Source organism: Pinus tabuliformis, chromosome 8 (assembly GCF_031772625.1).
Source record: "Pinus tabuliformis cultivar Carrire ecotype Pingquan chromosome 8, CPIR1, whole genome shotgun sequence".
Taxonomy (NCBI): Eukaryota; Viridiplantae; Streptophyta; class Pinopsida; order Pinales; family Pinaceae; genus Pinus; species Pinus tabuliformis.
Genome location: NC_142294.1, coordinates 359,541,050 through 359,613,138, shown reverse-complemented (window position 1 = coordinate 359,613,138; position 72,089 = coordinate 359,541,050). Strand labels below are relative to the sequence as shown.

The window sequence follows — 72,089 nt, the reverse complement described above, 5'->3', positions numbered from 1 at the left end:
TCAGCTCATTATCCAAGAAGTTGGTCTAGGAACACCCCATTCAGTACTTTGAAGCTTTAATGCCTCAATGGCAAGTTTCTCACTTCCGGCGACAGGTTTACATCAATGACCTTCGACCGAAAGATTTTGCGTGGTGTTCGACGCCAAGTCCTTTATTCACACCACGTGAATTGTATTGCAGTACCTTGAGGATCATTATCATTATCGGTGATTCCTCTCGCGGTTGTTAACAGTTTACATCATTGACAGGTAATCAAGCGATGTCTTTCCATGTTCGACTTCAGAACATTTATCACATGGATTGACTTGTACTTCGAGTGAAGATCAGACGAGATTGAAGACCCCAGATCTAGTTTCATCCATCCGAGCTGCGATATATATTCAGGGAAATAAAGACATTAAATGTACAGCATTGCAGCACAGATAATCATCCTACCAAAAGGATGATGGCTCTATCAGAACCATCAGTCTACACTCAGACGATTGTCTGTCCTATGTGCATGAAAATGAATTTATAAAGCTGAGCATGGGAATGCCCACCTCAGCTAGATCATGAAAACAGTATGAAGATAATGTATGGTATTGTATCTTATTACAGGTCTCCTCCCAGCATTGAAAGAACTTTGGATCCTCATAATAAAGCATTTCACCCGACACCAAAAGGTTAACGGCCTCATACTTTAGGGGGCAACTATTATAGACATTTTTGTGCCTTACAACTCCAAGCATGAAATGTCCATAAACCAAGGGCTCCTAAGTCCCTAAAAGTGTTGTTCTAACCCCTAAAGGAACAAGGTCAACAGATTACAGCTTCTCCTAGAAGTTCTCCACCAGAAACTGCTCAGAATAAGTCAAAACAGGATCATTTCAGCTGCTCCACTGGCTAGGTGCGTTGCATTGCACCTAAATACACTGGCTAGGTGTGTTGCATTGCACCTAAATACACTGTGAGGGTGCGTTGGGCGAGAAATGACAAATGGCAGTGTCATTCTGCGAGGTGGAGAGACAATGGAAGCTTCCAGAATCTTCTCCTGTGACACTTGCCTCACTGAATTCGACCAAGGATGAGTAAGAGGCCTTCAGCCTCCAAGTGGAAGCAAGAACTGATAGAGAGAAGACACTAATCAAATCACAAGCTGAGTCATCCTCCTTACACATATCTATATATGGATCCCTCATCCCAGAGATCCAGAGGCTGGAATTTTGCCTATTGTAAGGAATTGTTGTTGGTTTTGAGACAAACATCAGAGTATTGGGTGATCTATGCTTTGTTGGAGGTGAAGAGGGGCTTCTTTGCTGGGAGGTTGATGCTGGGTCAGGAACCATCGGTTGTAACTCCTCTTGGATCTTTTCTTGTTTATCAATAAAAACTAATTGAGTTTTTCCTCCATGCTTTTGTATCATTGATGCTTGTTACATTTGTATGGTTAACTTAAATCTGATCCTAAGTTGTTTATGAATATAGATCCATGTCTTTGTATAATGTTCTTCTTCTGTGATCTTACAGGTACTTGGTGAAGCTGGGCAAGTAAGGGAGCAGGTAGCTGGAGACTGTCAAAGAAGAGAGGGATTGGATCAAAGGATTAGCGCAAGACATAGGTTGGTTCTTTCTATTCCTCTCTATCTATAGTTCATAAAGGAAATACAAAAGTAGTTTTTCTTTGTTTTTTTCTAAGGCAGCTGTCACACCTTAGTGGGATAGAGCAGTTCTAAATAGACACTTTTCCCGGTAACAAGGGGGGCTCCCAAAGGGTCGCAATCGCTGCCCTTGGACCCCCCTGCTCCACACCCAACAATCTTCCACTTGGAGACTAATTATAGAAAATCCACCGCTGCTTCATTTCCTAGACAATGACTCCACTTTGGACCTGGCTATTTCTCATCTTCTTCATCATACTTGAAGACCAATAGAAACTGAGTAGATTCTCAGTTTCTCCCTGGTTGCAATTTTTGTTAACATATTTGCAGGATTTTGGCTAGTGTGTATCTTTTCCAGCTTCAACTGTCCATCTTCCAATGCTGACCGTATGAAATGGTACTTGATCTATATATGCTTAGTATTGGAATGAAATGCAGAGTTATTTGCAAGATATATGGCACTATGGTTGTCACTATATAACCTACCCAACTCCTACTTCTTACCCAATTCATCTAGAAACCTTGTAACTAAATCATTTCTTTACTAGCCTCTGTAGCATCAACATACTCTACTTCTGTTGTTGAGAGTGCAACAACACTTTGCAGTTTTGAGACCCAACTGACAAGTATTCCACCTACAGTAAACACATACCTTGTTGTGCACCTCCTGTTATCTCTATCACCCGCCATATCTGCATCAATATATCCCTGTAGAGCAATGTTTGAACGACCAAAGCATAATTCTTTATTTTTGGTACCTCTCAAATACCTCAGAATCCACTTCACTGCCATCTAATGTTCTTTTCCTGGATTGTTCATGTACCTGCTTACAACTCCCACTGCATGTGCAATAGCAGGCCTTGTGTAGACCATTGCATACATTAAGCTTCCAACTGCTGATGCATATGGAACTTTAGACATAGAATCCATGTCTTCTTGGGTCTTTGGGCACATCTCCTTACTAAGTTTGAAATGGCTAGAAAAAGGTGTACTAACTGGTTTTGCATTGTGCATATTAAATCTTTTCAACACCTTTTGTATGTACTCATTCTGAGACAATGTTAATTTGCGATTTTTTCTGTCTCTAGTTATTCTCATACCAAGGATTTGTTTTGCAGCGCCCAAATCCTTCATTGCAAATGAATTTTCCAATTTTCTTTCGAGCACATTTATTTCATGCATGTTAGACCCTGCAACAAGCATGTCATCTACATAAAATAACAATATAATATAGCTGCAATTATTTTGCTTTTTCAGATAAACACAATGATCAGAGTGACATCTAGTATAACCTTGTTCAGACATAAGCTTATCCAATTTTAGATACCACTGCCTTGGAGCTTGTTTTAAGCCATACAAGCTCTTCTTCAACCTGCACACCATTTTCTCCTTCCCTTTTACCTCATATCCTTGTGGTTGCTGCATATATATCTCTTCCTCCAAATCCCCATGGAGAAAGGCTGTCTTTACATCTAACTACTTAAGATGCAAATCTTCAACTGCTACTAGACTTAAAATAGTTTTGATTGATGTCATTTTAACAACAGGAGAAAATATTTCATCAAAATCAATATCTTTCTTCTGTGCAAACCCCTTCACCACAAGTCAAGGTTTGTACCTTTTTCTACCTCCATCTTCTTCCTTCAACTTGTAAACCCATTTATTCTGTAATGTTGTTTACCTACAGGCAAACTAACTAAGTCCCAAGTCTGGTTATGTGCTAAGGAGTCCATCTCTTCTTTCATGGCTTGCTCCCACTTTTTCCTGGTTTCTACCTACACTGATTCTTCATAACATTTTGGTTCACTAGAATCAGTTAACAATACATAGTATAATGAAGGAGAGTATCGTTCAGGGGGTCTACTCATCCTGGTAGATCTTCTAACACCACTTTCAGGTGTTTGAAGTGCTTGTTGCTGTTGTTTTTGTTGTTTTGGTTGTTGATCATTATGATTTTCAGGCACCATCACTTTTTCTGTGATCTCGTCAAGCAATGTGTATTCTCTATTTTCTCTTTCCTCTTTCTTTTCGTGCAATTGATCCTTATACAAAACCTTTTCATTTAATATTACATCTCTGCTCCTAATAATTTTGTGTTTTTCATAATCATAAAAGCGATAACCAAAATCATTAACACCATATCCAATAAAGGTACATTTATTTGATTTTGCCTCAAGCTTTGTTCTATTTTCTTTGTTAATGTGGATAAAGGCTTCACAACCAAAAGTCTTTAACAAAGAGTAGTTTACCTTTTTACCTGTCCATGCCTCCTCTAGAATACCACCATCCAAGGAACTTGAAGGCCCTTTCTTTATTAGATAAACAACAGTATCTACAGGATCTGTCCAAAATTGTAAAGGCGATCCTGCATGCAATCTCATGCACCTTGCACGCTCCATGATTGTCCTGTTCATCCTTTCTGACACACCATTTTCTTGTGGTCTTCCTAGAACTCTCTCCTCTCTACAAATTCCATTATCTGAACAGTACCTATCAAACTCTTTGTTGCAATATACATCTCCAATGTCTGATCTAAGACACTTCAACTTTTTTCATATCTCACTTTCAACCAAAGCTTTCCATTTCTTGAAAGTATCAAATACATCAGATTTATTTTGAATACAATAAATCTAGGTTTTTCTGGTTGCATCATCAATAAAAGTAATATAATAATGAGAGCCACCAAGAGCTCATACCTGAGTAGGTCCCCATACGTCTGTATGCACGAGACCTAATTTTTTGCTCTCCTTTTCTTTCCCAAGTCTAAGGAATCTGACTCTCTTCTATTTTCCATAAACACAATTCTCACGGAATTTTAAATCAACATGCTTCAAACCTGGCAACATATTTCTTGAGTGAAGAATCTGCATCCCCTTCTCACTCATGTTCCCGAGCCTATGATGCCACAATGTCGTATCTTCTCCTGTAGAGGTTGAAGCATTAACAAAATTAGAAATACCATTACATAAATACAATGTACCAACCTTTCCTCCTTTCACTATTACTAGGGATCCTTTAGTGACCTTCTAGGTTTTATCCGTGAAAGTTGTTACACAGCCTTCACCTCCCAACTGCCCTATTGAAATCAAATTTTTCTTTAGATTTGGAACATGCCTTACCTCCTTCAATAGCCACTGATTTCCATTTTGTTGTTTTATGAAAACTATACCCATTCCAATGATTTTATAGGGTTTATCATCACCCAATCGAACTCGTCCAAAATTTCCTTGAACATAATCATGAAAATGTTTCTTATCAGGTGTGGCATGGAATGAGGCCCCTGAATCTACCACCTAGGAATCAATAATATTTTCTATTGAAAGAGTCAAAGCATCTTGCAACACATCACCTGTTACATTCAATTCATGATTAGTTTCTTGTTGCACATCTCCTTCTTTTCCCTTCCGAGACTTGCAGTCTTTCTTCAAGTGTCCTTTCTTCCCGCATTTCTAGCACACTATCCACGATCTGGACATGGATCTGCCTTTTCTTGACTTACTGTGATATCCTGGGCTCTTTCCTCTTTCCATTTTTCTTCCCCTAGTCTTTGTAGTCAAAGCATTACCTGATGTCTCATCAGAGCTTTTCCATCGCATTTCCTCGCTAAGGATTGCGCCGACAACATCATCAAACTTTAAAGTACTAGATCTAGAGATAGAGTTACTAATGGCAATAACTAAACCATTCCAACTTTCTGGAAATGAGCACAGAAATAAGAAAGCGCTAACTTCATCATCAAAAGTTACCCCTATAGAACCTAACAAACTTGTAACTGTATTAAAATCATTTAAATGGTCTGCAACAGATCCACCTTCTGACATCTTCATATTAAATAAACGCTTCATAAGAAATACCTCATTTGAGGATGAGGGTTTTTCATATAGTTTGGCCAATGTCAACATTAAACCCTCTGTTGTCATTTCCTTTGAAATACTAAATGCTACTGATGCTGCTAGGCACAGCCGTATTGTTCCAAGTGCCTTTCTGTCGAGGATATTCCATTCTATGTCTGTCATACTCATCGGCTTCTTTGTCTTTTCGCTCAATGGTAGGTACAAATCTCTCTGATATAGATAATCTTCCATCGGCATCTTCCATAGCTGGTAGTTTTGGCTGTTGAATTTTTTGACCCTAAACCTACCATCTTCTGCCATTACTCCCACTCGAACCAGGAACACTTCTCTCTCCTGTGAATTTATTAGCCAACTAGACCTTTGGATTTTATACCAGTTATTAGTAAATTATATATTACAGAGCAATGTAACACGTAAAATATTGCATAAATATAAACACAGGAACCGCATAAAACAAGATAGACACAGATATACGTGGTTCACCCAGTTTGGGCTACGTCCAGAGAGAAACAGCTAGTCCTTATTTTTATATTATCCACCAAACTGAAGAGATACAACCTACAGTAGATCCACTGTAATTCCTTCTTTGCTCTAAATCTCCTCTCTCTTCCTCACTCAGAATATAGATATACTTAGACGCAATACAATTCCCTCATATATAGTGAGGGGTTGCCTTCTAGGGCAAAAAACCCTAATTTAAACATAACTTATGCTGTCAGATATCCGTCTAATGAATGGCCCAGATTGACTACAAAATGACAACATTTTACAAGGAAATTTTACATTTTACCTTAAACCCCCAGCCAGGGGAGGATCCCTAAAGGTCGTAGCCGCCCCCTATAGACCCCCCCTGTAGGGAATATTTTATGGGCGGCGTTGTCGACCATTTTGAACTGGGGTCCAACGCGGTGATACCTTTGTATACAGAAGATAATCAGGCTCCACACCCAACACTCCTTTGATATCATCTAGTCCAATTGCTATCCTATTCCCCCTTCCAACCTCCCATCTTAGATTTCGTAGTAGACACTATTTGTTTCTCATCATGCTCCTCCATATATAAGATGTCACCTTCTTCTTTGGAGCTGCCTCTTTAGTCCATTCCTTAAGCTATCTTTTTCTTAGATATTTCTCTTTAATAACCAATTACCAAATACATTTTCCGTGGAAAATTTTCCATAATTTCTTGACAATTAAATCCTTACTAAAACATTATGTGTCCTTTATAACCGACCCTAAATCCTTCTCATGTCTCACAGGCACCTCTAAATGGATCAAAAGTATCTTATTTTTGGATTTAGGCCTAGCCCAAAGGCGCCTAGCTATAATAGCATCAATTCTTTTGGTCTAAAGATACTAAGGGGGAAAATATATTGAGGTTTGAGCCCTCTAATTGCAATGAAATCACCTCCTCCCAATTTGTCATGAAATGCTTTGAAGATGTCAATTGTTTAGGGTTTTTTCAAAGAGTGCATGAAGTAGGTTTCCATGAGCATCTCATAGGTATATTTTCCCTCATCCCGAAGGAAGACAAGATCACCATTGTAGGGAGTGATTTCATGTTTTTAGTGGATGCCATCTCTCAAGCTATAGGCATACCAAACCATTTTGAAGATTACAAACCCTACTTGAAATCACAATACAAAGGAGCTCACTCACATGTTTTCCCATTCAGATACTTGTTGGAGAGATATGCACCATTGATGAAGGTTGTCATGAAGTTATTCACATGTGAGGGAAGATTTTCTAGGCTATATCAATACAACATAAGATTGCTCATGCACTTTACAGCTCACAAGTCCCTAAATTTGTCTAGCTACTTGTATACAAGCCTAACCAAAATGTATGAAAGGGTGAAATTGAAAGGAAACGTGCATTATCCTAGCCTCTTTCACCATAGCTTGATAAAGATTATAGTACTCCTTCAAGTGAAAGAGAAGAACATGACATGAGACACCTTCATTGAGGCAGCCTTGAAAACGCATATAACCACTTCACCAAGCTAGCACCAAACCATGTCAGTATAACCCATGGAGGTGGGATCATCAAGCAAACATGATGAGCCTAAATTTTCCAAAACCCACCTGAGCCTATCTATCTAGCCTAAAATCCTTTACATTCCAGTCATCTCTTGGCTGTGATTTCATAGGGAGAGCCCTCTCTGGTTTGGTAGGGCTACCTACCAAACTAAAATCTTGTTATGTGGTTACCTTGGTCGATATCCTCATCATCCTGGGACATTGTGGAGGATAACAGAGGGCATGATAACTAGGGAGTGCCAAGGTGTTCTAGTGAAAGTAAGGTTCCCAATTCATGGAAAAATGTAATGCTAGTTGTGAGGTCATGACTACAAAGGTGTGTTAGGGAATGCTAGGGCATGCTAACATGTGCCATATAGTATGAAGACATTTCAAACAAGCTAAGATGTGCCAAGTGCTAAGGCATGCCAAGATGTACAAGGGTGTGACAATGCATGCTAGGGACTACCAAGGCAACAAAAGGGAGGAACAAGTTAAAATACAAGGAAATGAGCACATAATAGGGTTAATAAGTCATCAATTTACCTTTTCCATGAGGGGTGTGCTAGGCACACCAACAGTAGGTGCCAAGTACTACGTGTCAAAGCATTCTAAGTGCCAAATCTTCCTCTGTTTCTTTTCATCTAGTTTCCAATAATTGATCTCAAATAACTTTAATATTAAACCATTCCAAAGCATACCAAGTCATCTCAACGCATGCCAAACATGCTTATAAGACTTGCCAAGTGCCAACATGTGCGAAGTGCCAATGTGCATCAGGGAGTGTGATGCATGCTATGAAGTGGCAGAGCATATCGAAGAGTACTAAGGTGTGCTAGAGAGTGTCAATGCATGCTGAGGAGTTTTAGGGAGTACTAGGAAAACAAAAGGGAGCACTAGGTCAAAATGCATGGAAGTGAATGAATGTGAGGGTGCATCAGGGAGTGTCAATGAGTGCTAGATGTCATGCCAAGGAGGGAGTGACAAGGTATGCTAAGAACGGGTAAGGCATGCCATGGAATATCAGGGAATGTCAAGAAGTGCTAGAGTGTGATAGGTAGTTTCGGGGTGTGATAACATGTGCCAAATAGCACCAAGGCATGCGAGGTGCTAAGACATGCTAGGATGTGTAGGGTGCTAGAGTATGTCAATATGCGTCAAGGAGTTTCAGGGCAACAAAAGGAATAACCAAGCTAAAATGCAAGGAAATGAACACATAAGAGGGTTAATAAGTCAGAACTTTATGTTTTTCGAAAGGGGCATGCTAGGCACACTAATAATATGTTTCAATACATACCAAGTGCCAATGTGTGCGAAGTGCTAATGTTTGTCAATGCAATATTATGCCAAGGTGTTCCAGGGCATGATAGGGACTAAAGGTCATGCCAACACATGTCAGGGGAGTGCTATGCTATGTTAGGGCATGCCAACATGTGCTTGGGCATCCTACTCATGGCAAGATGTTCTAGGTACAAAGATGTTCCAAGACATGCGAGGTGCCAAGGAATGTTAGTGTACTATTCCAAAGCATGTTAAGGTGTGCCATGAGTGTTGAGGAGTGCTAGGTCTCTCTCATTAATAGAATTGATAGAGCTTGATTATGTATTAAATAATATAGTTCCTAGACACACCAGTGGAACTTTTTTAAAGGAAATTTTCTTGATAATAAATCTAATAGAGATAAATCATGTGTTGACTCATAGGAAAACTATATTCTTATGACTTGAGGGAAATGATACACACTAATTACTTCTAAACAAATTGATTGACTATTATAACCACTATGACTTTGGACACATAATGAAAAATAATCCACAATAATGGTCTTAAATTGTTATATTTTGAAAAAAATATAGTAACAGGTACATAGCGTCATCAATAACTCATTGGAATAATCAATGATGATGAACATTTTTTGGCTGTCACCAAAAGTAACCAAAAAGAGCATTGGTGAGGGTCAATAAAAGATCGTCACTAGAAGTGTCACAAAAGAGAAAATTAATGATGGGCCTTTAACGACCCTCACCAAAAGTGTCACCAAAGAGAGAATTAGTAACGAGCCTTTAACGACCCTCACCAAAAGTGTCATTGAAAATTGCTTGGATGATAAACTTTAAAGGACCATGACTATATACACTTACAAAAACGATTTTTTAAAGACCATCACCATATGCGACATTGGTGACGGATCTTAAAGGATCATCACAGGCATGAAGCGTCATTAAAAAATCATTGGAATGATCAATGATGACAAACATTTATTGACCGTCACCAAAAGTTACCAAAAAAATCATTAGTGATGGTCAATAAAACATTGTCACTAGAAGTGTCACCAAAGAGAGAATTAGTGATGCGCCTTTAACGACCCTCACCAAAAGTGTCACCAAAGAGACAATTAGCGACAAGCCTTTAATGAGCCTCACCAAAAGTGTCATTGAAAATGGCTTTGGTGACAATCCTTAAAGGACCATCACTATATACACTTACAACAACTCTTTTTTAAAGACTGTCACCATATGCGACATTGGTGATGGACCCTAAAGGTTTGTCACAGGCATGACCCTCACCAATGACATTTTTTCTCGTAGTGAGGCGTATGTGTTGTGTTGTACACCAAGGGTACATGTATGTGTTCTTTTTACACCAGCTGTAGGTGTACATGTTATGTTGTACACCGGGTGTAGGTGTATGTGTTTTGTTGTATGACGGGTGTAGGTGCATGTATTGTTTGGTGTTGTATGATGTGTGTGGGTGTATGTGTTGTGGTGTACACTATGTGTAGTGTACATAATTGAATAGAAGTGAAGGCACTAGGTGCTTGCTTGGTGTGGCAACTGAACCAATTTGTCTATGGAAATAACAAAGGCAGAAGTGAGGACCAATTAAAGGACAAGTATCAGTATTTTATTTCAGTTTTTTTTATGCATATGACTTTGATTTATGATGGTTGCATTTTGAGCTAATTAGATGTGATATGCTTATATATGATGATTTGATCGATGAGCTAGTTTGACTTATTGTGACAGGAAGTAAGAAGAATTGCAAGTGTACCTTATTAACAAGCTACCAATGAGGTATTATTTTAATTTATTTCACTAGTACAAAATGGCTAATTAATTACTAAAAAAATGACTAAAATTTGCATATAAACGACCATTTTTCAGTTGGTGACCAATAGTAGCTAATTTATAGTATCTTATAACGCGACCAACTTGTAGTCATTTTTAGCTTAGTCATTAATTTGTTGTTTCAATTTTATAGTTTAGTAGTATATTTAGTCATAAATTTGGTTATTAATTTATTCATTGATTTAGTCATTAATTGCCACATTTAATGACCAAATATACAACAAAATATATTACTACATTATCACCCGAGAAAATCAATTAATGACCAAAGAAATATGACCAAAATGTTAGTCATGATCTAAGATACTGTAAATTAACTATTGATAGTCATATATACGAAATTTTTAGTCATCGTTTAAGTCAATTAATGGCCAAAGAAATATGACTAAATTTTAGTCGTGGTATGAGATAACAATGTAAACTTTAAAACGAGAATTGATATTGATACTCGTTTCATAGAGATAGAAAAAGTGACCTGATTTTGAAAAGGGGCGATGGAGAACACACATATTTTTTTTAGAGCATAGTTTTTACACTTTAAATTCTTTTATGTACATTACGTTTTAGAATGTTAGTGATTTGCATGTTGATTTAAAAAAGTGGTGATTCTACATCAAGCCATTTTTTTAAAAGACCTTTTTTTTTACTTTAAATTTTATAATTTATAAAATGTAAATAAATATCTTCTAAATTTAACAATTTTTGATATTTTAAATTTTTTAATGTATTAGGTGTGGATATTTTTTTAAAATGTTACATGTTTTTACACTTTAAAATTTTTATGTCAACTTTTTTTTAACATAAAAAAGAAAGTATAAAAATATATATAAAAAGGACAAAAAAAATATTAAAAAATGTAAAAAATAAAAATAAAATTATCTCGTAAACCATAAAAAAAAATTGGATTTTTTTTTTTTTAAAACTATAAAAATTAAGTAACTAAAAATAGAAAAATTTAAAAAAGCATTAACAAAAAACTAAAATAAAAAATACAAATTAAAAACAAACTAGTTTAAAAAAAAAAATAAAAAAATCTAAAAAACTATTAAAATTAAGATTAAAAACATAAACAAAAAACCTAAAAACACCAAAATATACTCAAATATATATAAATATAAATATATATATATATATATATATAATAAAGATATTTTAATATATATATATATATATATATAATAAAAATATTTTAAAATTTAAAAAACATATATTTTTTGAATTTTGTTAAAAAAACATTTAAAAATTTAAACCTACATTTTTAATAAATAAAAAACATTTAAAATTAAAAATAAAACATATATTTATTCGATTTAAAAAAAAAAAAAAAACATTTAAAATATTAAAAAAAATTACATTGAAAATATTTAAAAATATATATAAAATGAAAGAAAAAACATTTAACATTTATTTTTTATTTTAAATAAATTTAACATGTTTGGAAAAAAGATATTTTTTATTTAAAAAAAAAAAAACCAAAAATTTGAAATGTTAAATGTATTTAAAAAAAAATGTTTAATGTATTTTTTAATTTCATATATATTTTTAAAAGATATATATTTTTGAAATATTTTGAATGTTTTTTCTTTAAATCAAAAATATATTTAGCTTTTTAATTTTTAATTTTAATGTATTTTTTTAAATCTAAATTTGAAATCAATGTCATATAGAAATTTTTAATTTTTATTCTTTTAATATAAAATTTTAAATGTTTTTCTCTTTTATATATATATATATATATATATATATATATATATATACTTTTTTTAATTAAATACCTTTTGGTTTTTTTTTTTGGTTTTTTTTTTTTAAATTTGAAATATATATATATATATATATATATATATATATATATATATATTAAATTAAAATAGGTTTTCTTTGTTTTCTTGTTTTTAAATTTCAGTATATTTTCGTTTTTCTAGGTTTTTTTTAAATGTTTTTAATGTTAATTGTAGTAGTTTTTTAAATTTTTTGGTTTTTTTTTTTTTTTTTTTGGTTAATTTTCTGTCTTTTTTCTCTTTTTTTTTTTAAAATCTAGTTTGTTTGAATTTTTTTTAGTATATGTTTTTTAAAAATTTTCTATTTTTACTTGCTTAATATTTTAGTTTTTTTTTTTTTTTCCAATTTTTTTATGGTTTATGAGATAAAACAAAAAAAATGTAATTTTTTCTAAAAATACGTTTTTTCTTATTATTTATTTCTTTGTATTTTTTTTATTTTTTAGTTTTTTAATTCATGTCTTTTATATATTTTATAGGTTAATTTTTTTATTTTTTTTATTTTTTAAACGTTTTTATGATTGGTTTTGTTTGTTTGTTTTGTTTTGTTTTTTTTTTTTTTTTTTGAGTTTTTTTCTTTTTCTCTTTTTTGTATATTTGACTTTTATTTTTTATTTTATTTTATGTTTTGTTTTTAATATATATTTTTATTTACGTTTTGTTATTTTTTTAAACTTATTTTTTGTTTTTCTTCATTGTTTTAATTTTGTTTTAATTTTTAATTTTATGTTTTCATTATTCTTTTGAAATTTTAATGTTTTTTTGGAGTCATCTTAAAATCGTTTACACCATTATTTCAAAATGTTGAAAATTTACCCTAGAGAAAACAAGTGTTATTCGAGCATAACACTTTTCGTTTTGAGGGTGTTTTATTGCACAATTTTTTCACAAAAAATTGGATTTCGCTGCCATTTTTAAAACATGTTGAAAATTTACCCTACAAAAAAAATGTGTTATTGCAGCATCAACACTTTTCGTTTTGAGGGTGTTTTTTGCACAATTTTTACACATAAAAAATCGGTTTTATTAGCATTTTTTAAAAATGTTGAAAATTGACCCTAGAAAAAAAAACCATCATTCTAGTATCAACAATTTTAATTTTCAAGGTGTTTTTTGCACAATTTTTGCACACAAAATTTGTTTTCACTGCCATTTTTAAAACGTGTTCAAAATTTACCCTAAAAAAAACCATCGTTCGAGTATACAGACTTTTCGTTTTTAGCACTGTTTTTAATGTTTTTTCGGGGTTTTTGGGCTAGAGTTCCCGTTTTTAGTTTATAGTTCCCATTTCAAAGTCTACATTGTTAGATATTGTAAATTAGTGACTAATAGTCGTATATATGCAAAATTTAGTCGTCATTTCTAATCACAAATTTATCATTTGCAGTAGTCATTTATCCTTTTTCTGGTAGCTTCATATTCATTATATAAACGATTGATTTAGTAGTTTATATTCATTTCATTTACTTTCATTAATAATCATTATAAATGACTAATTTAGTCGTGTATTAATTTTATTTGTGTTCATCATTAATCAATATAAGCTACAAATTTGGTAGTTTTAGAGCGATTTTATGTGTTCGTTATTAATCAACAAAAATTAATTAGTATGATTTTGCGACTAAATTAAAAAAAATTGGCATACAATGTGCATGTTCATAGAATATGAAAACACAAAGTTACATATGTTAATTACAATACTAAATAATATCAAGTGCAACTATAAATAATTCACAAATTATATTATATAAAATGTCGAGTATTAAAATATTTTTTTTTTCTCGGTAAAAACTAATTCTATTAAGAGGAAATATGGTACAATATGAAGTTACAACCAAGAGAAGCAAGAAAACAGGCAGCCGGAAAGGATTAACTATCCACCTTGGCCCCTAAGAGAAACCAAGAAAAGACCAGTGCTAAGCAAGAGGTAGCCAGAAGAACAAATAAACAAGAGCAGAGCAGAGGATTCTACCCAACATGGGTAGAATCAGCTATTCGAAATTTTTTTCCTTTCTTTTTACCCACTTTGACCCAATCAAGATGACTCCACTGAGCTAGCAAGATTTGCAAACTGAGCTGGGCTAACAGAAAGGTTTCCTTGTCTGAATCCGAGGGAGAGGACGAATGAGTTCTTTTCTGTGAGTTTGGTGGGACAGGAGATTCCTCAGGGCCAGTCGAAGGTAGATCCTGTGCCGCCTTTATTTCCATTCCTTCCGCATCCCCTTCCTCTTCATTTGAGTTGGAATCAGAATCATCCATTAGAGGAGGATTATGAGGTTTCCAGCTTTTGGATTTCGGCTTAGGATTGGCTTTCTTCTTTTGGTCATGCATCAAGGGACAAGAGCTCTGAAGGTGCCCTGTGTTATGGCAATTTCGGCAGCAAAAGGCTGTGTTCTCGTAATCAAGGGTCTGAGTCCAATGGAAGTCTCCAATTTTGAGATTAATCTGATCCGGTAGACCTTTGCTCATGTCTATTTCTGCACAAATTCGGGCGAAGGTGTATATGCCTTTTTCCCCTCTAGAGGTGTCTGTGGCTAGAAAGCGGCTTAGAGTGTTGCCTATTCCTTGGAATACAGCAAAGTGCCATAGATGCGCCGGGAGATGAGGAAGTTTGACCTAGATGGGGAGCTTGGTGATGATTGCTGAAGAAGGATCGAAATCTGGGAACCAAGGGGTGAGGAATAAACCTGTTGAGCCCCAAAACCATGGGCCTTCGGTTGATGCTTTTTGGTAGTCTTTAGTAAAAGCAAATACTACAATGAAGAAACCCTTTGAGCATAGAAGAACCTTGCAGTTGTTGGTCCAGTTAGAGTGAATCCATTGGTAGAGATCTACTGTGCGAGGCCATAGCCCATTGAACCTGCAAATAATGGCATGCTCTGCATATTGTTGGATTCGCTCATCCAGCGAAGGATGCATTATTTCAATGGAGGGGGTTTCCTCCAATTTGTCCACCAAAAAAGACTTGGGAGCCTGAGCTGGTGGAGCTGTTTTCTTGGGCTTCTGAGCATGGACAACATCTTTGTATGAAATAGCTGCAGCTGAAGATGACTGTCCAACAGCTCCCCCTCGCAAACGAAGGGTAGAAATGATGAAGGCATTTCTCTTTATGCTGTAAAAATAAAGGGGATAAAGATCCTCAAGTTGTTTACCTTCGTGGAGGAGCTGTTGATAAGTAGAGGGAATCCCCAGCCTAATTTCCAGGATTTGCTTGAGGTCCTGCACTAGATCCGAAGAGCTTACCCATTGTAGCAGGGTTTTTCCAGAAAGCTACACGATCTAGATCTGGAACGAGGCAGAGTGATCATACTGCTGCTTTCCATTGCATATCTTCTCCACAGAAAAGCGGGTTGTCGCATTTCCCTGCTCCGGAGCTGCTAAGTTGGCACATGCCAGGAGAATACTGGGGAATGTCTTCGAGATTGGCTTCACACCAGTTGCCCGCATTTGGTTAAAGAGCTTCAATGCCTCCTTGGCATGCCCATTCTGTGCAAATCCTAAAATTATTGCATTCCACGAGACCACATTCAGCCAAGGCATTTCCTTAAGCAGCTTCAAGGCTCTATCAACAAGCCCATTCTGTGAAAATCCTGCAGTCATCCCAGTCCATGAGAACACATCCCTGCAAGGCATTTTTTCAGAGAAACCGACAGCTTTGTCCACAAGCCCATTCTGTGTAGACCCCATGGTCATAGAATTCCACGAGAATGCATCGTGCTGCAACATTCCCCAGAAAAGTCTTAGAGCCTCGTCAACAAGCCCGGCTTGTGTAAACCCCTCAATCATTGCATTCCATGAGGCTATGTCCCTCTGGGGCAATCATCAGCAATCATCGTGTTATAAGATACTCTAAATTAGCTACTAATAGTCGCATATATGCAAAATTTAGTTGTCATTTATAATCACAAATTAATCATTTGCATTAGTCATTTATATTTTTTGGTAGTTTCATATTCATTATATGAACAACTAATTTAGTAGTTTATATTCATTTCATTTATTTTTATTAATAATCATTATAAATGACTGATTTAGTCGCATATTCATTTTATTTGTGTTCATCATTAATCAATATAAACTACTAATTTAGTTGTTTTAGACTGATTTTATGTGTACATTATTAATCAACATAAATTAATTAGTATGATTTTGCGACTAAATTAAATGTCATACAATGTGCACTGATTTATCTAATATGAAAATGAAAAGTTACATATGTTAATTAAAATACTAAACAATATCAAGTGCAACTATAAATAATTCCAACCACATAAATTATATTATATGAAATGTCAAGGATTACAATATGAGTTTTCAACTTAACATTGGTAGGACTACAATTTACACATGAAATGTAGTTTCATCACTACAAAACATTATCATTGTGTTGCCAAGTCATTGCAGGTGAATTCACCAACTCTAAAGACTTGAACATAAGTCTCTATGTGTGTGTCTTATGTGGGATATTGACTTTAAGGGTATCACTAGACCGGTTCTCTTCTCTCTCTTCTTTCATTTGTCGCTCCAGTGTTAGTGCTCTCCTCTTTATTCAAATCTTGTTGCTTACCATCAATATTGAGTTCCTTTTCTAAAAAAAAAAGAAGATACAATGCAGAGTGTAAGACATGAAAGACGATGAACACTAGAATATAAACTAAAGTAGACTATAAAGGATTTATATGACATATACTTCAACATCAAGAATGTTAAAGCCATTCTTTCCCACAAAAGCAAGAAACTTGAACAAGTTTTCTTCAGTTGAGCGATAAATACCACTATGTGGCCAGATGACCTATATAAACAAGTAAAGGTCACCATAGAAAAGAACACCTTAGTAACTTAGTATTCAACCTTCAGGGAAAACTTAGGCACAATCATTCCAATTAAGTTACATGCTAAAAAGCTCAAGTTGTAAATATCTTGTGAAAACAAATAATGTGACGTGAGATGTTTAATCCTTGTCATTTTATTTGCAACAACATTTTGTTCTCTAACGCATGAACTTGGTCAACTATATAAATAACCTGTGCTCAAATAACAACATGAAGGTAAACTTTTCTAATAGTTATGAAAATATTTCAACACAAAACAGTTAAAAGGATTTCAATCAATATCGTGTAACACTAATTTCATCTTCAAGCTTTGGTTGTTGTTTAAACAAACATGATAATTTTCAATTTCATAGTTAATATACAAAGCAAAATCAAAGTAAATATTCAAAATACAATTAAACAATAAAGAGAGGATATCATGGAATGAACATTTGCAATTATAAAAAAGTTGTTTACCTGTCCATCGATGTCTTATCAGACATTCCTAAAACATTTGCTTTCCCAAAATAACCATCAGTTGAAAGAATGACAACGTTAAAAACCATAGGAATACCTACTAGAAACATTTCCAAAGTCGATGACTCAAGTGCCTGAAGGATCTCGAACAACAAATGAATCATATCCAAAATGTGATCTGCATTGTCTCCCCATCCTTTTTCCAATCACATTTCATGTAACCTGCCCACACCAGAATCAAGTAACAATCAAATGAAGTCATTTACATTTTTTTTTATCTTTTATATCTATAAACTTTGAGTCTAATTTGTTTCGAGAACATATTAATTCGTTTTTAAAGCCTTCTTATCATGAGAAGGTATCAATCAAGTAGTACATCAGAAAAATCAACCTCAATGAGGTCCTCTAACAATTTCTATAATATCAGTATTTGTTTTGCTATGATATCTTGGATAGAAAAAAGAACTTATCTAAAAAAGAAAAACCATATATTACTTGTGTTCAAACTCTGTATATGGTGTATTCTTGGGGTAGATTTTTAAGATGTCCATCTACCTTTATCAAAGTGGATTGTAGCTTGGTTAAACTCTATATCCTTTCGTTCAACGTCAATTTCTGCAAGATGAATGTCACACATTATTCTTTCCCATTTCTCAACATGGTACATATGATAAATTGAAAGTCACATAAAAGCAAGAGAATACCCTTATCTAACCTAAACAAACAAACAAACAAACAATGCCTTTAATAAAACTTCACACCTCAGAAATTACTCTACCATGTGATTAGACTAAAGGTAATATTATTTGAATCATCTTTAGGTCATATTTAATGGGATATTTGTATGTTTACCATGATGTCAATTTGGTGCTAAAAGCAATATATAAATCCAGGTTATCATCAATGAAATTCAAGTATAATTCAGAGAAAAAAGAATGCCATTGCAAGGTATGGAGAGAGAAACATATTGATAATTAGGATTCTCTATTTTAGTTTTATTTGAGTTCAGTTTGTATTTCAATATATAGTTTTCTCTAAACAAGTGAAATAGAAATATGAGAATTGAAATAGCCCCGTGAAGTTTTAATTAATTCATATTATATATCTCTAAAACAACGAGTGCATCCTTCTCTTCTATTTGATAGAGATTTATTGTGAATAAAATAATAATGAATTAACTATCAAACAAAATTATGAAATATATTAACCAAGGAAAGAAAAATGACATGACTGTAGTATTTGTGTGCTTGAAGGAAATCCAACAACGATTGTGTGCTTTCTTTATCATGAAATAGTATTGAAGACAAATGTATATTCAAAAATTGAACTACATTACCAATAGGAGATGGTCATGTTAGGTAAGGAAAGGATGAATTGAAGGGCTCAAGGTCTATCTCCAATACATAGTTATCATTGTCACTACAAAATACAAGGCTATCATTATTTGCTTATCCAGGAAAAAAAGGTGAGTTTGTATTTGTGCACTTGTGATAGTATATGAAAAAGAGAGCAATAGTGTAAATAAAGTGTGTCGTCCCATCATCCAACCTACATAGAAAACATATATATTCAGTTGTTGACTATAGCGGAAATCAAATGTAAAACCCACTCAACTCGATCTTCACATAACATAGGCATAATGAAATAGTACAATAGAAGCATGCTAACTCAGAAACAAGAGATGATAAAAAAGAATAATGGAACATTGTTTCCTGCCACATAATTGGCATGCATAAAATTTCCACAGAATCCATCCAAAAAATGAGGAGAACTTATGGTAAAAGAACATATCATTAGTGTTTTGTACCCTCTTTAACACATGTGGCCTAGGGAAGTAGAGGAGGCCAAATGTAGAAGGATTCCAATTGTGTGGGATATAAAAACAACAATGTGGGAAAACATGCCTACCAATTCATGAAATCTCACTCTAAATAATAGAACATGTTGAGGATAATAATGATGAAAACAAATCATGTATGAAGATCAAGAGCCTTTAAGTTTCATTGAGATTTAGATTCTCCACATTTTCTAATTTTATGAAAACAATCAAGAATATATTGGGTCTACATCTAAAAGACTACGGTTTGTCCTTTCCAAAAATTACTTGAAAACTTATATAGTCTAGAGGATTTTCAAATCCAAATATCAACATTGTACCTGTAGCTTTGATTTCTCTAGTTTGGTATACATTTATTCTTGTTGGTCTGCATACAATCAATATTTAGGTGCTTTATAATTCCATAGGAACTAACCCATCCTAAAGGTAGGCTAAAACTTGACTTTTTAAAGCAATCCCTCCCTCGAATATTTGTAACATGATTTGTTTCATGCTTGTGAAAATAATATGCAACCTTCATTACATGAAATAACTCTTATAGACATATTTCCACAATAATCATTTTATCAATTCAGAATATGTCTAAGTTCCCCCACTCGTGTAATTAAATATGAACATGTGCATGAGCATGAGAAAGCCTAAACTGCAACTTATGCTGCTAGAAGGACCAAGAGAGTGGATCAGGAATATGCCTTAATAGAGGGCCAAAGAGATGAATTTGAGGACATGCTTCATCCTTTAACCTTGGAGATAAATCAAACAAAATAAGCAATGGGGTTTGCTTTGGACAATGTCGACGCAACTGGTAGGGTAGTTGAGGTAGTTACAGAGTCTTTGACTCTAAAGGAGATTCCTATTCCAACTAAAGTTGCAAGACTCATGTTAGTTTCTGATATTCTTTACAATAATAGTGCTCTTGTCAAAAATGCTTCTGCATATAGGAAATAGTTTGAAGTAGCATTGCATGATATTATGGAAAGCTTTAATGAATTATATCGAAACATCACTGGTCGATTATTGCTAAAGGTTTGAGGGAGAGAGTGATGAACTATCTCTAGGTTTGGTCAGACTGGTTTCTCTTTTCAGATGCTTATGTGAACGGACTGAGAGCTACCTTTCTTCAAAATTGAAATTCAGGTGTCCCTCCTTTTCATTCAATATGTGGAGATTCCCCACCATTGAAGGACCTTAATAGTTCTCAAGCCAATCTTACAGACATAACATACGGATCTGGTCCAAATCAAGATGTTACTCTAGCGATTGGAGAGGGAGAAGCAACTCGAGAATTGTTTAGTATTCCTCTTGTGGAGCTTGAAAGACGGTGTAGGAAAAATGGTTTGTATATTCATGGTGGTAGGGAGGTAATGGTTTCCCGATTTCTTAGCTTAGAAGAAGCAGAGAAGCATAAGAACCAAGATCAAGATGAGGAGGTCAGGTATGGGTATAACTTTGCAATAGGAGGGAAGCATGCAAGAGAAACTAATGCTAATTTAAAATTGGGAGGGGGAAGGTGGAGCACAGGTGAAGAAAGAAAATCCATACTTGATAAAGATAAGGAATATATGTCCAGATATAGGAAAAATGTTCAGGAAGAATCATCTTTATGGTAAGGGGCTGAGGAACGTGAATAAATGGATTCCTCTTGTAGTGGAACTTTACTAAAATATGTTGGTGTGGTGGGGACCTCAAAGTCATCGTTCCCACAGCCAGATCTAAGACCTTTAACATGCAATTCTATGAAAACACATCCTATATTATAGGCTTCAAAGTGGACTTGTGAGGATGGTGGAACTGATATAGAGGATAATGCAGAGCTTATGGGACTTGGTTTGAATTAATCTTCTTCTGGTAGCGATGATATATTTGGGGGTTCTAGGAAACAACACAAACAAGAAGTCACAATGGACAACATTGCTTCTACTCTTAATGATGATGGAATGGATGAAGGTCGCAGGTGATTCTCCTTACCTCTAGGATGCTAATTTATTTTGTTCCTTTATATATATACCATCTGGTTTGATACTATAAATGTGTAATATCAGGAAAATTCAACGGCAAATGGAGGTAACGCTCATGAGTATCTTGAGTCTCTTGAAGAACATGGCACTAAAAATGTCAAAGAAATTGAAAGAAATATCTCTTCCCACATAAAGAGATAAGAAGTTGAATATGGGTTAATAAGCCCCGTGACTAATAAAGACACTAGATCGGATTCTCTATACCACAACCTTGGCTTTTCCCTTTTTAATATAGTTTTTATTGACATTGTTACATGGGTGTACGCATGACCTGTGAGTGCTCTATGTTTACTGCTAGTGACATTAGCGTTTCTAGGGTTGTGGTGCGATATCATCTTTCGAGGAGATGTTCAACGCAAGGAAGAATAAATGGTTCATTATAGAACTTAGGTTTTAGGATTCTCATTTTTGAGAAGCACCATGTTAGGACTTTCAAGTTTTTATACTTTTATCATTTATAATGGCATTGGTACCATCATAGTGTTTGCAATTCCTTGACACTTTTGAGCTTCATGAGAGTTTCATAGGAGACTTAATGCTAGTCTATCTTATATTTACCACTTATTTGACAGTTTTAGATTTGATTTATCTTGTCTATGGGAAAAGTCTATGGAATATTACATTAGTGGTGATCAATTAGCAAGGCAACTCGTAATTTTTACTCATAAAAAAAAAAAATATCATAATAAGTGTAATAACTTTGTGGATCACTCTATGAATTCTTTAACATTTATATTCTGTCGTTCTTGCAGGAGAGAGTGATGAAAGCTCTCTAGGTTTGGTTAGACTGGTTTCTCTTTTCAAATGCTTATATGAATAAACTGAGAGCTACCTTTCTTCAGGCTGGAAATTCAAATGTACCTCCTTTTCATTCAATATGTGGATATGCCCCACCATTGAAGGACCTTGATAGTTCTAAAGCCAATCTTATGAACATAATAGATGGATCTGGTCCAAATCAAGATGCTTCTCTGGCGATTGGAGAGGGAGAAACAACTCGAGAGTTTTTTAGTATTCCTCCTATGGAGCTTGAAAGACGGGGAAAAATGGTTTATCTATTCATGGTGGTAGGGATGTAATGGTTTCTCGATTGCTTAGCTTAGAAGAATAAGAGAAGCATAAGAACCAGGATCAAGACGAGGATGTCAGGTATGTGTATAAATTTGCAATCGAAGGGAAGCATGCAATAGAAATTGATTCTTATTTAAAATTTGGAGGGGGGAGGTGGAGCATAGGTGAAGAAAGAAAATCTATACTTGATGATGATAAGGACTATGTGTCCAGATCTAGGAAAAATTTTCGAGAAGAATCATTCTTATGGTCATGAGCTAAGGAATGTGAATCAGTGGACACGTCATGTATTGGAACATTACCAGGATCATAGAATGATATTCTCTTTAATGAGGGAGTCCAAGGGCTAAAAGTTTAAGGATGTGATCAATTTATTTTTTAAACAGACAGTCTTGTCTGACTTGCAAGGAATTGGGTGTCAAACTCATTGCCGAGCCAATCTTACTGAGATGTCAGAATTTCCAATATGACTTGGGGCTAATATTTACTGAGAGGAGTTTGCTTAATATTGTTTATTCAAGCAAAATAATTGAATTCAGAGTCCATTTGCACTATGATTCATGAAGTGTAGTAAAAGAGTTGGTGAGCTTAATAGGGCTCATCCTTGTCGTGATCTGTTACACTCGAATGACATGAATTTCAAAAGGTTGAGATATGATATAAATCTTGGGAAATTTTGACCAAATAAATAACTCAAACCTGACACCTAAGATATGATATAAATCTTGGGAAATTTTAACCAAATAAATAACCCAAACCTTAAACCTGGTAGCGTGAAATCAATTGTTTGAAGTGTGGGTATTGAAGACAATTTTATTAAATAATTTTAAAAATTAACATACAACTAATTTATAAAAAGCAGGGAATTTCATTGTCAATCAAATGTAAAACCTGATAAAAATTCAAGTGATAACCTGCAATGAAAATCTAGAATCGACAAGGCGTACTTGACAAATGTTCAAAACTCATTGGGAACATCCTAGTCCTACAGGCTGCTCATATAAAGCAACCAAAAATGTTACCTGGCCTGGGAAACATGGAATGTTAATGATATAAATTGAAAAAAAGATAAATAATTAAAATTGGTTATCAAAACCAGCACAAACAATGAATGATAAACAAAATTAAAATGGGGAAAAATGTTGCATACCCACTCTAAGAGACTGCCATCTGCTTCCATACTCGATGCTGCCCAAGACTAAGTAGGTCATTCAACTGGTGTCCACATCCTCATATCCATAGTAGAATTCATTAGATACATTATGAAAAAATAACACACCAAAATAAGACAATGAAATCCTTGCAAATATAAATGAACTAAGATTAGTTGTCCATATTTGCAGCTACTGATGCAGCTTGTCCATGTAGACAAACAGTTCTTATGGTAGAAATAAGCCCAACTTTTTTCCTTGGTGGTGCATCACGATGTACATTACTAGCATGACCAATATGTTGATGGTTACCACCACCATGAGGATGCTCAACTAGATTCATAATCGCACCATGAACCTTGGGCCAACAATTTCTTTTGACCTTGTATTTGTGGTATGCATTGCCAACCTTGAGCATTGGTTTTTATGTTCTTCCACCTCAAGCAACTTGACCAATCATAGATCTACAACCACTTGGCACAATATTCTTAGCTCCAGAGGGAAGCTTCACCCTAGAAAATGAGACAATCACATCATATAACAAAATTGAACTTCAACATAGAACCAAGATTCAACATACAATCTGAAAATAAGGCCCCAAGTATCTTGTAAACTGTGATTAACATGTTTCCTATAAATTTTAAGAAGAATTAAAATAATTATTTTTTCTTTCTAATATTCCCATTCAGACAACATAGATCTATGGATCCATGATAAAAGTTAAGTAGTCCCACTCTTTGTTCTCATGTTTCCACTACCAAATATTCTAGCTTAAAGTCATTTAAATAAATTTGTTGATGTTGACTATGTTGTTTTTTCTATGCATGGTGTTATAAGCTAGACGAAAGCACCACATGAGATCATGTTCTCTTATTTTGAACTCCATTTTTCTTACATGCCACCTTGCATATCTATTATCCATAAAGATTATGGGCATGGCACTTCCAATAAGGCTATGTAAGCTGATTCATCTGTTACTCATGTAAATATTCTTCTAACTCGTTAAATGTATATGTGTAAATCTAAGATATGGCTTATTTGACCTTTTCATATTGCTTGGCTTTTCCTATAGTGTTTACTCCCTAATATATTGGAAAAACTAATATCTACTAGCATATTTGTGGAGTCAATTATTGGCTATGCGACTGACTGGTCGGAATCTAACCCATCAAAGTCACCCAAGGATTGTTCTTGGCCCCATCCACATGAAATGGCTCCTTGGAGAGTCAAATAGACCGCAAGGACCACATGTCAAAAGAACGATTCGAATCTAGGTGGACAGGAGAACGTCTCCTAAACATCCAAGCTAAAGCCTGTTAACTTGTTTGAAGCTTGTGATTATGCTTTCACGCTAAACACAACTTTGTGCTTATTGGGCTCCAAACATCTCATGTTGTCTTTGCAGGCATACACCATCCACTTATGGATATTCAATCACCACAATCTCTCTGCTTATGGTTTCACACTCAGTGGTAGTGATGACCCAAAACCTACTCCAAATGTCCCTCTATATATATGATAAATGAAAAGGGCATATAGGCATTCAAATTTTCAATAAAAAATGGCTTGGCTCCTCGAAAAGCTCCACTTGACAAAGAAACAATCCCATTTTCTTTGATGGATCCAACCAATAGAGGGATGACCCAGAATTTTTTCTCTTTAAAGGATTTTCTTTTATCTCAAATAATCCCTCATGTTCATTCTTTTACACCTACAAGCCAACCTTCGTATTGGTTCTGATTCTCTATGCCTCCTAGGTTAAGGTGGAGGAGTCTTACTACCATGCCCATAGGTTGATTCTATATTAAATAGTGTATGTCTGATGCTGAAAGATATCAATGTGTATCCAAGTCCTGAGGCTTCTTCTTGCAAACTACTATGGTGATACACCCCAGGGGCAAGAGTTTTTCATCATTGCATTTATCTTTGTTCTTGACAAAGAAAATCTTATGTACAATATGCCTTGGTTTATGGAGGGTTGGATATTTTTTCCAAGGCCATGGAAGATAGGTTTTAATATATTCATTGAATTCTTATCCTTAGGCATTATCTGGGTGCAAATGTCTAGCCTACCTATTAGATGTCTGAATGCCAACTCGCTCAAGGCAATTAGAAATGTTTTCGTAGATTTGTTTTCATGGCCACAAGGATAGCTGATCTATCAAATTATACCTCTACCCAAATACTTTAAATTGATTTAAGAAAGGGTCTTGCAGAAAAATTCATGATATATTATAATCACTGTAGTTGGACATAAATGTTGGATTATGAACACATTTCTTTCTGAGCATAACCTCGTCTAACGGCTAAATCTGAAACTTTTTCTCATGAATGTACACACATAAAAAGAGGAACACTTTATGAGAGGAAAACGTTCAGATTATATGACCCTTCAATCCAGGGGAGGTGAGATAAATTGATGTTTCTTGGTCAACTTTCCGATAAGGTTTTTAATTAGCTAGCATAATATGTAATGTTGTCAGTCTCAAAGTATAAAGTGTCTATCGATCATTTACCTAAAGACCAAACAATGTATCCTATAAGATAAATACTTGACATAGAAATCTTGTACATTAATTTCTCTCTAATAAACTTTTATTTACTTGCAACAAAAATGAAATTGAAGGAAAACACAAATTGTTTATTCACTAGAGACTTGATTGGTTTTCAAGCAGGGGTGGTGATACCGCCCACTAGAGTTCAATTCCCCCATCACTGTGACATGTTTAGATAAATTCATGAAGAGAGGATAGCCATGGCTAGCACATGCAGGCCGGTGGGGTGGTCAAGCCTATCTTGTAGTACCGTCGACTTTTCGCAAATCCAAGTATTGTTTTGGAAGCACTAAAGATAAACGCAAATAATTTATGTTTTGAAAGAATATATTTAAGACTTTTCATTTTTAACAAAGACCCCAACTTAAGGTTTTCACGGTTACCAATAAACTCCTAGAGGTAGGAATCAAAAACAAACCCGCTAATGCAATTCAACCTAATGATATTAAGCAATTAGATCTCCAAATACAACTGTCATGGGGGAAAACATAGCGAAACCCTAAGAATGTCTATCCTTGAAAACCATCATCCTTAAAATATAAAAACCAATCAAACCTGGTAGTGCTATGGTCAGGATTGTGGCCGACACCAGTGGTGCCAGAAACAAACCTGTGGAGTACTAAAAAGGTATGTTTTTGATGATCATTTCAGTATCTTTTCAGTAGAACTTGCAAACCTTTTTGCATCATGAACTTAGAAAATGATAAAGAAATATAACAAAACATGTGAGATTAATATGCAAGACTAAAACACTGACAATTGTCATTTCCTCATGCAGGAAGGAGTGAAAACGAGGAGTTGTCGTTCCAAAGGAAAGGACAAGGATGAGATAACTGCTTTCCCTTTGATGGGAGACAAAATGCAAACAAGGCTAAGTAGATCAAAGGAAATTGGCCCTGAAAAGGAGGTGAAGGTACCAGCTCGGCGCAGGAGAGGAAAGAGATGATTAAGGATTAACGGTTCGGCGAATCCCTCAGGATCCTTGATCCGGAGGGATCACTGTATTATCTATTTTTGTACTCAGACACCTCCGTCGTTACCCTTATAAAAAGGGACAGCATTGTTAGCTTTAAGAGAGTTCGATATGATTATGTTTTATGTAATTTCTGTTGAGACCAAAACTTTAATCATCGAGTCTCGATAAGAACTGGTTTATTGTAATTTTGCTTCATGCAATAATAAAAACTTGGTGATTACTTCATCTCTGAGTCTGGATTAACCTAAAGCGGTGTACCGCTGGAGGCTAAGGGCCTGGCCCTGGAGGACACGTGCTCCTGTATTATTACGATTTGGCTTTTGCGTGGTTTGCTTATCGTCATTATTTGGTAATTTGATATGCTTTATAAATTTACATCACATGCTCTGTTATGTTTAATTCATTAAGGTTTCCACGGATAGAACTGTTGCATTAACTCTGCATTATATTACTATTCCTTTTAGAGTTGATCTCATTTTGCTAGTCTTAGTAGAATATCGTTACTATTCCATTACAAAGCTTTTGTGTTGTGCACTTGTTCATTTACGTTACGGAATTTATCTAGGGAGTTATATTCTTTACGATTGTTGAATTGATGAACGATGTTGTTCTATTTTGTAACATAGTCGTATTCCTTCTAGTTGAGATTGATGCTTAGATCAGATTACTATTTGAGTGTGTTGTGTACGTATATGGTTTTCAGTGATGTTCCATGACTTATCAGTAATCAGTGCTGTTCCATTAGTGTTTGCTGTTCAATCTGCCTTAAGAGGGAAATATTTCTATTTGATTACGATTGATGCATTTGATTTGATAGATTAAGTTTGATTACTGCTTGTGAGCCTTAGTTGTTTAGCTATTGTTCCATTTAAGAATTGTTGTTCCATTTCGGATTTGCTGTTCCATTACAGACTTGTTGTTTGATTTCTTAATTGCTGTTCCATTTTCTTATCTGCCGTTCCATTTACTGGCGTTTGTTATTTTGGTGTGGGAGACGATCTAAGGCTGTAGTGAGCCTTGGCATTCACTGTCTGGCTCCCAGATCCCCGATCTATTCTCTGATTTCCTTTTCCATCAGTTTCCAAAGGGATGGGTTATCGCTACCGAACCCTTGACTGATAAGCTGCCTAGTCCTTTGAATGTGTGATTTACTCTTTTGAAGTAGTTAAGCTATACACAAGCATCCATTTACTCTTGTATTTATGAATACTGTACTACTAGCATTACTCTAACAAATGATAGCCTCAGACTAAGACACTCTTTGAAATAAAAAAACGCTCCCGGATTGACATATTAATGTGAGGTAATTAGAGGTGAAAGAGACCCTTTTTATAGCTCTACATTTTGGCGATGTTGCTGGGGAAAGAGTGCAGCCATTTGTCCTTTTTTTCAAAGTAGTGTACGAACCAGCTAGGGAAGAGTTGGATTTTGAAAATGGAAGGTAAGAACCTACGTACGGAGCATGTAAAAGCCCTACTCCCCTGTCCGCTTTCCTAACATATTTGCTATTTCTTTGTTCGAATAGAATTTAGTAGTTCATTTGAGTGCATGACTCAGCGGAAAAACTAGAAAAAAATACCAAACCTCCACCCAAGCCAGAAAAAGCTAAGGGGCCGGTGACCCTTGGCCGAATGACCTTCATAGACGAAATCTACAAGAAAGCAGAATCTCAGCCATCAGTAGGACCCACAAAATCATTTCTAAACAACCTACTAGTACCCTTCAGGCCACAGGATCACCATCTGTAGCCTTTGCTGAGGTGCATAGTCAAACTGAAGAGCAGGACTTTCAAGAAATTGAAAATTCTACTCTAGAACTATTGCAAGAAGGGAATTTCAGCAATCTTTGTGAAGGAGAAGGAGAAACAGGGGAAATTTTGAGGAGCCAAGATCTCCTATTAGGACAACTCAGCCATTAAACAACCTAGACAAGGGAAGTGCTGCAAGAATCGTTGTTACTCAATCTCCTCAGACATCAGGCATTCTCATTATCCTAGATAGAGGAAGTGCTATTAAAACCATTCCTGTCAAATCCATCCCCTCTCAACCTAGGAATACCCTCTTAGACATCCCAGAAGGTTATTGACATATATTCGACCCCATGGCTCAAAATCAGCCAAACACTTAAACCTCTACATTACAATACCCTATAGTGGATTCTGCAACAAATGTGCCTGTGAAAGCAATCCCTCTTCAACAGATCCCTACATTTCATGGTCTTACATCAGAAGATCCGGACGCAGTTTTATTTGAATTTGACGTGTTGTGCTGGGGATATGATTACACCACCGACCCCAGAAATTGAAACTGTTTCGCTCTACATTAAAAGGGGCTGCTTTAAGATGGTTTATGGGACTAGGTGGTGGGGTTATAAATAACTGGGATCAAATGAAAGAATCTTTTCTAAAAAAATTTCAGGACTATTGCAGGTCTATAGAACTGAAGGACAAAATATTCCAGATCACAGCTAGGCTGAATGAAACATTACAGGAGTATGTGGAACATTTCCAATATAATCTGCAAAGATCTCCTTATGCATCACTACCTTTACCCGATAGTGTGTTAAAAACTGCATTGATAAGGGGCATGAAGGAACAATGGATCGAAACATTAAACATCATGGGAAAAAGGGATATTTATCAAGAGAATTTTTCTGGCATTATTGATTTATGTATCAGGAGCTCGAGGGGCAGCACAAGAGTAAAACCAGAAGAACATGATCGGTTTGTAAGAGATAATAAAATTTCAACAGAAGGAGTAACATGTGTAGAAATTGGAAATTTATTGGAAAATTCTAAAACTGATATTCTGGGGACACTAACTACACAACTTGATATTATGCAGGCTAAAAAGAAGCAAATGGAGGCAGAATAGAATTTGGCAATCTTTTGCCCCCGATGCAGGAAAAAGTGTACTCACAAGGAGTGTCCACTGGATATAGTCCAAACATGCGCCATTTGTATAAAAGATCATCTTATGGAGAGCTGCCCTTCACTTCTTGGATTGAAGGCGGTATATAAGGAAGTGGAAGAAGAACCGGAATCAATGTATTTTATCAACCAACGTCGTCAGTGGCAGCCGAGACAATCTGGTATGTTTTGAGACCCAACTTCTTCTTTTCAACCTCCACAATATAATTCTCAACAATATGGTATGTGGCAAAGTCAATCCCAACCCCCGTTTCCAAACTGGTCACCATAGTCGAACCCATGGCTGAATCAGGCAAACCAATTTGGTTGGTCGAATTTTCCTTATACTCCACCATATTAGCAAGGTAACCCATATCCCCCACAATGGACTCCCCCTACTTCACAATGTTCAGCATGGTAGACAAACTGGCAGAGACCGATGCATCAGCCAGTAGGAACTATTCCGCTCCCTCAACCTACACTGCCAGCCTTACAACAAAATCCCTAGTCTAACCTGAGACCGCAACTCCTAGCCCAACCCAACCCCAATCCAAATAACAGACCGGTCCAATCTCTCCAAATTATAGAATCACCAGAAATAGGACCCGACCTGAAGGAGTGTAATGATCTTCAGTTAAGATTTGGGCGTATTATTGAAACCAATTGAGATAAGCCAGTTTAGATTGAAGATCAGTTACCAAGAGAACATCTATCACAACAAGAGGATGTGAATAAACAACAAACTCATAATCAAGCAACCACATCCTCTCCTCCGTTCCCAGAATGATTAGTCATCCCTCGACCTATACAATATCCTGATTTTGACATTCTGGGAGAATTACAAAACATGTATATAAAAATTCCATTCCTCCAAGCCATTCAAGACATCCCCATATACGCAAAAACTATCAAAGAATTGCGCATAAAGAAACCAAGGAGGAATATAACAAATAATCCAAGAGTCCAAGTAGTCATCACCTTATCTGACTTACTATCAGGGAAAGAAACACCCATTAAATATGAGGACCCAGGAAATCCAATTGTAACTGTTCAAATTTATGGTCAGACCCTGTGTAATGCCTTAGTTGATCTAGGAGCTGCAATTAATATTCTAATGACCACTACTTGCTAAAAGTTAGGCATTACATCTATAGAACCCACCTCTACTTTGCTAGAATTGGCTGACCGAACTGTGGTTAGGCTGGAGGGTACTCTACATGATGTCATGGTCTCTGTTGATTCCTGGGAATATCCAACTGATTTCCTGATAATCAATCCCAAAACCTGACTTGATGGACACCCGCTGATTTTAGGTAGACCTTGGCTCGCCACTGCCGATGCTTACATTGGTTGTCGGCAAGGAAATATGACCATAACCAAAGGCCCAAATATCAAGAATTTAGTTCTATATCCTCCAGCATAGCCAAGTGTCACAATAATCAAAACTAATAAGCACCCTCTATCATACCTTACTGATAACATTAGATCTCCATTAACTATACAAGGGGCACTTGATTTTAAAGACCAAATGGAAGATGATGCCATTAATAATTTCATTAGTTAAACTGAATCTAGATCCTGCACACAGTGTCACATGATAGAAGCAGCATTTGATAATGAATTAGAAGAAGATCCTCTGAAAGATACACATGATCAAACAATACCTATTATTTCTGTTGCAAATAGTAAAATTGTGGAAATTGAATTGGGGAAAACCTTAAATATTAATGCCAACCTCACACTTGAACAAGAAATGAAGCTCATCCATTTGTTAAGGGAATATGAAGAAGCATTTGCATGGGATTACCCTGATATGAAAGGAATTGACCCCCAATTATGTACACACCACATTTATATAGAAAAAGATGCCAGACCCGTTCGTCAACCTCAAAGGAGACTGAATCCTCATCTAAAAGATGTGGTAAAAGCTGAACTTAAAAAACTTTTAGATGTCAATTTTATTTATCCTATCTCTGATAGTAAATGGGTCTCTCCGCTTGTGGTGGTACCAAAAAAGAATGGGAAATGGAGAATTTGTGTGGATTACAGGGAGCTAAATAAAGCAACTCAAAAAGACCACTTTCCTCTCCCATTCATAGACCAAGTATTAGATACTTTAGCAAGAAAGAAATTATTTTCCTTCCTGGATGGCTTCAGTGGATACAATCAGATTCAGATCGCCCCTGAAGACCAAGACAAAACTACTTTTACTTGTCCTTGGGGAACATTTGCCTATCGAGTTCTACCTTTTGGCTTATGCAATGCTCCTGCCACATTCCAAAGGGCTATCCTTAGTATTTTTGTAGATTTAATAAATGATGGACTTGAGATATACATGGATGACTTTACACCATATGGAGATGATTTTGATCCAGCATTGGACACCCTAGAAAAATTCCTACAACGCTGCATTGCTACCAGGCTTTGCTTAAGCCACGAAAAATGTTATATGATGATGACTGAAGGACTTATCCTAGGACACTATGTTTCAGCAGCTGGCATTCAGGTAAACCAGGAAAAAATCCAAATACTTTTGCTTATTCCCACTCCTACTACTCAAACAGAGGTAAGCAGTTTTCTTGGATTTTTTGGTTATTATAGGCGATTTATAGAACATTATTCACATATTGCTGCACCTCTATATGCACTAACTGGTAACGTTGATTTTCTTTGGACAAAAAAATGTGAACGTGCTTTCAAGGATCTAAAGAAGCTCGTATCCACAGCCCCAGTCCTTCGAGGACCAAATTGGGATTTGCCATTTCAGATATCATCTCATGCCTCAGACACAACCATTGGAGCAGTCCTTGGGCAGGAAGAGGATAAAAAACCATATGCTATTTATTACATCAGCAAAAATTTATCCCCTACTGAATTAAATTATACCATTACTGAAAAGGAATTCCTAGCTGTAATACATGCTGTCAGTAAATTTAGACACTACATTACTGGATATCCTGTTATCTTGTACACAGATCATTCTACCATAAAATATCTAGAAAATAAGCGTGTCACAAATGGCAGAATAACTAGATGGCTGATTTTATTGCAGGAATTTGATATCACAATTAAGGATCGACCTGGCAAAGAAAACCCTGTAGACGATTTTCTCTCAAGAATGCCAAAGCCAATCGATGTAGCAACAGTTGAAGATCAATTTCCAGACGAGCATCTATTTGCTGTTGCTATTCAAACACCCTCGTATGCTGATGTTGCCAATTAACTCGCAGTAGGTAAACTACCAAAACATCTAACCCCTAATGAGCAGAAACAGATTGTTCAGAAGAGCACTCGATTCTCGTGGATTGGGGGCTATTTGTTTCACACAGGGGTAGACATGCATATCAGGAGATGCGTTCGAGAAGATGAAATATTTGACATTTTAAAAGCCTGTCATGATGGACCATGTGGTGGACATTTTTCCGAACGTAGAACTGGACATAAGGTGCTGCAGACAGGATATTATTGGCCCACTATTTTCAAAGATGCAAAGAAATTTATCGAATCATGTGACAGCTGCCAGCGAGCAGGACGTCCTGGTCAATCTAATGAGATGCCTCTGAAACCATAGTTAGTCATTGAACCATTCGAGCGATGGGCTCTTGATTTCATTGGACCTATCAACCCATCATCAAACTAGAAAACATATATTTTGGTGGCAACAGAATATGTCACCAAGTGGGTTGAAGCAGAAGCATTGCCTAGAGCTACAGAAGACTCTGTCATACAGTTCCTGTTCCATCTATTTGTACGTTATGGCCTTCCAAGAGAAATAATTACGGACGGTGGACCACAGTTTGTTGGGAATAGAATAGCTGCAACACTCAACAACTATCATGTCCAGCATAAAATCACTACTCCATACCACCCACAGGCGAATGGATAGGTAGAAAGCAGCAATAAGATAATAGAAGCAATTCTAACAAAAACCATTGCGTCACATAGACGTGACTGGGCCGCTAGACTACCTGAAGCACTCTGGGCTTACAAAACAACATTGAGAAGCACCACTGGTTACTCACCCTATCAATTAGTGTTTGGAAAACAACCCATCTTCCCCATAGAATTTGAAATCCAAACATTACGGACAACACAGGAAGTTGGCTTAGATCTAAGTGAGGCACAGATTAGTCGATTACAGTAGATCAATGAGTTGGACGAAATTAGGCCCTCTGCACTTCAAAATACTGCCCTGATCCAATAACAACAAGCCAAATGGCATGATGCTCTCATTAAAAATAAAGTCTTCCACGAGGGAGACTAGGCTCTATTGTATGACTCTAGGTTTTGGGACTTCCCTGGGAAACTCCAGACTCGTTGGTTGGGACCATACGAAATCCAGAAAGTACATGACAATTGAACTCTTACTCTAATCACTGTTGACGGTTCTAGATATGCCTTCAAGGTAAATGGCCACTGAGTTTGTCTCTATCGCAAACCACTCACCTGGGAGTCCTTCTACCAGTAGCTACGTCGAGACACTGATATGGAGATTCTGGGAGAGGAAGAGAAGTCTTCCTCACCTATAATTCATTAAGGAATTCATTTCTTTTTACAGTTTGTACATAAGTTCTTTTTTGAATCATTTTTTGTACATATTTTTGAATTAATGTTTTGCTATCATTTTTTTGTTGTTCCTTTTTTACAAAAGAGCAACATTTTCTTCCAGTTGTTCCTTTTTCAAAAGGAGCAAATTCCGTTGGATTAGTCGTCATCTTGTTGTAATTAGAATCTTTTTCTTTATTTTTGTGTCTTTCTGTTCCTTTTCCAAACGAACATCATTTTCGATTTTTGTCGTTCCTTTTCCAAAGGAATGGCATTTGTGTGTTTCTGTTGTTCCTTTTCCAAAGGAACATCATTCTTGATTTTGTGTTGTTCCTTTTCCAAAGGAACGACATTTGCTTGTTCTACTATTCCTTTTCCAAAGGAACAACATTTCGATTTCTGCTGTTCCTTTTTCAAAGGAACGACATATCTGTGTGTTTTGTTGTTCCTTTTCCAAAGAAACATCATGTTCGATTTTCGCTATTCCTTTTTCAAAGGAACCGCATCTTTGCATGTTTGCTATTCCTTTTTTTCAAAGGAACAACATTTTCGATTTCTGCTGTTCCTTTTTCAAAAGGAACGGCATTTCCGTGTGTTTGTTGTTCCTTTTCCAAAGGAACAGCATATTTTTGATTTTGCTGTTCCTTTTTGAAAAGGAACGGCATTTCCGTGTGTTTGCTGTTCCTTTTCCAAAGGAACAACATATTTTTTATTTTGCTATTCCTTTTTCAAAGGAACGACATTGAAATGTTCTGTTGTTCCTTTTTCAAAGGAACGACATTTGCATTTTTTGCTATTTAAGTTTTCTTGTTGGCCCTTTCTCCAAAAGGAACACCACTTGCATACTTCTGCTCTCCTTATGAAGCAGCTTGTCCCTTTGCTGATCTAAATTAAGGATGCTTATTGCTCTTATTCTTTCAATTCTTTTAGAATACAACTATGCATTTATGCAATGGATACAAAACCTCAACATACTGAAATCAACTAATCATAAATCGCTATCTTTATAAGGCTCTGCATTGGTAAGAGGACAAAAGGAAGGACACATTCTTTTATCATCTTTTGCTGTCATTGTTCTACTAATTCTGCTATGCTTGTTCATCTTTATCATGAAAAACCTTTTTTTCCCCTCCTTAATTACTATTTAGGAATAAGAGAAAAGGGTTTTTTGGAGTAGCATGATCCAGATTATCCACAGTATCATGTTTAATTTGACAAATTAAACATGATACTGTGGATAATCTGGATCATGCTACTCCAAGAAACCACCACAAAAGCTTAAAATCTAGCAAAGGGTTTATATCTTCCTATTGATATGTTAAGACTTCTTCCACCATTCCTACTCTTAAGGAGTGTTGAACCATCCCTTGTGTATAAATAAGGAAAGTACTTTATGAAAAAGAAAAAGAAAAAAAAGTAAACATGAATTATAAATTGTCAAATGGAGGATAGGGGGTCTCAATAAGAGCCAGCCTACCATGATCATGAGGACGAAAGCGAAGTGGCATTCCCACTATGGCCACCACACCAGGGATATGGTCCAAAAGGTATATCAAATAAACAAACCTTGGAACAGGAGGTCTCATCACAAGCTAGCCTGCCCACTTTTCGTTCCTTCCTCGTGAATGGCATTATGGTTAACGTGTCACCAAGCCAGCATAATGGCCTACATTATGACATTACATTCCCTAGGTATACAAAAAGGATCATGGTTCCATGGGTGAAATAAACAACTCTGCCAAGGTTATGGACACCTGTCAGCAACAAAGCACTGTTAATGGTATCGAAGTCACATTATTTACACCAATAGGTGAGTTATTAACACCCTTTTTGTTTCTTACACCTTGGTAATTAATCATATATCATTTCCTGAAATATATAGCGCATGCAAATCTATTATCACCAATCATGGCAGAGTAATTGACAATGACCACAGGAGATTTAGAAAGTACGACAGATGTCCTCTCCTCTCAGCCTCACATCATATCACGACAGCCTCTTACGTAATATGTGATCCAACTCTACGCCTCAATTTCGATAATTTGTTGTTTTTCTAAACATGGCATATTTTTATACGTTGTTCCTTTATGACTCTGTTTCAGAATGGGTGCTGCTCCTTTATTTGATGGCTGGGACAGCCTATCACATTGTGAGTGGGGGAGGTTAACCTCATTATTCCCGGGATTACGTGTCAGCTCACTACTCGGGAAAGTTGTGTACTTGGGTATGGCATGGCTTGACGGCATGCTATTTTTATTTTTACACGAATTGTTGTTCATAATCCATTTCTGTTGTATACTTTGTTCTTTTTTTTTTTCAAACAAGTCTTGCGTCTATTACCCTCTCTGTGTTTCAACAGCACGAACAACTGTTGTTCCATTGAGAATTCACAGTGAAACCATGGGAGGAAGAGCGATCTGGAGGGAACCGCAGGTGTTGTCAGTCTCCGCTACTGCCCGGGAAATCCTGGCAAGAGCAGGGTGGCTGACTTATCTCAACCGCTTACAGGAGTCTAACGAGATAGTGGCAATTGAATTCCTGCAGAATTTGCAGGAGGATTACTCCACAGTAAGGGGGAGACAGATAACAGTCATTGATGACATAATCGCAGAAGTCTCGGGACTACCAGCCACCGGACCTGTATGGACGTTAAAAAAGGAGAGATTATAGAAGATTATAGAAATCTTCTAGGATGAAGGCCAAAGCTTGGCAATTAAAGGAAAGGGAGTTCTGCTAGCAATGCTAGGAGAGCCCTGGGTAGAATTGGCAAGGACCGTTCAAAGCTACATCACCTGCGAGGGTAGAAAAGACATGGTAAGACCACGACATCTTAAACTCCTAGCTGTTATAAAGCAGAAATGCTCTGTAAATTTACCTGCACTTTTAAATTCGTTACTTCATGACATTGCACGGAACATAAAAAATGCACAGCATGTAGAGTCAGTTGTTAGTCATCATGGGTTAATTTGATTAATTGTCAGTCATAGCCTCACCCAGCAACAGAGCAGCTGGGAAGAGCTAATTACAATGATAGATGGGGGGTTGACAACACCATTCCCAAAACGTAAGCATGCCACCAGCACACCAGCGCATCCAGAAAAACATAGAGAACTAGCAAAACAGAAACATGTCACTAGCACATCCGAGTGTCCAGAAAAACACAAGGAATCAGCAAAGCGTAAGCATGCCACCGGTACACCCGAACAACCAGAAAAATGGAGAAAATCGGTCCGGTTAGCACGAATACAAGGGAGGCTGGAAAGGCTCTAGGAAAACACCAGCCAGCCAGTAGAAATTGAAGATGAGCAACCCTCACGGCCAGAAGAAGAGGCCGAACAATCTGAAGAGGAGGTCAAGAAATCCGAAGAAGAAAATGAGGAAGGAGCCGAGAATTCTGAAATAGAAGCTGAGCATTCTGAAACAAAAGCCGAGCAATCTGACCAGGAGGAGGAAATGGAGTAGCAGGAAGGTGACCCATTGCAGGACCCGGTGGGAGAAGACGAATTGGCCGCAGTCTTGGCCAATATGGGCGAATATGGCCAACCTTCTAGGCCATCAAACCTCCATGATGAAATGACACCCCAGGAGGAAAATGCACCTAAAAAACCACATGAAAAGTAGGCAGAAGAAGAAAATATGTCTGTTCATGATAAAGAAGCAATAGGAGATACTGAACAAGAACAATCCGTCCCTAATCAGAAAACACCCAAAGAAATTCCGAAGGAAGTAGGGGCAGAAAAAGAAGTTGCCCAAGAATTGGCAAAACCAGTTAGGGTTCCTACCCCAGAACAGCCAGAGCAGAGCAATGAAGAAACACCTCAGAAGGAAGATCTAGGGACTAGTCACAGTCCAGGGTGCAGTGAACAGCCTGTTGTTCCTTCTAAGGAAATCTTGGAAATCAAAGAACTGCGAAAGGAATAGCAGAGATTATTGAATATAATAGTCCAGCTCCACTAGCAGATTAGGACTCTAAAAGCAAGGCAGAGGGTAAAACGGACTTCAGGAAAGGAAAAGGTGACCACTCCAGCAAAACCCCACAAGGCAAAGGGGCGAAGGATCAGAATTCGTCCTACTATTCAAAACCCTGCCGAAAACTCAGCTGCTGTTCCAAATGATGCTAAGGAATAGACTGCTGTTCCATTTGAAAAGGAACAACAACAGACTAATATTCACGTCAAAATAGAAATGGATGACATGATGACTAGCGATAAGGAAATTCATACGGAGGCACCACTTTCAGGAGTGATAAGGGTTCTGAACTCAAAGCAACACAATAGGAAATTTCAGGTAAAACTCCCAGCCTCCACTGCTGCATGGAGAAGAGATCCAAAAACAGTAACCCTGCGTAAGGGGTTGAAGCAAGCTCAATAAGAAGCAAAAAAGCTTAGAGAGCAAAGGGTCCCTCGCGAAAAGTATGAAGAGCTACAATAGCAACTTAGGAACGTCAATCAATCGAAAAGCCAGGCTTTTGAAGGTTGGCGGAAGGAACAAGAAAAAGTTGCAAAGGTAACTGCTAGATATTGTTATCAAGTAGATGGATACCTTGTGTTCTTTATACAATGACGTCTTAGCATCTACATACCCTACCAAAAATTATGCCCTGTTTCTACTGGAACAACATTTGCAATTAAAAATAAAAGCTGTTAAAGCAGGTGCTCCCATACAAATTAACACTGTCAATGATTTTATAGACTGTTGTAAGCACTATGGGGTAAAAGTCCAGAGATTGCTGTGTGAGTTCTATTTACATAACCTCGTATTAGACCAGGAGACTGAGCTAAACCCTGGCCCCTTTGTTGGAGACATTCAATTGCTGGCATTCATCTCATTTGGCGTTAATCAGATTAAATGGCTTAAGGCCTATAATACTTTCCAGAGGCAACAAAACGGCTTAGATTTGTGGGTAAGGGCTGAGCCTAGGAACCCAGTACAGTTGTGGAAAGCACATAGAAAATTCATGAAGACTCTGGGTGTCATTGAAACATTAGGACCCATGCATGAGGCACCCATTCGACAGGGATTAGAATACTTCCTTTCAATCAAAGACCTCGCCATTGATGCAGCCAAATTTTGGTATCAAATTTCTAATCCGAATATCTAGCTCAGGGAACCATTTAAGTATGAGAATTTTAAATTAGCTGCCAATTGTTTACACCTTTATGGCGAAAGCATTTTGAGAGCAGGACCATCGTGGTTAGGATATAGGTTCCGAAGTCCCATTATTTGGCACCCTACACCCGGATACCAAGCCCTGTATGAGATGCCTAAGGGTCAGACATGCCATTTCATTGACTACCTAGCTACTCATCATGGTTGTAGGCCTTCGCATGAAATTCCATCTCCAGCCTACTCTCTCACTGCCTTGCATGTCTACTACAACGTTTTCATGAGGGCATGAAACAGGGTAAGCAGGGGGGTGTGTGGAGTACTAAAAAGGTATGTTTTTGATGATCATTTCAGTATCTTTTCAGTAGAACTTGCAAACCTTTTTGCATCATGAACTTGGAAAATGATAAAGAAATATAAAAAAACATGTGAGATTAATATGCAAGACTAAAATGCTGACAATTGTCATTTCCTCATGCAGGAAGGAGTGAAAACGAGGAGTTGTCGTTCCAAAGGAAAGGACAAGGATGAGATAACCACTGTCCCTTTGATGGGAGACCGAATGCAAACAAGGCTAAGCAGATTAAAGCAAATCGGCCCTGAAAAGGAGGTGGAGGTACCAGCTCAGCGCAGGAGAGGAAAGAGATGATTAAGGATTAACGGTTCGGCGAATCCCTCAGGATCCTTGATCCTGAGGGATCGTTGTATTATCTATTTTTGTACTCAGACACCTCCGCCATTACCCTTATAAAAAGAGACAACATTGTTAGCTTTAAGAGAGTTCAATATGATTATGTTTTATGTAATTTCTATTGAGACCAAAACTTTGATCATCGAGTCTTGATAAGAATTGGTTTATTGTAATTTTGCTTCATGCATTAATACAAACTTGGTGATTACTTCATCTCTGAGTCTGGATTAACCTAAAGCAGTGTACCCCTGGAGGCTAAGGGCCCGGCCCTGGAGGACACTTGCTCCTGTATTATTATGATTTGGCTTTTGTGTGGTTTGCTTATCGTCGTTATTTGGTAATCTGATATGCTTTATAAATTTACATCACATGCTCTGTTATGTTTAATTCATTAAGGTTTCCATGGATAGAACTGTTGCATTAACTCCGCATTATATTACTGTTCTTTTCAGAGTTGATCTCATTTTGCTAGTCTTAGTAGAATACCGTTACTATTCCATTACAGAGCTTTTGTGTTGTGCACCTGTTCATTGACGTTACAGAATTTATCTCGGGAGTTATATTCTTTATGATTGTTGAATAGATGAACGATGCTATTCTATTTTGAAACACAGTCATATTCCTTCTAGCTGAGATTGATGCTTAGATCAGATTACTATTTGAGTGTGCTGTGTGCGTATATGGTTTTCAGCAATGTTCCATGACTTATCAGTAATCAGTGCTGTTCCATTAGTGTGTGCTATTCAATCTGCCTTAAGAGTGAAAGATTTCTATTTGATTACGATTAATGCATTTGATTTGATAGATTAAGTTTGATTACTACTTGTGAGCCTTAGTTGTTTAGCCGTTGTTCCATTTCGGATTTGCTGTTCCATTACAGACTTGCTGTTCGATTTCTTAATTGTTGTTCCATTTTCTTATCTGCCGTTCCATTTACTGGCGTTTGTTATTTTGGTGTGGGAGACGATCTAGGGCCGTAGTGAGGCTTGGCATTCACTGTCTGGCTCCCAGATCCCCAATCTATTCTCTGATTTCCTTTTCCATCAGTTTCCAAAGGGATGGGTAATCGCTACCGAACCCTTGACTGATAAGCTGCCTAGTCCTTTGAAAGTGTGATTTACTCTTTTGAAGTAGTTAAGTTGTAGACAAGCATCCATTTACTCTTGTATTTCTGAACACTGTACTACTAGCATTACTCTGACAAATGATAGCCTGAGATTGAGACACACTTTGAAATAACAAAACGCTCCTGGATTGACATATTAATGTGAGGTAATTAGAGGTGAAAGAGACCCTTTTTATAGCTCTACAAAACCCACCCAAAATATAATTAAAAAACAAACCTGGTAGTGTCATTATTGATATTGTGGCTGATGATGATGGCGTAGTCTCCATAAGACCTAGCAAAAGAACCCCGATCGCTGACATTCTGTTCCACATTGCAAACAATGGCTCCCTCTGGAATAGACCTCAAGGGCAACACGTTACACACGGTCAAATTGGCCTTGTTTCTGCAGTAAACAAATTGTCTTGTGTACATACCTTTGTCTGCTACCAAGAGCTATTTTGGATGCTTGTAAAGGAATGGGTTCTTGAAGGTCACCTTGCAGAGGGGAGCGCCGCGGCCGGGGTCGTGTATGTCATCAGTTACAATTCCCTTGATGTATCCATTCTGCTTGCCATAGTCGAGGCTTCTGAAACGTGCAGGTCCCTTCCTGTGATGGGTGTGGGATTTGAATGGGGAGCCTGCTCCTTTTCTTTGTGCATGAATAATGTGACCCATGTCTGAAGACCAGAGCAAATCACTACACAAAGAGTTTGGATCTGTTGTGAAAAATACGAAAATTGGGCAATTCCATTCATATATCGAATTGTTTGGAAAAAATTCCATTCATTTTACAGGATTAGTTTATCATCTGCCTGTAAGGAAATTGGGTTGAGAGTTTATTCTATATCCACATACGTAGAGGGGTGGCCACTAAAGCCAAAATAAATGGCCGCAGGATGGAAGAATTTGAGTTGTGAAGTCAGAAAATTCGATGTGTAATGCAAATTATTTGAAATTTTAAATATATTTATATTAATTAATTAATTAATTAATTTTTATATTTTTGATATATATATATTTTTTTCTAGTTAAGACTAACCTAAGTACCCACGGAGATTTGAACCAGTGACTTATCGCAAGGAGTGCCTTAATAGTGCACCCATTCACCATTAATCCAAAACCCCGTGGGCATTTAATTTTTAATTATATATTAATTATTAAATTTAATTAATTGAAAATTTTAATAGGTTTATATAAGAAGAAATTTTATATATTTTTAATATTTCATATTTAGATTTTCGATTAAAGTTTTAAATTTTGAAAATAAAATAAATTTTTGGAGGGAGGAGTGAAATGAGTTTTTTTTAGTGAATTGTAATTTTAAACTTGTTTATATTTGTCAAAATTAATAGAAATTATTTAAATTTCAAAATTAATGGAAATAAATGAGCAAAACGTGGTTGTTATAGAAAGAAAACTACATATTTGTTAACATTTAAGATGTATGTTGTCGAATTTTTTTAGAATTGAAAAATTATTATTCGAATTTTTACCATATCGTATCGAATTCGAATCTGAATCTGAATTCGATCTTGGTAACTATGGTTTGAAGCAATGTGATTGAAGAGGTTTTGTCTATATCCAGTAGTTGTTTGACACAAATTCCATGATTCCTCTACTCATGACCCCAAATATAGGGATTGCACAGAAGATGAACTATTACATGATTTAATAGCATGGACTACAAACTTTGTAAGGGTGGAAGAATCAATCATGCCATGGAAAATACAATTCAAATTCAAATTGTGCAAACAATCCATCGGTAAAGGCTGGCTACACTAGTACGATGGTGCAATTCCATAATATAACAGATATGGAAGATATGGAATTGGTAGTTCAGAACTAGTTGTCCCTAGTTCAATTGCCATTATAAGCACCAATAGAATCTGAAATCACTCGGGTGGTTGAGATGCTGGGATTTGGGGGCACCAAACACAGATATCTATTGAAAATACAACCCCACCACAGACTTCTGGATTGTCCAGGTGCTATCGTCATAGAAACAATGCTAATTATCAAGGAAGGATCTACAATTTATAACCCCTGGGGTTTACCACCAAGGCACCCAAAACCCCAAATTTATGGCCTCTACAGTTTAGTCTTTTTTTCCCTTGTGATCAACCAATTATAGTCCACACATTTATACCATGATGGCAAAACCTCCTTAATGAGAGCTGAAATATCGATGAGAAAACAAAAGTAGAGGAAGAACTCAAACAATAAAGCAAGAAAAGTGAACTGTGAAAAAGAGAAAAACAAGGAGAGTGAAAAATACCTTAGAATCCCAACAATTTGAAGTGTGGAATAGAGGATTTGGGCAAGCATGGGAAGATGGTTGAAAGATGGCTAGCAAAATTATGTAAATGGGAGAGGCTTACTGATCTTGCATGCATGTGTTGTAATCAAGCCAACGTGAACCCTTTGTTTGTTTCATGTGATCCCCCTGTTCATTTCTTTTGAAATGCCTATTTTTACCCATAGCATCCAAATTGACAATTTATACTCCTCTCACTTGCAAAATAGTTTTATTTTAGTCGACTTCCTCAAATTAGATATTAAAATTTATTTTCAAATAAAATAAAATGGCTATATTTTTTAATATTAAAAGTTATTTCTAAATTGCCCCATGGTGTAGATCATGATAGAATGGTTTGTTAAGGAATTTCTTATGATGTTATTGGTTTAAACTTCAATTAGCTCAGTGTGCCACGTGTGAGGCAATGTTTTTACACTTGGAGGTGATTGTGGTAGTGGATAGAATCGGTCCCCTGTCACGTAAGTACAAGCTCGCTATAGTTGTAGATTCTGCCATATACAAAAAATAACAATAATCATATTAATCTTATTTTTTCAATTTTATTAAATTAGTTATTTATCAAAATTAGATGTTATTAAAAGCACAAGATTTTATTTGAAGTAGTTTAGGTGATCTCAACAAGGGAAACTAATTTCCTTGTAAGCATTTTCTAAATTATGTCTCCACTCAAACACTCTCATAGAAAAAAAATATTCTTAACCCCACCCAAAATGCCTAAAAGGAAACTCTCAAGAAAGCCACCAAATGTCACCTTGGTGGCCTTCTCTCACTCTTTAGACTACAAGAAGGATATCCTTGTCTAGGTGGTAATCCTTAAAGATTGAACTAAGCTAGGTCATTGAGTAATGAAGGGAAGTTCCTTAACAAAGATAAGTGTGTGAATAGTAAAACAAACCATGCTTTATCTACTCAAGCCTTACATGCATTCTCAAACAATTGGATATTTGACTCAGGTTCATCTCATCATATGACTCATTCCAGTAATTTGCTTCCATCTCCATCTGATTGTAGTGTTTCCCAGATTGCAGTGGGAGAATCTTCACAACTTGATGTTTGTTGATCAAGCACTGTGTAGTTAGATGATGGTTGCATCAAGAATTTTTTTCTTGTGCCTAACATCTCCAAAACTTTACTTTCTATTTATCAGATCTACCATTCCGGGGATGGGAAAATAGTTGAGTTTTCTCCCAATGGTGTAGTCATTCAAGAACTACAAGATACAAAATTTTTTGTTGCATATGGACAGGTAGATCACAACTCTCACTTATACAGATTTGTAGGTTTTGAACCTTCTTTTGGTAACTCTTTTATTGCACATGCTGATTCATTAAGTAAGCTTTGGAATGAAATATTTGGACACCTTAACTACATATATTTTCAGCAAATGAATTCTCAAAATATTTTTCTTGGGCTTCCTTAGGTGTCATGCACAGATGGAGTTTGTCCAGGATGTGTTCTTGGCAAACAATATCAAGGCCCCTTTCCAAAAGGGAAAGCATTACGGGCTACTGTTCCTCTCGAGTTGGTGCATAGTGATCTTATGATATTTCCAACTCATTCCTTTTCAGGAGCTAAGTATGCACTTACCTTCATTTATGATTTCTCACGCAGATATTGGGTATATTTTCTTAAGTTTAAAAGTGAATTCTTGGCTACTTTCAAAACATTTAAAGATTTTGTTGAGAAGAAATCATCTCTTTATATCAAGAATCTACGCACAGATAATGGTGGGGATTATGTCAGTTAGGCATTCAAATATTTTTGTAGAGAACATGGAATCTTGCATCAACACTTTATTCCCTACACCCCTTAGTAGAATGGCATTGCTGAAAGGAAGAATAAGACATTGAAAGAAATTTCCAATTGCATGATTCAATCCAAGAACCTTCCATCCTCCTTCTGGGCTGAAGCAGTGAACTGTGCCAATTATATTCAGAATCATATGCCTTATAAAGCAGTGTTACATATGATTCCAGAGGAAGCTTGGACTATTGTCAAACCTGATGTCTTTACTTTCAGAGTCTTTGGCAGTGCAGCATGGGCCTTGATTCCAAATGAGAAATGTAAAGCTATGGAGAAAAAGAGCCAACCACTATTTTTTGTTGGCTACTGTGAAGACATGAAAGCATATATATTGTTTGATCCTATTTCAAAGGATGTTTTGTTTCGTAGACCTATTCATTTTGATGATAACTTCAAACAATCATCATAACCCACTCTCTCCATATATTACCATGATGGTGTAGGTCATGATGATAGTTTTATTCTTGATGATCAAGAGGATAATGAGAATCTTCCTCCTGAAGATGAAAATCAGCCAGAAGAACAACCACTTCCTGTAGTTGATAAGCCTACACAGGAACAAACTTAATCAAGAACAAGGGAGGAGAAGCCTTTCCTAGAAGAAGTAGCCTGAAAGGTATGGATATGATGTATCTAATTTTAGTTATTTTTCTCCTACTCCTAGCAATATTCAAGCCAAGATAGTTGGTATTTCTCTTTTCATTCATGCCATTTCAGAGGATCCACAACAATTTTTTGATGTTGTTGGGATACCTTAATGGGAAGCTTCCATGACAGAAGAGTATTCTTCTTTGATGATGAATCACACATGGGATCTCGTTCCTCTTCTAAAGGGAAGAAAACTAGTTCGTTGCAAATTGGTCTATAGGACAAATTATGTTGCATATGGTACTGTTGACATGTATGAGGCACAACTAGTGGCCAAGGGTTTCTCATAGGTTGAAGGTATTGATTACTTTGAATCTTTTTCCCCTGTTGCCAAAATGAATTCCATATGTCTTTTGTTGTCTCTTGCCGCCTCATAACGCTGGCTAGATTATCAGATGGATGTGAAGAGTTCTTTCTTTCATGGAGATTTATAGGAAGAAATCTACATGGAGCAGCCTCTTGGTTTTGTGGAGGACTCTTCTCTTCTCTATAGGCTTCATTGTTCTTTGTATGGTGTCAAACAGGCTCTGTGAGCTTGGTATGAGAAGATGAATAGTTTTCTATTGACTATAGACTTTTCTCGTTGTCACTTAGATCCTACAGTTTATACTAAAAGAGAAGGAACTAATCTTTGGTATTATTTCTATATGTGGATGATTTGATTATTACTCAGAGTTATTCATCCATGATACAGAGTGTACAACAATAGTTGATGAAGCAATTTGACATGACAGATCTTGGCTTTATGCATTATTTTCTTGGTTTACAGGTCCATCAATATTTATTAACAAAAGTATGCTCTTGATTTTCTTCAGAGATTTGGCATGGCTGATTGTAAGTCAACGCCCTCTCCATTTGAGTCAGGTGTTACACTTACTACTAGTTTCTCATCACTCAGTGTTGATCTGACCTTGTATCGATAGTTGGTTTGGATTTTGTTGTACTTGACACATACCTGACCAGACATCTCTTTTGCAGTTGCACTTGTCTGTTGGTTCTCCCAGGATCCACATGAGAGTCACTGGAAAGTAGTTAAGTCCATTCTTTAGTATATTCAAGGCACTTCCAAGTTTCTCATTCAGTACATCGCTGGTTCTTCTGATTTGGAAGGTTTTACTGACTCTGATTGCTCTGGTTCTATTCATGTTTGGAAGTCTACATCATGCTTTGTTTACCATCTTGGTTCAGCTCCTATTGTCTAGTCCTACAAGAAACAATATGTAATTGCAATGTCTTTCACTGGGGTTGAATAAGGTGTTGCAATCTTGGCTAGTAAAGAAGTACTTTGGATTTGATAGTTACTGATGGATTTTGTAATCGAACAGGAGCATCTTACCACTCAGGTGTGATAACAAAAGCTCCATCAACAACTCTAGAAATCCAGTTCAGCATTAGCGAAGCAAACACATAAAGATCTACATGCACTTTATCCAGCAATTGATCCAAGATAGAGTTATCCATCTAGAATATCTGCCTATTGAAGCGCAAGTGGCTGACATCTTCACTAAACCTTTTGCATCTCCTAGGTTTGTTCAACTTCATTTGATGCTTTGGGTGAAGGAAGTAGTCTTTGGGGGGTCCTCTTGAATCCTCCTACCTTCACTAATTTATTTTTTCTTTGTTTTCTTGTTTCTTGGTTTCTATGGGGTTCATTGTTGTTGTACATGGGTACCTCATCAGGCCTAGTTGTTGGGACCCATTTGTTTATTTCCTCACTACGTTTCACTTATGGGGGGGTGTTGGTGTTGGTAATTTCTAAAGAAATAAAATTAGTTTTCTTTGTTGTGTTGTGAGTTGTAAGCTCACGTAGCTTTTCTATTTTCCCACTATGGAGGTTATCCATGGGGCTCATCCCATTGTATATATACATATTCATTTTCTTTTGTGTTTAATAAAGTGGAAGGTTGGCTTTGTAGTCTCATCCTAGAGAGTTTGAGACTCTTTCAAGTTCCTCATGGGAAAGAATCAGTAATTATTATAATTAAAAAATAAAGATAAAATGTAGTTAGCTACCTACCTTTTGAGTGGGTTTGGCCTCTGTAAACTTCTCCTCTGGCACAAAGCCTCAATCCTTCTTGTCTGAGCCCAAGTCCATTTCCTCGACATCTTATTTCTTTGCTTTGGGACTCTCAAAAGCCCAGGTCTAGGCGAATCTGAGGTCCTTTTTGGGTCTCTATCATTTTTAGGGATGATTGGATCATCAGAATCCATCTGCGCTAGAGCATCTGCCTTGTGACCACATATGGTCTTAGGATATCTGATTTCCTTATCGTAATAAATGCATTCTTTCTCTCTTATTTACTTATTTTCTTGGATGATTTTTGTGTCAAAAAGGCACATGTCATCTTCTTTGGTGAAGCCATTATCGCTTATGCCTTTGGGTTCATCTTCCTCCATGGAATCCTGGACATATGGCCTCATAATACAAGTCAGGGAGGACAAGAGAGAAAAAGAAACATATAGTCGATTTAGCTTACACTGATAGAGAAATGATTCCTAATTAGTGTGAGGTGCACCAACCAAACAACTTCTCCATCCAATCCTATTTGACGATGGAAATAACCTAATGAAACATGGGCTTTAACCTTTGAATCCCTATTTTAGGAACCTATTTGTTCCTTCCCGACCCCCCTAGTATAAGGAATTTCCTCCAGGCCCCAATACATAATCCGACAAGAAATCTTGATTGATGGATGGTAGTATCCCTGATATGGCTATCTTTATTAGAGGTGAGGTCCATTTCCGTTCCCATTTCCATAGCTAGGTTTCCTGACATTTCTGACTCTCCCAGATAGATCTCCATTAGTTGAGCACCTCTTTGTCCTTGTCTAGAAGTATTTTTAAGTTGCTCAGAGAGATGGAGGGCTTGGTTATGGGCCATCACCTAGTAGCGTGGGAAATCTTGTGCACATTCCCACGGTAGAACCAAATGACCATGATTGGAGGCATGGAGAATCCAATCTCATGAATTCAACCAAGTGAATCAAATCATATGTGTGATGGCATGGCCACGCCTCTCCTTCTCCTTCTTCCCCCTAGACAAACCTTTCAAATGGAGGAAAATAAACAATTTTGATATTTGAAAGAAACAAATCCATGAAACCTTGAATGGAACTTAAATGAAATGCTCGTCTTAAATTCTTGTGTGTTTTCAAGGTGAAGTGAATTCCATTAAATAAAATGTTGAGTATTTTCTTGCGTTTAGTGGGAGGTAATTATAATTATAAATAATTATTAATTTATGAAAATTGTTAGGTATTTATGTCACCAATATTATTTGAGGGGATTTTGGTTGATTTATTAAAAGTGAATTATGGTGATATCAAAACAAGCTTTGTGTGGTTAAAAACTGCAGAAAACTAGTAATGTCATGGTAATGATCAATCATCATTTCCAATTAAATGTTTGGTTTAATAAGGATAAATAATTTATGGAGATTTTTCATGATGTTCAATAGAGGGAGTCAACATGGGAAAGGTAATACTTTGGCTCTCACATGTTTTAGAAAATTGATATCTCTTTTTCCATAAACACTAGGGGTGAAAAAATAACATAGGTTCTAGATCTAAGTTTGTTCTAGCATAGTTATATATTGAACCACAAATTGGTGTTAACCTCATGGATATGATAGAAATTTGGTAGCTTGTACGGTAGTATTGTCATGAAATAATAAGGTTAGACATCAAAATAAGCTCCGTGTGGTTAAAAAGTATAGTGAAGTAGTAATCCCATAGGATTAATGATCATTTCCAATGAAATGTTTGTTTTAGTAAGCATAACTAATCTATGGAGATTTTCCATGATGTTCAATAGAGGGAGACAACATGGGAAAGGTGATAGTTTGGCTCCCACATGCTTTAGAAATTGATCTCTTTGTCCATAAACATTAGCGGTGGAAAAAAACCCTAGGCTTTAGAGCTAAGTTTGTTCCAAATTAGCTATCTCTTAAACCACACATTGTTGTTGACCTTATGGATATGATATAAAATTTGGTGGCTTGTAGGGTAGTCTCGTCATGAAATAATTTTGTCACTTATTATCTAGTCATATATTTTAATCCTAGACTAAATTAGTCATTTATGTTAGTCACTTTTAGTTTAGTCACTTATTAGCTAGTCGCATATCTTATCCCTAGACTAAATTAGTCATTTAAGTTAGTCATTTCTAGTTTAGTCACTTAAAATTGCTCAAATTTAGTAGTAATTCACTTGAAATAATTGCGGTGACTAACGTTTTTAGTCACCTAGTCAATAATTTCATAATTTTCTACTAGTGAATGTTATTGTTCTCATCTTTCTTCAATTCTTGCTTCTTACCATCAATATTGATCAATTCCTCTCCTGAAAACAAAAGAATATACAATGAAGATTATAAGACATGAAAGACAATGAATATTGGAGTATAAACTAAAGCAGACTATAAAATATTTATACGACATATACCTCAACATCAGTAATGTCAATGCCATTTTTCCCCATAAAAGTAAGAAACTCGAACAATTTTTCTTCACTTTGGTGATAGTGGCCACTATGTGGCCAGATGACATGTAGAAACAAAACAAATAAAATGTCCCCAAAGAAAAGAACACCTTAATAACTTAGTATTTAACCTCCAGAGAAATCTTAAGCACAATCATACCAACTTACATGTTAAAAAGCTCAGGATGTGGATACTTTGTGAAAACAAATAATCTGAGGTGTGATGTCTAATCCTTGTCATTTTATTCGCAACAAAATTTCATTTTCTAATGCATGAACTTGGTCAAATATATAGACAACTTGTGCTGAAATAACAATATGACGATAAACTTTTCTAATAGTCATGGAATTTTCTTAACACAAAACAACGAAAATGATTTCAATTAATATCGTGTATTACTAATCTCATCTTCAATCTTTGGATGTTGTTTAAATGGACATGATACCAAGTATTTTCAATTTCATATTTAAAAGAAAAAAAAAATCAAAGGAAACATTCAAAATACAATCAAATAAAAAAGAGAAGATATCATGGAATGGACATTGCAATTATAAAATATATGTTTACTTGTCCACTGGTGTCTTGTCTAGCATTCCTAAAACATTTGCTTGCCCAAAATAACCATGAGGTGAAAGAATCAAAACATTAAAAACCATAGTAATCCCTACTCGAAACATTTCCAAAGTTGATAGCTCAAGTACATGCGCTCCCCTTGTATTGGCAAACTATATGATGTACAAAGTCAACTACCACAAGCTATTTTTTCAAGCAAATCCTTCACAGTTGAGTTTGGAGGTAGTTCTTGCACAATCATCTATTTAAAAACAAAAAGCAATCATTTATTCATGAAATTGATATGATGGTAGAAATTTAAAACATCATACATAAAAATTTGTGTAAAATATTAGCAAATGAATTTCAAAACAAGCAGATTAGGAAATGAATTCATACTATGTTGGCAAGACATTGTTATCCTTTTTATTCAATTCTTGCTTCTTCCCATCAATACTGAGTTCCACTTTTGAAAATGAAAGAATATACAATGTAAAATATAAGATATGAAAGACAAAGAACACTAGAATATAATCTAAAGTAGACTACATATATTTTATAATAGCGAATTGTCAAGAAAATTATAAAGATAAACATAGTCAACAAATTAATAAAAGTATCATTTATACGTTGAGTACCATATAGATTTGAATTTTAAAATGTCCAAAATTATCCTTATATATTATTTCGCTACTCAAAAATCGAAAATAATAAAATTATTGTTATATTTATTAAGATTTTCCAACTTAGGGCTAAATTCCACTGAAATGATCCAAAAAGTGCTTCCCCTACTTTATTACAAGCAATGCCACACTTAGGGGCTGACTTTTTCCATGATATGTATCTCATTGTCCTCATATGTAGAGCATGGTGGTAGTTATGTAGGTTGTATTTGTACATAAATTAACAAAAGATGCCAAAAATGCTTGAAATTAACTAACTTGCAAGGTATTTTTCCTATCATTAAAAATTATAAGTGGTTTTATTTCTTATTATTTTTATTTCCTTTTATAAAAAAAGGCATAATCAACAATTAGGGGAATTGGAAACACCCCTATAGGTTGGAAAGAACAATATTTTCTTTGGAAATATTTCTAGTAGTTTTTGAGGCATTTCTAAGGTGTTTCGGTTTACATTTCTAATGGTGAAATATTAGTGACGGGGGCAGGCGGGGGGGGGGGGGGGGGGGGGGTGTTACAGGGGGGAGTTTCCTACTAATTAGTTGTTGAACAATGCATTCCCTCCTATCTTAGAGGTTTTCTTATCTAAGCTTTCTTGGAAGGAATGTGTTGGCTTGTTAGTAATCTTTGCTTAAGTCTTATTTTTACTAAAGTTGCACATAACATACACACACAAAATTATTGTAGAGTGTGTGTCTGTGAGAACATGTTTGAGAATTTCTTGAAGGAAGTTGGATGAAATTAACCATGACTCTCTTGACATTCGAGGTAAAGGAAAGATCTCAATGATCACATATTGGTGCCTTGGGGGAGGGTGGTAGTGGCGTAGGCTACTAGCTTGTGCCAAAAGTTGTGGAGAGATGAGGTTCATAGTTTCAATGATCTACATTTGGAAATATATGAGGTATTTGTCAAAGAGAAAAACATATAAATCATGATAAGAGATACTCATCATCATCATAGATAGACACTCTCAAGGTCACAATAGAAGCAATAGTGTAAGTGGAGGAGGAAGCTGAACGCATCTCTTCCAAGCCACCATTGACATATAAGGAGGCAATACTCATCAAGGACATGCTTTTTCATGTTGAGAAGAATATCAATAATAGTGTCTTGGTTTTGAGCTATAATTGTCTCTTTCATTAGAAAATAAGATCATTTTCACTATGTTTTATATATAGTGCTACTTCTCCTTTGATTAACACTTCCATAGATGTAAGAAACATATCTCACCCCCCAAAACTCTTCACATTGAACTCATCTAATAGGGACACTAAGATTACCATCATTACTTGTAATTTATCTTTTCTCACTTTTCTCCTTAGCACACATTCTACATGGGGAATTACAATTTTGATAGCATTATATTCCAATGAAATTATCACAAACAGTTTGAAATTTCTTTGTACAGAAACCCTACCATTTACCATTTATGTGCAATTATGGATTTAACTCAAAGTTCAAATTCAAAACATATTGCAAGTTTCAATAAAATTTGTAACTTTGAGAATAGATGCTAACAATACATTTTCTCTTTATTGTTGAGATCAATTTATTCTTACTTGTTCATAGTGCCATCCCACAAAGTGAGGCAACATCAAAATTTGAGTGAAGGGATCCTAGCCAAAAATTGAAACTTGAGATAGGCCCAATGCTCCATGCAAGTATTAATACAGCTTCCAACTTCCAGTCTACAATCTTTCTCTTTGAAAATTAAACAAAATACCTGACAAAATTGCTAAAAATAAACAAGGACAAAACACCCATCAAAATTGCTAAAAATAATCTAGGACAAAACACCCATCAAAATTTCTAATAAAACACCACTGAGGAAAACATGGTGCTGCAAACAATAATGAAAGTGCACACAAGCTTTAGTGATTTTGTGCTTTACCATTTTTTCCAACATTCAATACAGTTGGGCTTCAAGAAAAAACATAAATCAAATGGATTTGGAATTTTTAAATCACTAAAACTCCATCATCAATGTTTTAGCAATTCTATTCAAAGAAACTTCAATATAACTACAAAGAGTTCATGAAAAATATAGAGAAAAATGTGAAGAAACTTCAATGTGACTGCAAAGAATCCATGGAGAATTTACATAAAAAAATTGGGAATTTATATTGAGACAGTGGACTAATATTGTTGAAGCTCACTTCTAAATTTTGTTGAGAAACCTACTAGGGAAAGAAATACATAATGGAGGAGTTTAACCAAGCACTGTATCCCTTACATTTCATCTGTATAGGGATCAGTTTACACAAGTATATCACTTAACTATATGTGATGTGTCTCTCTTAAACTTAAACACATCAGTTGATTTAGAGGGGTTACATGTAATAATTACATGGCTCAGTGAACTATTAAGGAAATTTCCAAAAGAAGCAAATTGTCAAAAATAATTTTTGAACTTAGATGATTTGTGATATATGATGGTCAATCAATCATATTAACCATATTTTATGGTCAAGAAGAATTTTTCCAAGATATTTTCTTCTTGCTGCTGCCATTAATTTTGATTTACTTGACACTTTTAAAAAATTATAATTTTAGTATTTTCAAAAAATTATAATTTTAGTATTCAAGGAATTCTATGATTAAAAGCTAGAAAAGAACATACCTCTACTTACCTAGGAAGTGGACAAATTGTGCATACGTAGCGAAGTTGTCGCTGCTGCTAGATCATGGAATAGAACGTAGAATTTCACCTGCTTCTTGGTTGCATAAATGGTGGATGAGGTGGTGAAACTGGATTCCTTATTCTTGCTACTAAATCGATTGTATCTATTGTAAAATGCTGAAATGATATAGTCTTCACCTACTACAAAACTCGATGGTACGATTCTAGTCATGCGAATAAATGTGTTGTTGTCGAGCATGAAGAGAATTCATTGGATTACCATCCATTGATGAGTGTCGTTAACCAATGCGAGGCAAACTAGCCATTAATGTCAAGGAGTGCGAAGGTACATAAGTACATCTTGTAAATTACGAATAGATGAGCTGATGTCGAGCCACTTGCGAGATCTAACAATCAAGGGACATTGAGGTTTTCCCATGATTGCGAGCGAGAGAACTTGCCATTGATGCATACAAGCCTCAAGGTACTAATAAGGACTCTAGCCTTGAACCTAGATAATGTGCTGATGTCGATAGGCCAAGACTTGTTAGAAGGGAGGCCTTAAGGAATCCTCCATCATCTAACGCGAGCATGAAACAATGATTTTGAAGGACTATGAATGAAAAAGTTTTGCAGTGGATTCAAGGTTTATTTGCAAAAGAGAAAAGGGAAAATGGAATGAATCAGCTTTGTAGGGGAGCTGAATGGTTTTATTGTTGGGTTTAAAGTTTAGTGAAAGAGAAGCAAGAAAGTATAATGACTGTGAAGGAAAATGAATAGTGGATCAAGGTTTTATTTGAAAACATGAAAAGGAAAATGGAATGAAAATATTATTGACTGAAGAAGTGGAAATGCAATGAAGGTTTTATTTACTGAAAATGGAGAAATGCAATGGTGAGACTGGCATCTGAAAGCTCTCAAGTGTTGGATCTGATCTGACATCATATGCTCATGATTTGATGTTTCATCTTTGATGTTTCTTTGATCATGTTTTTGTGAAATAAATGTGGTCTTTGAGAGAGACACTGTTCGGTTATGGTCATCTATTCTTCCTCCTGGAACCTGCAAAAAAAAACTATTACTTCTTCTGCAATGGAATGTAATATTATCAAAAGACAGAGGTGATCAATCTCTCTATTAATGACATTTACACAAAAAACTGAGAATCGGTACTAATAAAACAAATTCACGAAAGAAAACCAAATGAAGTTTTACCTGTATCCAAACTAGTGCCTCAGGTTACTTGTTGTGTCTTGTTAGAAATTTATTAATTCTTTTTATGTTTCAAAATTTGATGATAGCTTTCTCATTATGTATATCTCATCGAGATCTTTCCAACGATGCTTGAATCGTCAAAATCCGATGTCGTATGAGAAAGTTAGGCTGATTTGAAATTTGGGTGAAACAATGAAGATTGTCATGAGGTTTCTGAGTTGTAGGATTGTGCCCTTCTTGCATCTAAAAATCCTGTCAATCTTCTTCGGCTAAGTCATGACATAAAATTTTCATGTTTTTGATGTCATTGGCTTTTGTACCTACAAGAATCAAAGAAACCTGATCATAAACAAATACTTTATGAAACAAAAATGCATGTCTACACGATTCAATCCTCCATCTATAGGATTCTCTTCAAGGTATTTTGCAAAACAATAATCCTGTAGATGAAGCACCCTTATCGTTCTTCTTCTTGATCCATTTTTAGTGTTGAAAAATGAGCTGGCAGATGGAGGGTGACTGTGTAATAGTGATGTGGCAGTGGGTGACATGGCAAATAGATGATGTGACATGTTGCCTGATGATATGGTGATGAATGTGCAATATTGGCCAATGTTGTGCTGTCATGTGGTGGAAAAATTGTTGTTTAATTAATGTTGTGTCAAAATTGTAGAGTAATTAACAAATTTCAATCCCCACAAAATTTGAACTCATGACATCCATTATGCAATTTGAATGACATACCAATAGATCACAAGTCACATTTATGACTTTAATGGAATTTTGGAAATTTTAATTATTCTAAAAATGAAAATTGAAACAACAACTTGACAAGTGGCCAATCTAAATCCAAGATTTTTAGGAAAATATGATTCCAGAATATTTGCCAAATCATTTTTCATATCTTTTGAATTCATCCATTCTAAGATTTTTAGGAAAATGGGATTCCAAACTATTTGCCAAATCATTTTTCATATCTTTTGAACTCATCATTTTTGCCTAGAAAGTGGATTTTTAACCAATTTTTATTCTATAAAAGCTTGGGAAATGTTTATGATTTTATATATATATATATATTTGTTGCAGGTTGTAAGCATGGAGAAAATATCATTTCTGAAAATTTCTGTAGTAAGATTTTTTTTTAATAATTAATATTTTTTTTTGTTATTTAATTATTAAAATTTTTATTTTTAAAATTTATTGATTATTTTTTTTTCTCTACAGCTTGGCAACGCTGCTGGGTGACCATGGCTCTATAGCTAGGTCGTTGGTTGGCCATGGCCTTGGCCTTGGCTGCTGGCTGCATTTAGTTGAAAACCATTTTTTTTTCACGCAGCCTAGCAAATAAGGCTCTACAGAACCCTAGAAATCTCTCAAATGGTTACGAATTTTGAGGAAAGCTTTCATGATAAACATAATTCACCCCGTTTTGAGAAAAACCCATGTTTTAGATTTATGAAATTCATTCCCATTTGGTCACAAAATTCGTTTGAAAAATGACGTTTTAACCTCTACGTATTTGGCCTCTCTTCAGGTAACTGCCGGGTGAAATTCGTTTTTTTTCAAAATCAGGAGAATGCAACATTATTTTGACATCCAACCAGAGCTGAAAGGTTGATGGGATTTAGATTAAATGGTTTATTTGCAGGTTTAAGGGAGGCAAAAGCCTAAGCAATGAAAATAAAATAAAAAATAAAATAAAATAAAATAATTCCAAATTCAAGAACCCCTTGAGTTTTTTTTTTATTAATTGGGTTTTGTTAATTGTTTGATTGGTTTAAATTTGTTTTATTTTCAATTTTGTCTTTGTGTTTTTATTTTTATTTTTTACTTTTTATAATGTTTTATTATTTTATTTTTTAATTTTATTTTTTTGTCAAATTATTAAAATGCAAGAAAATAAATACAATTTAAAAATTCTAAATTCTAAATAAAAATGCAATTAAGAACTTAAAAAAATACAATCAAGTTTGATTTTATTTTTCCTAATTTATCTACTTGAATTTTTTTTTAATTTTTAAGTATATGAATGTTTCCAATGGAGCCATGTGTGTAACAAAATGATAGATATGCTCATATGCAGGTTTGAAATATATTCTTTGATACATACCCATGTATGAGAGAGCAACTGTCTTGATTGAGATGATGTTAGAAGATACTAAAGAATGGAATACTGGGATCCAGTGACTGTCTTGAACCAAGATTTAATATAATCTTGTCTCCCTTGACTTCCTTCTATCATGCCATGCAAGTCCTCACATATGAGATAAATTTATAGAATTTGGTGATAGGCATGCATGAAACTTTTCAATCTTAGGTTCTAGCAATTGTTCTTTATTGACGGGCATGCATGATTCTCGGACCTTATCTGAATCTTCTTCTTCTGGTTGTTGTTCTTCAATTGTAGCTAGTGAATCATTTTGCAATACCTTAACATTGTAAGTGGATTGAGGTGTTTTATTGTTGGGGATTCCAAATGTTTTGAGATTGGGATTGAGATGGCCAAGGTTACCAAAGAAAAGGTGTTTGCCAATTATATTGTGCATAACCCTGAAATTTTGCACAAGGATATTGCATCATATTGGGTTGATGAGGCTGCCATGGTCCTCTTGGAGCTTGATTCACTCCACTATCCTTTTGGTAAACTGCCTTTAACCCTGGTAATGATCGGAAATCTTTAGTAGCATGTGACCGTGCACAAATTTTACAAATTTTAATGTTATCAGGTGGACATTCATGCAAAGCAACATTTTCAACTTTTTTCTTGTTTTTCATTCTTAGCATCTCAATTTTTTCATTTAAATTACCAAGAATGTTTAGCAAATTGTTAAGTTCAATTTGACTTACCAATCCCATTGTCAACTTACTTTCCCTTGCTGTAACTAGATCTTGAGGAGATCTTCCATACTTTGCTTTTCCTCTTGATATGTTCTTACATAGTTCAAAAATCTCTTGAAATGACAATGGATAAACATCTCCTTTTCCCACGAAGATCAATCCATTCATCCTTTATAACATTTAGTAGGAAAGTTTTTAATATGTCTCATCCTAAATTATGCATTTTAGATCTTTTGATATTATAAGTAAATCTCTCCACTAGGTCTTCTAGGTTTTCATACTCTTTTTGGTTCATCTTAAAGACTTCATTTCTAAGGTCATGGTGTTTGTAATGATTTTTATATTTTTCCAAAAATACTCTTTTGATATCATCCCATGTCCTTATAGAATTTGTTCCTAATGTCATGAACCATATAAGAGCTTTATCCTTCAATGTTGTTGGAAAAAAAATTAATTTTGGAATGTTTAATGAGTAGCCATAAGATCTACCAATAATTTCAAATTCAAAAAGAAAAGTTTCTTGGTCTTCTGATCTCATAACTTTGAAGTTAGGAAGTACAGATGGAGGGATGTTCTTCATTTGAACATTGACATCAGTTTCTTGAATGGGAAATCCAAAAGGATCTCCATCCATTTTTTTCATTCTCCCTTGTCATCTCTTCTACCAGCAAAAATAAGAATTCATGATGTGGATGTGTGGCTATTACTGCACCATGTGATATAGTGGGGGTGGTAGGCGATTGAATGTTTTATATATATATATATATATGAGAGAGAGAGAGAGAGAGAGAGAGAGAGAGAGATTATAAAAATGATATGAAAGTAAATGATTTATGCATCTACATGCTTTAATCATGCATCTAGAAAAACTGAAGAAAAAAATGAACTCTAGATTGAAAGCTAGTTCCTATGGACACTTCCCCGGCAACGATGCCAAAATGTTGAGGAAAATTAATTACCTATCATTTAATTGTCAACCTGGGGGTTTCGTAAAACTTGCGAAGCATGCGTGCATTGTATATGCTAGAAATTAACTTTCAATTTAGATCAATCTAACCATGAAACAAAATAACGACAAACCAAATCACCTATTCTAATTCAACAATCAATTCAAAAGAAATTATAGTACAGTGCGTGGAATTAAAATCTTAATCTATCACACTTGCAGGAATTGAAATCTTGATCTACCACAATTGCAGGAATTGAAATCTTGATCTACCACACTTGTAGGAATTTAAATCTTGATCTACCACACTTGGAGGAATTGAAAAGCACACCACTATTTCAGAAATGAAATTGTATGAAATGAAATCTACTCTAAGGGATCATGTGTGCATTATCAAATCAGGATCCTATGAAATGAATAAAAAAAACAACATGATATGAAATGAAAGCAAAAATAATCATTCTTAATCTCTAGATATGAAAGCAAATAAAAACAATCACTCTTAACCTCTCACACTGGAAAAGATATGAAATAAATAAATCTTAATCTATGAAAAACAATAAATCTCAATCAATGAAAAACAATAAATCTTAATCTATGAAAAACAATAAATCTCACACAGTATAGGTGGCCAATCCAAAATCATGAGGCATGGAATGTTCAAAGGCTCCAAATACAAGCATAATTAAATCAAGGTGAACATCACTCATGATCATGGTGCCAAATCCAAATTCTATATTCAAAACATGATCATTTCCCCAACTTTTCACATGCCTTTGGAAGGATAAGGCTCTCCTATTTATACAACATAAGAAGCTACCTCATTAATGGAGGTCCATTATTCTCTTTCTTGTTAAGGGAAATGTTCCCCTAGGGCTTTTGGGTTGAAACCTTAGCAAACTGAAAGTTGTCTATACAGAGAAACACACATTCACACAGCCATTATGCTATTATAAGGAAATTATATGATAAGGGGGCGTACCTTAGGTCCTACGTTTGAGAAGGTCCTTTAGGGTCCAAACCCTTCTTCAAGTTCCTCTTACTCCTTTGTCCTACAAAACAACCAATTCCAAAGAACACAACAGTATATGGACAAAACCTTATAAAGAAACCATCTTCATGTTATAAAGAAAGGTAGTTAGTTATGAACTTTAAGCAACCATTCACATATGAATTCCAACATGAATATCATAAACATAAAGAAAATTTATATCAGGAACCAAGACATGTGTTTCTTTTATTATAGACAAATAAAGTACAGAAAAGGAATAATTCCTAAGTCACCTTTCGCAGGCTCCAAGCAAAGCTTCCTTCCGGATTCGTCTAGCCTCAAGCCTTTAATAAACTCCTTCCACGACTTACTCCATGATGTCATAAGTAGTGGATGAACATCAACACACAAGGAAACAAGGGTTTCCTGTACAAATGGGGGAAGTGCAGAAGGCACAAGGGTCTTCAGACCTGGTCAGGGAAAAATCTCAACATAATAACCTTTCCCTCTCTTCTCTCCTCCCTTAGGCCTTCCCATTGAGGTCTTTTTATAACTCTCCCAAAGTAGTTTTTTAGTTGGGAGTTGGTTGGGAACAATTGGGCCACGGGCATTAGCAGGTGATCAACAGGTAAAACCCGCGATCTCCGCTCGAAATTAAGGAGTTTTATATTTTTTGAAGTGTTTTAATATATATACGTGGGTTGGGTATATGGCTACTCGTGTATACACGCGTTTAACTCAGGGAAATGTCGCATATAAGGGATAAAACACTGTTTTTTAAATTTTGGGACCATGTATAGAAGGAGGGGTTGCCCTAGGTCATGAGTGCAGCATCACAAACCATAAGAGTGTGATTTGGAGCTACAATAGATGCCCCCTAATATATGAGGTCAGAAGGGGTACATGATGGCTGAAATGTATTAAGCAAGTACATGGAAAGGAAATTTGTCAAAAACCGAGGAGGACTTCACCAGAATTCAGCCCGCCAAGCCACAAAGGGAGATTAGAAAGAAACACTGTTTGAGGCAGGCATACCCATGCTCAGAAATAGTAAAGCGTGTCCACATATCAAGTACAAGTGGATCCACTAAGTATACAAGTATAAATGATTGGAAAATACATAGTGGATCATCTGATCATGATCGAACAAGTACATGTATGAATATCATATATAAGACTGTCAATGATGCTGAAAGATGCAACGGATCATTGATATCAAAGACTGATCCCAAAAGGTACCAACTGAACATGATGGAATAGGATGATACTACACCACAAACTCAGGTGCTAGCATATAGAATGTCGCCATGACTGACTGCAACATATAAGGTGGAGTGGTATCGACTAGCAGCAATAGGAGCAACTGTCAAGTGAACCAATGAATGCTGATACAACCTAAGGTCTTCATAGACCGCCGTGGTACATTTCTACACGATGGGAATAAATGATATGAAGTCGACCATGTGAGAAATCGTTTGATTACCGGTCATTGATGTATACCGTTAACAAAGACGAGACTACTCACTGATAATGATAATGAGCGTCAAGGTACCTAGTACAATCCAACAAGTGTGAATAGATGAGCTGGCGTTGAACGCTTGTAAGAATCTATCAATCAAGAGACAATGATGGTTTCCCACTGTTGATAGCGAAGGATCTGCCACTAATGACTGCAAACCCCAAGGTACTGCCAAATGGACTCTAGATCTTTGCCCCAAAGCAATGAGTCGGAGTCGATAGGGAAAGGTCCGCTAGAAGGAAGGCATTAAGGCATCCTTCATCAATCTAGCACGAGTGTAACCCATAGGCCAATAATGTGGAAGGAATCGGACGAAAGAAATGTAGTAACCCAACCGAAGTACGTTTTCGGTGTACACAAGATGTGGCTAGCACAAGACAGAAACCCTCTGAACCAACCAATAATGGAAGCTGACACAGAGGTGAGGTATCCACCAATAGGGTCAAATGGAAACCAAGGTACTGCACGAATCCCAATGTGTGATAATGTAAGCTGATGTCAAACACAAGGGAAACCACTTAGTCAAAGACCCATGATACTGATCGATGTTGAGCACAAGGTGACCTATCAATAATGAAAATAGGGCCAGGGTGCAGCTCTAGACCTGTCCTCAGAGCAAGGTGTCATCGTCGATAAGGACAAGAACTGCCAAAAAGAAGTCAATGGAGACCTTCTCAGACTGGCACGAGTAAAGGACCAATATAGCCGATGTGATGATATACATGATACTGACAACCAGGGATGGCCGACTGAAAAATGAGTCAAGAGACACCGCAGAGAGGCCGACTCAGGATAACTTCCCTTGAACAAAAGCACGACTCAATGTGACTATGTGGTAGCGTATGATGACTCTGTATAAGTTCGTCATGCAGGAGGCATGAACGAAGCCTCCATATGATTGGAAGAGATAACCAATCGGGGGAGAACTGACTCAATAACAAGGTTAAGGCATACCTAAGTCAAAGTAAATCCCGCCCAAACAGAGGTGACTTTGCTTTGAGTGCTTTGTTCAAGGGTGACACGACTGACTCTAGCTGCCATCAATAAATGGAAATATTTTCCCGTTCCTGGTCTTTTTGGAATATTTAATTTTTTTTGTCTTTTCCTGTTAAGCTTGAAAAAGAATAAAAAAATGTTATGGTATAGTGGAAAGAACGAGTGTCGGTGAAACAGATGATCTAGTTCCTGGGAATCGAACGTTCCTATGCTCAATGCAGGGAAGTGAAAACTGGTCAGTGATACTCAAAGGTGTGTTCCTTCCACGGGTCAAGGTGTGTCAAGCTGCAGAAGTCAAAGAAATGCAAGGTCAATTTTGCAGTCATTATGGTCAAAAGTTGGCTTAAACACGAGTCCAAGTGAAGCCAGCTTTAGGCCAAAAGGTGCAAGTGGTCAACATGCAATGTAGTAGTACAACTCAACACAAAGGAGCCTCTAGGGTATAAGGCCAGAACGAAGTGAAGAAGCTAAGAGGAATGAGTCTTCAACGCATAATTCATGGAAGGACTATAGAGGACTCCTGAGCCTACGCAAATCAGAGCAGCATGGGCAACAAATGTCAGTGAGGTGCTAACTACGATGCCCATGTAAAGGATGGCTCTACCATTGTGTCATGATTTAAAGAATCGACGAGTGAAGAGGGCTTTCGAACCATAACACGATGGGGTCAACCATATGGCAGATGTACCAGCAAATGGAGGCTAGTATGCATAATGCAACGAAAAAAATGGTGTCCCTAACCTATATGCCGGTGAGAAAACAATACCTGCCATGACGGGTCAGCAGTCATGGAACCGCCTCGAAACTGTTGAGAAAACATCCAAAATGTCCTGAAAAATAAACCATTCTCGACATTCCAAGCTCCCAAGTTAAAAGTCACATGAGGCCAATCAAAATAAAATTTTGAAATTTTTTTTCATTTTTAAAACCTATAAAAGGGATTTTGGACCCACCATTTTCACCACTTGAGTTTGAGAGCAAAGAGTTGGAGCAAAAAGAGCAAACTTTCCGTATGCCAAATTCAACTGTTCAAATTCTTCAAAAACATCGAGGTAACTCTTATACTTAGCTTGCAATTGATTGTGACTGGCTTTAAGATTTTTAATTGATGTTTCACCGTTGAATTTTTTGCCAAAAATTTCATCGCGGCGTATACACGGGTTGGTGATATGAAACTCGCGTACACGCGGGCCCTATACGTGACTGTATGCACAGGGACCTGCATATACACCACGAACATTTTTAACCAAAAAACTAACGGTTGAAAATCATTTTTTTCTCAGAATGTTGGTCACCTGGCGAGAAAGAGAGCATGCAGTGGTGGATAATGAAGTCATGAATGATCCTGATGCTTTGGAAGCCCTACGGGGATGTGGTTTGCTTAAATTCTTCAAACTGTCGAATATGAAAGCAAACACACGTCTTCTTGAGATGCTAATTGATTATTGGGATGTCGAGGAGGAAGCCTTTATGATTCACCAGATGCCACTCAGGATAGTAGTGGAGGATATCTATTTCATCACGGGCCTTTCCCGAAGGGGAGAGGTAGTACATTCCCGGGGCAGGACACGGAGTAGTCTCACGATCAAGGACTACGTACAGATATATTGCTCGAGACATCCCAAGAAAGTTGGGAGCCAGATTTCCATCACACACATGGTGAGTTTATCACTGAGGATAATCCTGTCCACCATAGCTCATGTGAATGGATCAGCCTCTCTGCATCAGGCATCACAGCTAACCATGAGTGTTGCAGTTGACTGTCTCTCCACTGTATTTGACTGTTGTACTCATCTTCTAGCCAACATGAAGAGCCAGCTCACTTCTATCAAGAGGGGACAACCCAAAAACTGTGGATATGGGACTATCCTCTATTCTTTCTTTTTCGAGAAGGTTCCCGCACTTCGCCCTAGAGTAGCAGTTTCCATCAGCACCCCATGCGATCCACGAATGGGCCGGTGGGCTGACTTGATGAAACGTCTAGGGGGTGGGGAGGTCCCAAGGACTGCCTTTGATGATGACTTCTTCACCTGGTGGGATCAGCAAATCATCGCTGTAGATGACTACCCCTATGCTGGGTTGGACTTCTGAGGAGATCTTGATCTAGCATTACCATCAAACGCAGCATGGGGCGACATTGGTAAGAATTTTTTTTTTTTTAATTTTATGATTTTTTTTAGATTTTTCAAATATAATGATGAATTTATAAAAATATTTTTGACGGGATTCAAATGACTAATATGAAGATCATGTTCTAGATATTGGGCCGGTATGACCAGATGGGTTCCCACAGCATGGACAGCGCAGCCGAGGAGCCGAAGAGGCGGCTGCTGATACAGAACGAACTCTACATAACGTCTAGCGACACTTGGCGAGACTGAGATGCCGAGTACCAATGGTTGCCATAGAGGACCTTCCTGAGGATATGCATCGTCATGTGGTTGGCATGCCACGTGACTAGGTTCGCACTTTTCGGTGTGTGGCCAATGCAATAGCTACCTACTTAGCCGCTCATCCTGAGACGAGACATTAGATATGCCGGACATGATTGTGGGCATTTGAGTCCCAATTTTGTATATTTTTTGGACAAACATATGTACACTTGAGACGCTTTATGATATCTATATATATATATATATATATATATATATATATATATATATATATACAGTTTGACTTTTTGATGCTTGATTTTATTGTGATGAATGATTGATGTGCTAGTCTAATGCTCGATTAGTGATATAATTAGCTAACCAATTACGAGATCTTGGAATGTGCAAATAATTAATATAAGTAAATGATCTTTGCAACAACCTCACCCTTAAATACGGGCGATATAAACATGGATCCCTTACCCAATAAATGTTGTTTAATTGTGACACTATCAATTGAGAATCAAGATAAACTACCAACGAGTCGATCTCGTGAGAGATTGCCTCGGATAATAAATTAATAATGGCGGTATACTCAGCCATATTATTTGAAGCGGGACCGTTGCATATGCCTCTTGATACCATCAATTGACCAGTTGGATAATAGAGTACCCAAGCTGCAGAAGCGAGATTCCAAGTGTGCCGACTAGCACCATTGACGAATCCAAAATATGCCAAGTCATCCATCAACACCTGCCACAGCAGACCAAAAAGTGCTAATATCAAAAAACTCTCGATGATATATGTACAAATATACATAATGTACAAAGAAGCCATTGCCTAACACCTACTTAAGAAAAGTACTTCTTTAGGTAGAACCCATTTTGGGGCTCCGCCAGCTTGTTTCCTTCAAAATCGATTAACTCATACGACCCTTTTTCTAAAACTTGTTTAATAATGAAAGGACCATACCACATAGGCTTAAACTTGCCTGCCCCAAAGGTGTCTTTATCTTGGTCATAGACCAAGACAAGGTCACCTTCAGAAAAGACCCGAGGATGGACAGATTTATCATACTGCGTTTTAACCCTTTTCTTATGAGCCTCATTCATCGTGGCGGCATCTTGACGCTACTCATTGAGATGTTCCAAGTGAAGGAGGTGCTCTTCGAGACTCGAAGTCTCTGGAAGGAGCTCAACAGCTAACTTAAGAGATGGAATTTCACATTCAACTAGAAAGATAGATTCCATCCCATAAACCAACTGAAAAGGTGTAAAACTAGTAGTAGTCTTTATGGAGGTTCGGTATGCCCAAAGAGCCAAATACAACATAACGTGCCAATTGGACCGATTTTTGTCGATTGTTCGTTGGAGGATCGTCTTAAGAGTTTTATTGACTGCCTCGACCTGTCCATTGGCCTGAGGATAATAAGGAGACAAATGCTCCTGCCAGAAACCCAATTTGAGAGCCAATTCAGACATCAGTTCATTCTGGAAATGACTACCATGATCAATGACAATCTCTCTCGGGATACCAAATCTTGAGATAACCTGATTAAAAAGGAACAACATTGCCGTGTCACTATCATTTTTATAAGTGGCCATGGCCTCGGCCCACTTCGTAAAGTAGTCTACAACCACGATAATGTACTTGTGATTTGCTGCTAAAGGCCGATTACAAGTTGTAAAATCAATACCCCACTTAGTAAAGGGACCGACGGTGACAACGGGAAAAAGAGGAGCTAGATGCGCGCGCATCTTCCGAGTAAAAATTTGACAGGGGTGATAGCGTTTGACCGCTTCCACACAATCTTTGAAGAGTGAAGGCCAAAAATAGCCAACATGTAAGATGTAATGGGCTGTAGCTAGCCCTGATAGATGACCACCATAAGCCCCACTATGGCAGTCATTTAGCACTGACTCTGCTTCGTCTAAGGTTAAACAGTGCCGAATGATTGAATCAACCCCTCAACGGTATAATGTATCATCGATGATAACATAATTTTTAGCCAGGTGACGTAATTTTCAACGTTCATCCTTGGAGAAAGTAGAGGGAAACTTCGAAGTCTGGAGATAGACAATGATATCTCCATACTAAGGGTTGAGTGAAGAGATGACGAATAAATGTTTGTCAGGAAAAATTTCCTCATAAACAATATCCTCTTCACAAGGCAGCTCAGAAATTAGCTCAGCAAAAACCATGGATTTCTTAGATTTGGCAGACAAGAACTCGAGATCAAATTCTTGCAAAATGACTATCCATCGATTATATTTTCCCCCAATCACTCGCCTACTGAGGACAAATTGAAATGGATTGTCCACCGCTAAGACAAAAGTTTTGCATAGTAGGATATAATGACGGAGCCGCTAGATAGCATGCACAGCTGCCAAGGCCAACTTCTCAACCGGAGAATAGCGAAGTTCAGGACCTATTAAGCCTCGGCTCAAATAATAAATCACATGCTCGGTGAGAGCATCGTCCTCCTGAACGAGAACCATACCAATGGTTGATTCTGCTGTAGCGAGATATAAAAGGAAGTCTCTACCATAATCCAGTGGACTGAAAAGTGGGGCAAAGACTAATGCCTTTTTCAAAGCATCGAACGACCGCTGCGCAAAGTCGTCCCACACAAATGGAACTCCTTTTCGTAGCAAAGGCATGAACCCTTTAGTGATCTCGGCATAGTTTGCTATAAACTGTCTTAAGAAGTTAGCCTTCCCTTGAAGACTTTGAAGTTGTTGAATTGAGGACGGGGGAGGCAACTGAACTATTACCTCAACCTTGAAGGGATCAACCTGAATCCCTTCATTTGACACAATGAACCCTAACAACCGACCGGATGTAACCGCGAAAATGCACTTTTTGGGATTCAACCGAATTTTATAAAAACGACGTCACTCAAAAACCATTCGAAGATGACTAGGGTGATCATTTCTCTTTCGAGAACGAGCAACGAGATCATCCAAGTATCCTTCGATGAAATGTTTGATGTCGTGGAAAGCATATGACATGGTCCACTGAAAAGTGGCTCCAGCATTTTTAAGACCAAAAGGCGTCTTTCTATATGCAAAGGTACCCCAGGGACATATAAAGGTTGTCTTATGTTGATCTTCAGGATGGATAGAAATTTGATTATAACTAGAAAAACCATCCATGAAGGAAAAAATCTCATTACCCGCACACTCCTCAATAATCTGATCAATGAATGGCATGGGGTAATTATCTTTCGGACAAGCCTTGTTTAGGTCCCTAAAATCGATGCATACTCGAATTGTTCCTTTCTTTTTATCTACAGGGACTAGATTAGAAACCCAATCAGTAACAGGAACAGGGTATATGACACTCGCCTTTAGCAGCTTCTCAACTTCAACTTTGATAGTTGTTGCTTTCCTAGGGTTAACTGGCCGAAGCCTTTGATGAACCAATTTGGCATTCTCATACGTCTTGATCTCATGTTGATCTATAGATGGGTCAATGCCAGGAATTTCCTCATAAGACCAAGCAAATACATCTCGAAATTCCTTGAACAGGTTGATGTAAATTTAAATTTCTTTAGGGGAACATTCAATTCCGATGAAGAGATTCTCGATCATGTTAGGGTCCCTAGAGATGTTTCTACGTATCGTTTTTGATATCACCGACATATTACCTTCGGCACAAACGTATACTGTAGCCAAATGATTTGACATCGTACAAACATCACTAGTAAAGAGCTCGGAGAATCTAGATTCTACTTCCTGCAATGGAGGAAGAAAGTATGAACGATGGTGTAAGTCTTCCGAAGGTCGATCTATACCCATCATTGCTTCGAGGATTGCTTCTTCAGAAGGTAAAACTGAATCTAAGTAGTCCAAGGCAGAGGTAGAATCAAGGCTCCAGGCTGGGGCCACATCACCATCTAACTCCTCTTCGGAAAAAGGAGTAGAGTGGTCGTTTGCCGAGTTAATGATAGACTGATATCTAAGCTCAGCTGCAGATATAGGGAATGCCATTCCATTTACTTGTCCTTCAACTAGTGTGGTCATAGGTGAAGGCAAGGTCTAAGGGTCTGAAAAATAATGAGTTCGAAAGAACTCTTCTCAAGGAGACTCCTTAGATGATGAAACGGCATTGACTCTAGCGAAAGGAGAGGAAAGATCAAAGGTACCCATCAATGAGGAATACATCCCCACTCCTAAATTCTCAGTAGGCGGATGAGGGTTATCCACTGAGGGAATAGTAGAGTCAGAGCTTGCTTGAGGATCGACTGGACAATAATCCAATTGATCAACCTTAACGATTTTCCCCTCATGAGGAAAGAAAATGACACGAAACAGAGTCGAAACAATGGCGTCCATTTCGTATACCCAGTTCCTTCCTAAGAGGAGATTGTATTCTAGGTTAGCATCTATGACTTCTACTTCAATATTGATGACCTTCCCCCTAACACATATAGGAAAGGCCGAGATAATCCCATGCGGCTTATGAGAATGACCATCAAATGCAGTCAAGAGGGTAGGTGAAGGAACAACCAAAGGCGATCCAATAACCTTCCTGCATGACATCGACATGATGCACGTGGAAGCTCCTTCATCGATAATGGTACGAAAAAATGTAAATTTTCCAGTATGTAGACTTTACTTGAAAAGCCATATGATGAGGGAGTCGCTTTTTGACATTTAACATGTCAAAAGTGAGCCCTAAAGAGTTAGTTGGATCGACTGCCCCAATCGCGGAAAGTAAAGCACTTTGCTGAGTCGGACACGACTGGAGAACCTCTAAAGAAGACATGGCACACGGACTCTGAGCCAGATCCTCAACAATGGAGTAATTCTGGGCAGCCCTAGCATTAGGATTAATAGTCGCGCGTTTAGCGGAACCTTTTAGTATCCGCGGTATAGTCTCGACAGGGGGTCGCTCAATATGAAGCTTGGTGTTTTCGGGAACAGTCTTGTCATTGGAAGTTTCAGCTTCACCGTAATCACGTGAGAGAGTAGCCACATGGATATTAGAACCCATCATGAAAACATTTGATGATTTTTCCCCTTCCTGGTTGCCCCCTGCAGAGGTACCAGGATTTGAACTCGTGCCAACAAGGAGTTGCTGCCCTTGGGGAAAAGGGTTGGTTAACACAACTTGAGAACTAAAAGTCCCTTGCTGCCCTAACAAGTGCTGAGTGTCTTCAATCTTGGGGTAGAGGTGAGTTAAATGGTCTCCATTGCACAACTTGCATGGAAACTTGCCTTTCTTTCTAGACTCATTTCTACCACCACTATCATTATTGCCGGATTTATTTCCGTCAGCCTTTCCATCCTGATTATTTTTCTTACCTCGTCCTTTCCTTTTTCCATTGGAATTTTGGTTTCCTTTGTGGTTATCAGATTGGACAACATTAATTGAAGTGGTTTTGGAAGCCAGAGGGTTAGACGATGCGACTTGGTTGTTAGAAGCAGTTTGTAAAGACAACTGCTGCAATTGGTTCAACAAGTTCACCGCATTTGTGTCTACCGACCCAACGATACCATCTGCATGGGGACCTGGCTTCGACTTGGCTATGTCAACCTTAGACCCAGGAGCATCTGGCAAGTATTTTTGTAGGATTCCAGACTGACGGTAGATCAATTCTAATTGTTGGGCCCTAAAAATGGCTTGCTCCTCAGAATAGACTCCAGACATGGAGACATCCTTAGAGATCGCGGGTTGTAACGATTTCAAAAACCATTCGAGACGGTACTCAGGAGGGATTTCAGATTTAATGAGCCTCTTTCTCTGTCTCCATTACTGAATATGGTCATAAATGTGAGTTGCCTTATCCTGACGAAAAGTGGCTAGAAGTTCAGCTCCGACATCATAACGGATGGGCAACTGGAAATGATTTAAGAAAATATTATCTAAGTCAGCGAAAGATGTAAAGCTGCCCCCTGGTAACTCTATATACCATTTGACTGCATTACCAGTCAAGGTGCGTTGAAACAGTCTCAACCTAATCGAGTCATCGATAAGGGAGTTAGATGAGCTCCACAAATGGAATGTGGTTACATGGTCACCTGGGTCTTCAACGCTCTTCCCTTCAAATTTTGGAATGTCCGAAGGGAGTTTGGTCGGGACCAGAGGCCAAGCCAGATTGTATTTGATTGGATGGTTTGTTAACTTAGTGAGATCTAGCAAGTTTAAAGTTGCCAAAAACAAAAACCTAGGAGGACCTTGGGGATTCCACCCAGACTAGGCGGAGCTCCCAAAGTTCTAAAAAGATTGGCCAAGATTTTGGAAGGCACCAGGCTGCCCAAAGTAACCAGCAAAACTGGCTGAACCAAAAGGCAAGCCTTGTGATCCAGCAAAATTCAGGGTTTTACCAACTCCGGCCGCAAAACCTCCATAACCTACAAAGTTTCCTCCTAAAGGATTATAAGGAGTTGATAACCCCTGACATAAATTCCAAGCTGAAGATAAGGGAGGAATAC

At 36.7% G+C, this 72,089-nt stretch overlaps 2 pseudogenes; one reads left to right on the top strand and one right to left on the bottom strand.

The window, feature by feature from the left end:
* The first annotated feature begins 20,183 nt into the window (after nucleotides 1–20,183).
* Nucleotides 20,184–21,151, top strand: LOC149235613 (protein RRC1 pseudogene; annotated as a pseudogene).
* A 2,802-nt stretch (nucleotides 21,152–23,953) lies between these two features.
* LOC149235612 (large ribosomal subunit protein uL2-like) lies at nucleotides 23,954–42,345 on the bottom strand (annotated as a pseudogene).
* Nucleotides 42,346–72,089: the final 29,744 nt, after the last annotated feature.